This window comes from Trachemys scripta, chromosome 12 (genome assembly GCF_013100865.1).
Source record: "Trachemys scripta elegans isolate TJP31775 chromosome 12, CAS_Tse_1.0, whole genome shotgun sequence".
Taxonomy (NCBI): Eukaryota; Metazoa; Chordata; order Testudines; family Emydidae; genus Trachemys; species Trachemys scripta.
Window position 1 is genome coordinate 10315343 of NC_048309.1, and position 72089 is coordinate 10387431.

General features: G+C 42.3%; 1 protein-coding gene across 3 annotated transcripts; it reads right to left on the bottom strand.

Moving 5' to 3' along the window:
- Positions 1–19825: 19825 nt before the first annotated feature.
- On the bottom strand, positions 19826–58448 carry ZNF831 (zinc finger protein 831). Of its 3 annotated transcripts, none has more exons than XM_034787924.1 (6): positions 58251–58448; positions 36573–40915; positions 35384–35529; positions 31870–32042; positions 26935–27104; positions 19826–23181 (listed from the first exon to the last, which is right to left on the bottom strand). In XM_034787924.1, the coding sequence occupies exons 2-6, from the start codon at positions 40881–40883 to the stop codon at positions 22330–22332; spliced, it is 5652 nt and encodes a 1883-aa protein (XP_034643815.1). In that variant the 5' UTR covers positions 40884–40915; positions 58251–58448; the 3' UTR covers positions 19826–22329. The 3 variants fall into 3 exon arrangements, with proteins under 3 accessions (XP_034643815.1, XP_034643813.1, XP_034643814.1); XM_034787922.1 differs by having other exon boundaries at positions 35384–35532; XM_034787923.1 differs by lacking the exon at positions 58251–58448 and adding an exon at positions 49986–50072 and having other exon boundaries at positions 35384–35532.
- Between the last annotated feature and the right edge of the window lie 13641 nt (positions 58449–72089).

The following is a 72089-nucleotide window of genomic DNA, read 5'->3' on the forward strand; positions in this document are numbered from 1 at the left end:
CAGATCCCTTTGTCTCTCTCTTCCTGTTCCAGATCCCCCACACTCCTTAAAATAGCATTTCTCCTCCTTGGTCACTCTGCGTAACAGCCATCTGCCAGATAACTGTTTGGCTCCCTGCTCCACTCCCCTACCCACCATGACGCATGGCTTAGTCATTTCCCTCAAAGTCATCCGGGTTGGGAAATAAGGAGCCAGCAAATTCATTAAAACACTGTGGTTGGTTGGGCTCCCCGGCTGCTTTTTGTTAAATTACAAGTGTGTCTGACATAGACTTGGTCAGGAAAATGGACTAGATAAATTGGAGACTTGAGGAACTGACCAAAACTGCATCTGACCATGTAAAATCCTATGCTGAAAGCAAATTCCAAGGAGTACTCAGAGGGTTGTTCGGCTGCACAGGCATTTAGTGAGTTTCATGCATCATCTTGGGCTGTTTGGCTAATTAAGTCCTTTCTGAGCCACCATATTGTCGCTTGTGGAGCTTACAATGTGCTATAGAGAGAGTTTAAGGTATAGGTCTGTCTCATCTTACGTGGGGGTTCCGTTCCGCAGTTAGCGCGTAAAGCGAAAACCGCGTATAGCCAAAACCCCATTGAGTTCAATGGCGGGCGAAATCGCCCACACTACAGGTATAGTATTAAAACTATTGTTTTTCTTTTTTTTTTGCCAACCGTGTAAAGTTGAAATCGCGCATGTTAAATGCGCGTAAGATGCGACAGACCTGTAGCTGTCTCAGGAGACTTATGCATGTCCACCCCATCTCAGAAAGCATATACAGTGCAAATGGAAAAGGTTCAGAGAAGGGCAACAAAAATGATCAAGGGTATGGAACAGCTTCTGTATGAAGAGAGACTAAAAAAATCAGGGCTCTTCGGCTTAGAAAAGAGACGACTAAGTGGGGTTATGATGGGGTCTATAAAATCACGATTGGTGTAGAAAAAGTGAATAGAGCAGTGTTGTTTAACCTTTCCCACAATGTAAAAACCAGGGACCACCTGATGAAATTAATAGGCAGCAGGTTTAATATAAAAAAGACAAAGTACTTTTTCATACAACGCACAATTAACTTGTGAAATTCATTGCCATGGAATGTTCTGGTGGCCAAAAATATAACTGGGTTCAAATAAAGAACTGCTATCATGGAGGATACATCCATCAATGGTCAGGGGTGTAACCCCATGCTTGGGGAGACCCTACAGCTCTGATTGCCAGGAGTTGGGAGGGGAAGACTGGGGTGGATCACTCTAACTGTCCCATTCTATATACTCCCCCTGAAGCTCTGATACTGGCCACTGTTGGAGACAGGATATTGGGCTGGATGGGGCATTGGTCTGATGTTCTCATTCTTATTCCTGTGGCAGCACTAGTGAGGTGAGGAAGCTCACACCTGCCTGATTCCTCATCTGCCAGGGAATGATTAGGCAGCTGGCATAAGCCCTAGGTCAGCTCTGGGGGCTGCTCTGAGTTGCACACCAGCTGCTGTGGCAGGGCAACAGCCAACACATAGCACCATCCCAGCGTCACCCGCCTCCATCCTGACCCCTCTTCCTGCTGGACTATATAGCAGCAATAGCTCCCTTCTTGCTCTGACTCACCCCAGCAAGCCTTGGGGCGGGGGCTTCTGTAGGAGAGTGGCAAAGCTGGCACAGGAAGGGGTGAGTGCACTGCACTGGGGGATGCAGAAGTGTGGTGTGTGGCTGCTTTTTGGACCCCTTTGCGTTGTCTGTGTTGGAGAAAGGGCAACCCCAAGTCAGGCCCTACTTGTGGCAGTGTTCAAATAGCTAGTAATTTTCAGTCAAAATTGAGGCTGGAGACTGGACCCAAGAATGGAGAAGCTTGTAAGTAAGGACTTAGTGTGCTAGCTACGTTCATTTGTATTGTCCTCATCCACTTAAAGTCAATTGTAGTTAATTAAAAAGGCCTGTTGGTTTATTTTGTTGACATGGCACTGCTTGCTGAAAAGGAACAGTGCAGTCTAACTGGGATGGTTACAGTACGTATTTAGAAAGAAAGATGAGGCATGAGAACTGGAACAAATATTCTTAGGGGATAAGGGACGGAAGATGAGGCGAAAGAGAAATGGGTTTTGGCTCTGTTAGTATAAGGCAGGTCCTTTGCCACTTACGGACATGAAGTGTAGCTTATAGGATGGTTTTGGTTAAGAAATAAGCAGTCTAGGTTTTGGGCCAAAGTGTGGACAAGTATGGGAAATTGAAGTTGCTAGTGTAAGGAAAGGTTTCAGAGTAGCAGCCGTGTTAGTCTGTATCCTCAAAAAGAACAGGAGTACTTGTGGCACCTTAGAGACTAACAAATTTATTAGAGCATAAGCTTTCGTGGGCTACAACCCACTTCTTCGGATGCATATACACAAGTACTCCTGTTCTTTTTGAGTGTAAGGAAAGTCAAAGATAAGTTGGAGACAAAGTGTTGTTATGGGAAGGTCAGAGTTAGCAAGAATATGACCCAGGGTTATGTTACCATTATGTTGTTTTGGTTATAACTGGTTTGAGCAAGGTTTGTAGTGAGTGTTTTATTAAAAAATGACGTCTATTCTGATAGCATGGGAAGGCCACAAATTTTTGGTGCAGTATTACATATGGAACTGCAAAACACTGTGGGATAAAGAGAATAGAATTTTTGGAGGTAGGATATGAAATGGACATGAATAAGCACTCGAAGAAGAAAAATCAGTTACTCACCTTCTCGTAACTGTTGTTCTTCAAGATGTGTTGTTCAGATCCATTCCAATACCCACCCTCCTACCCCTCTGTTGGAGCAGCCGCCAAGAAGGAACTAAGGGGCGGGGGGTCGGCAGGGCCATATATTGATTCCAGGGGGCGCCCAAGCCGACCCTACGGACGCTGCTAAGGAAAAAATCTTCCAGTCGGTGTGCACACAGCGCACACACACCTGATTGGCATGGACATGAACAAGCACATGAAAAAGAAGAATTCTTCTGAAAACCCAGTACTGTCTATACTGGGGGTTAGGTTGGCTTAACTATGTTGCTCAGGGGTGTGGATTTTTCACACCCCTAAGCGACATAGTTAAACTGATTTAATTTTCTAATCTAGACCCGGCCTTACTCTCCAGATGCTAATTGTTTGGCCATCATATTTAGCTGCCTCATCGCTCCCAGATGCAGGCTGAAAAGAGGCATGACTTGCTGGGGTGCTGCTGACTCACGGTGCCCCATCTGTCATTACTGTGGACTGTTGGAAATGACTGACGAAACTGTTCATGGGTAGTTTAAATGTACTCCGTTTCAGCAGGGTTTCTTGTTGCACTACTCACTGGCAAGAATTTAGGGATAAACTGTCCAAAATAACAAGGAACCCAGATACAATTGGCTTGTCCGGGGAAAAAGCTATTTACAGCTATAAAATGAAGGTGGTTGAAGTATTCCACTGAATAATTTCCTGTTAACTCTATCGTTCTCACTAGTCTTCCTATCTTCCTCAAGGATGTTAGAAATACATGTGGGGAAGCATCAAGAAATGATTGAGTCTCCGTATTGTGTGTCCTTTTGTAGATTTTTGTTTTTTAACAGATTTTGACTTACTATTGCAACACAGCTGCGGCTTCTATAGTCCATCCTGGAAAGTTTCCATCGTAAATTGCTATTTTAAGTACTAATTTCTCAACTGTTTAAAATCTCACTGTGCTGAAACTTGGCATACCCTGATCTTGAGAAGTCAAAATAATAATTTCACTCAATTTCAAATGAATTCTTTGCTGGGCTAATGATGAACTGTGTCTTGTTGCATTTTTGGCATAAGGTATATATTGATTTCCAAAGCCAGTAACATGGAATATTACCCAGAGGGATCCTCTAGCATTAGGTAATAGAGTCAGATGAACAGCAACTTGTAATTTTGTAGTGTGTGCCAGCATCTGCAGTGAGAGACTATGGATTCCGCACTTCTCTCCTATGCTCTGTTAGCTGTCGTGAGGACATCACGCATGGAAGAACAGTTACTCACAGAGTTACTCGCAAAGTTAGCAGAGGATGAATCACAGGCACCCAAGTGTCAGAGAGATGGCAGCAACTTATCAGTGCTTTGTGCACTCACAGAGCAGCTGCATACGGTAGACCGTCGCTTTTGGGCTAGGGAAACAAGCACTGATTGGTGGGATCGCATTGTCATGCAGGTGTGGGAAGACAACCAGTGGGTACAGAACTTTAGGATGCGTAAAGCAACCTTCATGGAGCTATGTGCTGAGCTGTCCCCCGACCTGCAGCTCAAGGACACCAGAATGAGAGCTGCCTTTCGATAGAGAAGCGTGTTGCAATCGCTGTGTGGAAGCTGGCGAATCCAGAATGCTACCAGTCAGTTGCAAATCAATTTGAAGTAGGAAAGTCCACTGTTGGGGCTGTATTAATCCAAGTGTGCAGGGCAATAAATTGCATCCTGCTGCATAGGACCATGACTCTGGGAAATGTGCATGAAATTGTGGATGGCTTTGCAGAAATGAGTTTCCCTAATTGTGGCGGGGCGATTGATGGCACACACATTCCAATTTTAGCGCCAGACCACCTTGCCTCTGAATACATCAATAGGAAGGGATACTTCTCCATGGTGTTGCAAGTGCTTGTGGATCACCGGGGGCGTTTCACGGACATCAGTGCAGGCTGGTCTGGAAAGGTGCATGACGCACGCATCTTCAGGAACAGTGGCCTGTACAGAAAGCTGCAGGCGGGGACTTTCTTTCCAGACCCCAAGTTCATGGGGGGGGGGGATGTAGAAATGCCCATAGTAATCCTGGGAGATCTGGTTTACCCCTTACGGCCCTGGCTCATGAAACCTTACACAGGATACCTGGACAGCAGCAAGGAGCATTTTAACAACAGACTGAGCAGGTGCCACATGGTAGTCGAATGTGCCTTTGGCCGACTGAAAGCTCGCTGGAGGTGTTTAAATAGCAGGCTATACCTTACCGAGGATAATATTCCCCTGGTCATAGCCGCGTGCTGCATTTTGCATAATCTGTGTGAATTTAAGAGTGAAATGTTTGCTCAGGTGTGGAGCACTGAGGGAGAGCACTTGGTTGCACAGTTTGATGCTAGGGCTGTCAGAGGAGCCCAGAGGGCTGCTGTTAACATCAGAGAGACTTTGAGGAACCACTTTGACAATGAGGGGCAGTAACACACGTTTGCTTTGCAATTGCTTCCCTGTTGCATCCATGGACAAATTTGGGGCCAAGATCCGTGCAACACAATGCTTTAGAAGCCTGTTCCCGAGAGTGAATTGAATGCTTTCCGCTTTTGTAGAACACAGAATAAAAACGCTGTACCATTAAATACCTTAGCCGTTAGTTACTGTTAAAAAGGGTAAAACCTCACAACTGTGTGTAGCTCCAGCTATCACTGTGCAAGCTGTAAGAGGGGGTGGAGTGATGGGGAAACTCAGGAGTACTGTGAAGTGAAAAGGAATGTGTGGGCATAGAGCGGGATGGGGTTGGCAAAGAATTGTGCATCTGCTGCAGTGGTGCTCGAACTCAGATCTGCTCAGTCTGCAGCTGTAACAAAGACTTGGGCATCTCCGTCTGATCCTCCATAACTTTTATCATCCACTCTGTCGCTTGCCTAGCAAAAGCAGCATTCTCTTTTCTGTCCTGCCTTTTGGCTTCCCAGTACTCTTTCCATTTCCTGGTCTGTCTCTCATCATGCTGCAGCACCTCGTGGAAAATCTCCTCTTTGCTGCACCTAGGTTTTTTTCTTATCTGCCGCTGCCGGTTCACAGAGGTGTGTGATGTGTTCTTCAAGGTCTGTGCTGAACAGAAGAGGGACTGTTACATTCCAGCAAATGATTGAAACATTTTAGTAAAAAGGGCATTTTGCTAGTAGAAATTACTTTCTCTCTGAGATTCTAGGCAGGCACACAGCTCCGCGAGCACCCCAATCATGGTGAGTGTTGGGAGTAGGGGGAAGGCAGTTGTGCGTATGGACAAAAAGTTCACGGCTTTCAGGGCAGTTTGTCAGGGAACTCATTCTAAAATGATCCCACACTTTTTCACAGGCGGCCAACCTGCTGGCTGACATCTCGCTGCTGAAAGTCACCAGAGAAACCAGGGCTCAGCTGCTGAATGCTTGCGGCTTTCACCCTAGTCTATATGCAGCTCAGCTATGCGCCACTTTGGTCCCAGCTCCAGTGATTGCTAAATGGCCTGGTACAGTTTCCTACAATGGGGGAACTAACAAAGCTGCAGTTCCTTGGAATCTGCGGCAGAGGATTAACAAGTACCTCCTCGAAACTTTCCAGAGCCTCTCTCTGGAGGATTCCCTGCAGGTCTCGATGTCCATTGACACCCTGCTTGGCCTTGCAGATTAGCTACACAGGGCAATGTCCAGCTCACAGAAAACGCTTCCTGCCTCCCACTTTTCGATTCCCTACATAAGCCACAGCAATTTACCCAGAGTCTCATCTGCTTCCTGCTCCCCATTGAGTACTTCTGGAGTGGAGAAAAGTTCCTGGCTGCCTGCCCCACTGGGTGACCCCGCTGGGAGCACCACATCCTCTTCCAGCTCGACATCTTCATCCACAATTTCAGCCTCTGGGTTACCCCCTTTCAGCTGCATGCGAAGTAGGGTGACCAGATGTCCCGATTTTATAGGGACAGTCCCGATTTTGGGGTCTTTTTCTTATATAGGCTCCTATTACCCCCCCACCCCTGTCCCGATTTTTCACCCTTGCTGTCTGGTCACCCTAATGCGAAGAAGCCATGGGGCAATCAGTGATGGAGGTGGGGTCACCACTGAGGATAGCATTCAGCTCCTTATAGAACCGACACATCTTAGGTGCACCACCGGAGCAATGGTTCGCCTCCTGCACCTTATGGTACACCTGCCTCAGCTCCTTTATCTTCGCTCTGCACTGCTGCGTGGCCCGATCACAGCCCATTTTGCACAAACCTTGAGAAATTTGCCCATATGTGTCCCAATTCCTACAGGTCACTCGCAGCGGCGACTGAACAGACTCCTGTCCCCATATACTGATCAGATCCAACAACTCAGCGGTGGTCCAAGCGGGAGCGCGTTTGGTGCGACAGCCAGCCATGCTCACCTGGAAAGCTCCTCTGGGAAGCCAGCAAGCAGGAAATGAGATTTAAAGTTCCCAGGGCTTGCAAGGGGGAGGGGTGGGTTGGCTGCAGGGGAGCGGAGTTCAAACCGCTGACCAGAGCAGCATGGGAATTGTGGGCTACTTTCTGGAAGCCAATAAAATCAGGTGGGGGGAAAACTGGTGTCTACACTGGCTGTTTGTCGACAATAAAGGGAGGGGAAAAGACAAACGTCTCTCGCGGGGCTGAAAGTTTTTTTGTCGCCAAAACTAGGCTTTTTTTTTAAGTCACATTGCAGTGTGTACACTATTGTTGTTTTGTCGCTAAAAGCCAGTTTTTGGCCACAGTGTAGACAAGCCCTTTAGTGCAGCCTAGTTTTAATACACTCAAACAATGCATCTAATAGACTTCACCGTGTGAGGAAATGTTCCATGATTTCAGTCTAAATCTTCCTCTGTTCAGTTTAAATCCCATTCCTTTTAGTGATGCTGTACCTCCCTGAAACACTTTACCAGCCTCTGTCCCTCCTGGGTGAATACACCCTTCAAATGTTTTGTGAACAGTTATCATTATCCTTGTATTGTAGTCACTGTTTAGCCAAGCTCTACTCCCAATTATTTACATCTTCATTGAATTTAATGGAGCTGCACTAATATAATTGAGACCAGAAGATGGTTTCTTTTAATCATTCCTCATAAAAGATCCATTTCCTTAAAGATTTCTTTGTTTCTTCCTCTGAATTCCTTTCACTTTGTCAACATCTTGGGGGCAAAGAGGCACGCCCAGAGTTAGCACCTGAATTCTTTTTGAAGTATGTAGCGTGTTTCCACAAGCATGTTATTAATTATGAATAATTCCATCATTCCACTTTTCTGACTATTTTCCAGCAATTCACATTTAAATATGCACATCTGGTACAAATAAAAAAAATCCGATTTGTATGTGCTTTATATCAGACATCCAAGGATCATGACTGTTTTTCCTTTGTCCGTATATTTTGATCCACTCAAGTTGGTAAATCCTTTTTTGTATAATCCCGTAAGCGTCATAATATTGTACAGGATGAGGCAGCTTTTTTGTGCTTTACTAACTGTGTTTACTTTCACTGATATGGTCAACTTCTGAAGAATGTCTCAAACTCAATAACATTTCCAGTTTGAATGTTTTGCTCCATTTGCAGCCAAAATGTTTATATAATACCGCAGTCAACAAACTTGCGCAAAACTCTTTCATAAACTGGACATGTCTGCAATTGGAATAAAAATCATTTGTGTGCTACAGAAGCTGTGCCAATGTACTTGGCACGTCTGTAATGCCGTCCATCTGAAGATCTCAAAGCACTTAATGGACATTAATATCTCCACTTTATAGACAGAGTAAGAGGCATCAAGAAATATAGGAATAGGGTTTTTTTGTTCTTTTTTTTTTTCCTTTCTTTTTTTGGAGGGGAGGGAATAGGGAACAAAGCCCAAGGTGTACAGGTGAAAATGTGTTGCAGCTGTGATGGTGCTATACGTAATTACACATGCAGGGCCTGTTGTCATTAGGGCTACGCATTTTAATGTAACTTTATTGAATAGAGCCTAGAGCTGGTAGATCACTGATGTCAATGGGGAACACATGGGGTATATAAGTCAAAGCAGGACCTGGCCTTTATGTTCTTCTTCTTAGCATATGTGCAGCGTGCCTTGGGTGGCACGTGACCAGGATTCATCGCTGAATTTAGTCCACTTGTTGGATCCCTAGCTTCCCCGGCTTGGGCTGGTACTGACTGGAAGTGTGATGTGAAGGCTGATCCATCTTTCACACACACCCTGCCCCCACCGTCTTTATGTTGAAAGTGCTATAGAGCAGGGGCCCTGTGTTTGCATTCTGTAAAGCACCCCATCCATGCAGAGGGCTATGTAAACAATAGCCTTGGTGTAGTATAGAATTAAAGATGGCAGAATGGGTGTAAACAGTGACATTTAGGATTCCAAGGTTCAACTGAAAGTGGGATAGAAAGAATGCAGGTTTGGCGTGTCTAGTTGGAAGAAACTGCAAATCCTGTATTTTGAGTGGTGGCTGCATATGCGGGAGAGAGAGCAAGAATTCAGTTATTTATCTCCTTGGTGAGAAGAAAAGGTTGTGAAAGATGGCAAGAAAAAATTAATATCAAATGGTTACTTACCTTTCAATGACTGTGATTCTTTGAACTGTGTTGTCCACACAGATTCCACCCATGGTGCACACATGTTGCGCACGCCCGAGATCAGATTCTGTTGAAATAGCCGTTTCCATTGCACCCTGAGAGTCCTTGCTGCCACTGTAACCAAGGATATAAGGAATGGAGCAGCCTCAACGACTTCTCAGTTCCTTCACCAATAAAGAATTGTCAGGACTCCCAATAAGCAGGGACGTTGTGGACTCTGTGTGCACAATGCATCTCTAAGAACCACAACTACAGCAGGGTAAACGACTGTTCGTTCTTCTTTGAGTGATTGTCCACACAGATTTCACTCTTGGTGACTAGCAAGCAGTATTCTGTTCGTGGAGGTGGGTTAGAGGAGTCCTGTTTACATATCCGTCAAAGGACCTCCCTACCAAAGCCTGCAGCTGATCTAGAGGCTTGCACCAAGGTGTAGTGAATAGAAAAAGTGTGGACTGAACTTCAAGTCACTACCCTACAAATCTCAGTCAATGGGACATATTCAAAGAGATGGTGGAAGCTGCTTGGGCTCTAGTTGACTGAGATCTGATGCGCCCAGAAGGCGTTCTGTGGTAGCACATAGCAGGTATATATGCAATCCAAAATGTACTTAGGCAGTCTCTGCAAGGATATTTGTTGCCCTCTCATTCATATAGCAAATGCAACAAACAGACTTGGTGATGCTGAGATTGATCTACTCCTGTTCCAGTAGAAAGACAATGCTCTAACGATATCCCTCATGTGGAGTTTAGCCTCAGCCAGGAAAGAACAACATTTTGGAAAAAAGACCTGTAGATAAATAGATTGTCAGAATTTCACATGAAGCAATCATGAACAGGTATTTTGGGTGAGGCCTGTCTTGTGAAAGATGCTGTGGTGGGGAGGGGCTGTCAGGAGCGCCTGAATCTCCCCTATTCTCTTGAACGAGGTAATAATCACCAGGAAGGCCATCTTCTTGGACAGATGGTAGAGGGATCAGATAGCCGTGGGCTCAAAGGGAGATCCTGTCGCATAAATTGGCACTATGTTGAGATTTCATGGAGGATGGGGTTCTGTGACTGGTGGAAAGGCAAGGGTAAGACCTTGGAGAAATTTCCTCCTGACAGAATGAGAAGATACTACATGGCCCTGCCCCAGGGTACGGCTCAGTGAGATTGCAGCCAGGTTAACCTTAATTGAGCTGAGACAGTCCTGACTGAGCAAGAGCAAGTAGCCCAAAATATTGGGGATCGTCCCTTGCAGAGAAGCACAGTGTTGTCATTTGAACCAAACAGAGAATTGTTTCTATTTGGCTTGGCAAGTACATCTCACTGCGGGCTTTCTGTTGTGACATAGGATGTTCAGGACCACCACAGAGCAGTCTTTTGCAGTAGCCATCAGCCAGCCAACATCCAAGCTGTCAGGTATAGGGACTCTGAGGCTGGATGAAGGACCTGACCATTGCTTGAAACAGAAGGATGAACTTTTAAATGGACAATCTCAGTAGATCAGAGTACCAGAACTGTCTGGCCCAACCTGGGGCTATTAGGACGATAGTCCCTGCATCTTGCCTTAGCTTTGTCAATACCCCAGGGAATACAAGTGTTGATGGGAAGGCATACCTCAGACCTGGACTCTGAGGGATGAGAAAGGCATGCGTGAAGCATTTGTTCTTGCCTCCTTTGGAGCAGAATCTCTGACACTTGTTGTTGTGGTACATCACGAACAGATCTATTGTTGGATATCCCCCATCTGAGGAAGACGATATGGAGGATTTGAGGGACCACTCATGGCTCTGGGAGATCCCTGCTAAGCTCATCCAATATAGTGGGCTGAAGGCCAGAGAGATGGAGAGTTGTCACGGTGACGTGTTCCAGTTCCTCACACATGGCCTCTTGGCACAAAGAGGACGACTGCTCCTCCTTCATAGAATCATAGAATCTGACTTTAAGGTCAGAAGGGACCATTATGATCATCTAGTCCGACCTCCTGCACAACACAGGCCACAGAATCTCACCCACCCAATCCTGAATCAAACCTGTGTCTAAGCCATTGAAGTCCTCAAATCAAAAAGACTTCAAGATGCAGAGAGTCTTCCAGCAAGTGACCCGTGCCTCACGCTGCAGAGGAAGGCAAAAAAACCCCCAGGGCCTCTGCCAATCTGCCCTGGAGGAAAATTCCTTCCTGACCCTACTTATGGCGATCAGCTAAACCCTGAGCATGTGGGCAATCCTCCTTTCCTGTGAATGTAATGTATTGCCATGGTGTTGTCTGTAAGCTCCTGCCTGGTAATGCCTCAAAAGACAGGTAGGGATGCCTTGGATGCAAGCCAAAATACTGTAAGTTCAGGCACATTGAAATGAAGGGAGGCCTTGGGGGCTGACCAATTATCTCAGTTTTTTAGGTGATCCACATGGGTTCCTTACCCTGGGATGGAGGCGTGCATAACTAGTTTTCGATGGAAGAAACATGGAGAACAGAACTTGTTGCATACCTGATCTGATTGGATCCACCAATCTAATGATGACAGGATCTCTCTAGGAAGGGAGACCCTCTTGTCCATGTTGTCTTAGATAAACTGATCTCAACCACCTTTGCAGCAGTGAAAGGTAAAGTTTGGCAAGCTGTGTGATGTGTATGTATGTGCCAGCACTTGACCCAGAACCTTCAAACAGGTTCTCACCTGCATTGTAGGCTGCCCTTGAAACTGTCATGTGACATACCTATCATAGTGCAGCCCCTCTGAGGCAGGTATGCCCCCAACAATTTGATGCTGTGTGTTTGGTGTCAATGTGGATTTGATGCTTTACTTTTGGTATCATTGTTAATTTGTCCTTGTTGACCCTGTATGCCAAAAAGATCTAGTCTTTGGGTCTTTTTCCCTGGAAGTGGATCTTTAATGTTGCCTGGGCTCCATGGGTGGAATTCTAGAAGAAGTTAATGTAATCCTTAGCCAGCACCTGATATCTCCTGTCTGCATATGTGAAGGTCGCAGAGATGGATATGGGGTGTGCCATATGACCTTTGCAGGTTCCAAAAGCCCTTCGTCAATAGGAAAGGCTGTCCTACTAGATGATGAGAGTTGGAGGATGTCCAGTTGTTTGTTGTTTTTTCTTGAATTATCTTGAGAGGGGCTCCCAAGGTGCCCACTAGTCTCCTCAAGAGATCCTGAAATGCCTTAACTCATCCAAGAAGGCAGTGGAAGAAAAGTTAGTTGTCTTCTTTGGTGATGAGGAAGAGATGGCCAGTGGTCAGCGGAGAGATTATCTCTGCTGGGTTCTTATTCTTCCTCCATATGTTGTTGATGCACTAGGGTTGATACCAGAGCAGGCTGCAATACCTGTTTTGGAGAAGGCTACCTTGGTCTGGAGACAGCAGAATAAGCTGGTTTCTTGACATAGGGACTGATACCTCAAGGTGACAATAGGACCAAGACTAGTAGGGATGCTGCGGGAGAGGAAGGCACACTAGCTCAACAGTTCCCTTCTGGATCCTGTGGACTCATGAGTGCCTCTAGGGATTCCATCTTCTATTGTCTGTGTCCACTGAGTGATTCATGGTGGATATGGATCTCATTCCAGGGAAGATGATCTGCTGTGTTCCCCAAAGGAGACCAAAAAGGCAGAGTCATCTTCCATAGACAGGGCATCCCCTGTCAAGTCTATGGCCACCACCACCACCGAGTTGAAAGAGGGAGCCATTGTATTTATTGCTTCCCTCAGTTGGTTCCAGGATTAGAGACTCTGGTACTGGTCCCACCATGAAGTCTGCTGGCACTAAGAAGTGCGGTGGTGTGAGTAAAACTTTTGGTACTGAAGAGTTGGGTCAGTGCCAAATGAGCAACTGGCATCACTGAGTTCAGTGCCAATGAGCCTGGTATGGGTTTCCTCAGCACTGCAGTCATCATCCTGAAGTCGTCTGCTGCTGGCGTACATGCGTCAGTCGCCTAAGCAGTACTGGAATTGGTGGAGTGCTTACTGTGAGAAGCGATCTGTGCTGGTTTCACCATGGAGTTCAGCAAGGCCCAGCCTTCTGGCTCTGAGAAGGCACCTAACGGAAGGGTTTCTTTCTGCTGAGCAGAGTGAAACAGCAAGGTTTCTGGTAGTCCCATGAGGCTGGGATGGTGTCGTGGCTCACCAGGGCACTGGAGGAGAGTGAGTGACCTGAAGGTGGTGATCTCTCCAGTTGTTTCACAGGGTCAGATGAAGCCTGTACAGATCTCTCCAGAAGATGAAGCTTCAGTCTCCCTTCTGTCTCTCAAAGTGTGCTTGAAAAATGTCCTGCACGTGCCCATCTCCTAGACGGAGAAGGCACCTCAGGTGGCTGTTGTTCCTGGGCATTGTGGTATCGCACAAGAAGCCGATCTTAAATTCTGGAGACTTGCTTTTGGCTATTTTAGACTCTGTATAGGAGGAGAAAGGAGAATATCTTGGGGTTGTGGAAGCAAGAACCATTAATCTTATTAAAACTACAATAGAGAAGTCTTAGTTTTTCAATCCATCCTTGTTTTTTAATGATCTAAGAACTATAATTACTAAAATAACAGGTCTACAGATCTAAGTGATGAACTGCCAGGTTCTGTGTCTCAGCCACAGGTGGTAAGAAGGAACTGAGACGCAGCTGAGGCCACCTCACCTCTGACACCCTCAGTACGAGGGCTCCCAAAGCATAGGTGTGACCCCAGTGCATGCTGCTATTTCGAAAGAATCCGTTCTGGCATGTATGGGCCATATACGCACCAATAGTGGAATCTGTGCGGATAGTCACACAAAGAACAAAATGTTTTGGCAGTTCAAGTCTTCCCTGATGTTGATGCTAAATCACACTCCTACTTATAAGTACATAAATTAAGGAGGACTTTAAATGCTCCAGAACTGATTTCACACACAAGAAAAAGTGGAGACATTTTTTCAGATACCTTATCTAGAAGTAATGAATGTATGAGGTTTAGCAGGTCTTGATTATGCATTTTTGAAAAAAGTTTATTTTCAACAAGACGACAGGAGCCAGCAGCAACCACAGTGCAATCAGTTTTGTGTTTGTTTTGGGTTTTTTTTTTTTCTTGCTCTCAAGTTGGTAAACAGCAGTGGACCCATGAAACAATACTCTAGCAAAGCACTGCAATAAACATTCCTGATTTTTGGATTGGTCCCTAGTTTTGGACTGTCTTAATATATGTAAACAATATAATTTTATATCTATAATTTTAAAGACCTCTGTTGCATCACCGTAATGCCTCAGTTCCTCCTAACTTACCCTCTTGAGACCTTTGTTGCCCTACATGCACATTCTCCAGGGCAATATAATTTTCCTGTCCTAAGATTACTAATACAGATCACAGGATTCCAGGTAACTAGCTTCAGTACAAAGCAAAGATTTCATTTGTTCTCCAGAGGCCAAGCCCTGGCACAAAGGTTGAGTAAACAGATTGTGGCAGGGGATCTTCACAGGGACATGAAAAACTAATCCTCCCTCCCAGGATGTGACACATCAGTGCACCCTCTCCCCAAACGCTGCCGCTCATGGGCTCTAGTCACATGAGTGGGGTTTGCACCATGGAGCCACATCTAGACAGAAATAACTGCAGTCAAAGAAAGTAATACACAAGATTTGATATAAACAAAAACAGATCTCCTTCCTGTCTGAAGAGGAAGATAAGAAACATCCACCTCAGTAAATGTAGGTGCTGAATATGAATTTGGTCAGTGGTTACCACTGTTTATTGTAGTAGTGTTCTGTAGTAAAGTTGAGGAAAAAAGGAGAGAATGGGAGATTTGCTGTCACGTGCAGGGACAGATTTGTAATCAGATTTGCTTACAAAATAAGACCTCTACATGAGAGCGGGCACTGACTTGACAGAATAAAGCCTCACAGATTTGCACTGTGCATAGTGCCCTCATGTGGATTTTGGTGTATAGCTACATTTGCAGATTCATTAAATTTTATATAATAATTATATGACAGATATGGTAGCTGCATTAACATTGACAGAACAAGGAGTAATGGTCTCAAGTTGCAGTGGTGGGGGAGGTTTAGGTTGGATATTAGGAAAAACTTTTTCACTAGGAGGATGGTGAAGCACTGGAATGGGTTACCTAGGGAGGCGGTGGAATCTCCTTCCTTAGATATTTTGAAGGTCAGGCTTGACAAAGCCCTGGCTGGGAAGATTTAGTTGGGGATTGGTCCTGCTTTGAGCAGGGGGTTGGACTGGATGACCTCCTGAGGTCCCTTCCAACCCTGATATTCTAAGATTCTATGATTAAAGATCAGGCAAGAACTGTCCAGTTCAATCCTATGTGTTCTTGTGCTAACCCAGAGGGAACTGCAGCATCCTCATTAAACCCAAAATACTGTAATTGTGATATGACCTGAATTGAGACAGAGCTCAGCAAAATTCATCTTAAAAATGCATTTTATGTTAGCAAAAAGTGGCAGAGAGAAGAGGATTGTGCTGCAATTGTTGGGTTCTCTGAGGGCTTGTTTACATGGTGCTTTATTCCCCACCCGTAGGGATGTAAATTGTAGTCCACACTCACATGTCATACACTAACTGCATGACATGCACTAAAAGTTCTCTAATGTGTGTTAATGTAGTCCCATTACAAACAGTAGTTAAGGTGCACTAGGGAACTTTTAATGCATGTCAGCAGGGTTCAAATGGACCAGTTAGTGCACTACATGTTAATATGGACTAAATTTTCCACCACTCTGTTGCAGACTGAAGCACTGTGTACACAAGCCCGGACACTACCAAAAACACCACCACAGATTGCAGTGATGCCTCTGGAATGTGAACTGATCACTAAAAACTGGACTGAATCCACCAAGTCCTTTCTCACAGGCACTTACCAGAAGAGAATAACAGCTTGTGGTCAATGGAATGGATTCATACCCCCACACAGGTGAAAGGTTATATATTCCAGTGCCAATAGTCTGAATGATATAGTCCCTTCCCTCTACCCTGCAAACCCATTTCTTACTGAGAGTATTGTTGTCCAGGATGAGTAGATATTTAAACAGGGAATGTAAGCTAAAGTATGTGTGTGTGTTTAAGTATAAAGGGCAAAGAGGAAACCACAATATGAAAACATACTGATGGCTACGAATGATATATGTCAGAAGCTATCTACATATTCCATTTGGGGGATTTCACTGGCACAAGTTAAGAAATGCCACAAACAGCTGCAAAAAACTGAAACATTTTCGGCATGGTAAAACCACATTAGTGACTATATACTGTCTCAATGCAAATCTTCCTGTGAGCCAGATGGTGAGGTGGCAGCAGTGAAAAAGATGGGTGGAAACGTCTCAGAATGAGGTTTTGGGTCTCCGGCCTTGCTACCTCTTCTAATGTTGCAGTACATTCAAAGGGCCTGATTTTGATCTCGGGTAGAAGACTTTTATCGCAGTGTAACTCCACTGTCTTCAGTAAAGTTACTGCACTTTTTAACTGATGTAAATCAGATGTCTGGCCCTCTGAATGCTAGTGTGCATTATTTGCAATACTAGTCTGCAATGAAAAACAATTTGATCAGTCATTTCTTATGTGAGTTGGGGTTACTTGTTCATAATGATGGACTAATAATCAGATCAGTGGATAATGGTAAATTTATTTTTTTATTAATAATAAATGGGACTGTCACATGAAATTACTTTCTTACAAACACAGTGTAGGAAGATGTCCAGTTTACTAACTAAGGGAACTCAGAGTGGAGGCTGTATAGGTGAGGTGTTACGGTAAGTGAACATACTGTTAGAAAAGTTAGATCAATGATTGTGTCTAATGGACCATTGTTTCAGTAATCAATATTTATGTATCAGTTTTGATGTGAGATCACATGTTTGACACAAAACATAATTGACTAAATATCAAGGATTACTGAAATCAGAAAATGTACAAAAGAAAGAAAAAACAGCTATGGCTAATCATCAGTTTAAAAGTACATTTCCTTACCTCTCTCACTTAAAATCATTTTGTTTCTGTTTCGTCTAAAGCCAGCTGTGATACAGCAATGCCATTGGATGCTGTAATATAAAACCCCAATAGCACAACTGTTCCTCTGAAAGCCATTTGTTACTCACTCTCATTGGAATGGTTCCAAGCAAATAATCTAAAATTACACTTTAAAACTGATCATTTAACAACAAATATTGTATGAACCCTTTTTTAATCTAATCAACTCCCTACACCCAGATAACTGATTTTATGTCAAGAAATCTCTGGCACTATCAGCAGCTGGAACACAGCTGTGTTGGAGGCTCTGGTCCGATTTGATGGTAGGATATCTTCTCTTCCGGCTTCATTAAGGTGCAAATAGGGCTTTTCCCTGCAGCTGGATCAGATGAAATAGGTAGGCACTGGATTTTCCATTACCTCTTTGAAAGCCCACACATTTGTTGTTTCTGAAAAGTCTCTTAAGAAATAAAACCTATGAGCAGTTAAAATTTTGCTTTAGCAGGTTATCAGATGGAATGGCCAGAAACTGTTTTAATAAAAGTCTAGAGAAAAGAAGCGTTCGTGCCCAGCGTTACTTTTAGATTACAAGGTGGTGTTGAAAATGAAGAAGGAAATGGAACTGGAACTGAAACTAAAGCACTATCAACATGTATAGATTTTCTGATCATTTCATCTAATTTAAGTTATTAGCACAGAATCCTAAGCTACAATAATGCCACAGCGTGTCAGGTACTGCCTCCAAAGTTAAGGAACATGGTCCAAGAATAGCACAGAGAACATACAGAGGAAGATTCTGAAGACATTCCAGGGATTTTCTCCACTGGTGGTAGCACTGCTCAGACGACACAGATTTCCAAGACATTGGTAGCATTCAAACATCCATTTTAGACAGGCCAAAATGATCAAGAGTTCAACATGAAGTGCCGTAATTCATGACGGAAATTCTTAAACTAATTTTTTTTGCAAAATAGGCAGATTTTATCCTGACTGTCAATATAAGCTGTGATCTGGACACCTGTAAAATTACCAAGTTCCATCAGTGCCTATTTTTAAAAATTGAACATTTTAACTAGTGCTTGGCTATCCTTGAAGTATCACTCCCTGAACTACAATTTTCCCCCCTGTAATACATCTATTCTTTTTTTAAAAAAAACAAACCTGTTTCATTCTCTTCAGAACAAAACTGCAAGTGGCTGGCTGGCTGGCTCTGGCCAACTTTTCTATTTGTGTCATTGATATGGTTTACCATCTGGTTTACTCTGTATGCCATGTAAATATATGTATCTTATTTTTCTCCCTATATATTCAGGAGCTTGCCATAACTTTGTAGAAGGATTCTGTCTGACTACTCTTTGTAAGGATATTGTCCCTGTCTAAGCTATTGTACTTTTCTGTCTTTTGGGCCTTAAATCAAGAAAGCATCTCTGTTCCAGACAGCACTTAAGCAAGTGGTTAAAGTTAAACACATGCTTAAATCCCACTGAAGTAAATGGAAGTTCAACACATGCTTAAAGTTCAACACATGTTCCTCAGGCGTTTTCCTGAATTGAGATCCTTTGATTAGAAACCCTTCAAGCCTTGATATTTGTTTTGAGTATAGTGCCAACCATACTGTCAACACTTGCTAATCATTACTATAATTATTTATTAATCATTGCCTCCACAGGTGTAACCTCAAATTAGAACTAATTGGCTTTCTTTATATTCTCTTAAGAGCAATGTCTAGTGTCAAATTCTCCTTTGCGTGACAGCACTGCAAGTTCACTGACAACAATGCAGTAAGTTACACCAGTGTAAATCAGACAAAAATATAGCTCCCTATATCTAATCAGTTTCCAGTAAGTTCCTGATTAATTCCTGAAGTAAATGATCACTACCATGTGAACCTTCTCATCTATGCAAAACATTCAGTTTCACCCAACTATGTAAACTGAACAGCTATCACTATAGTTTTCACAGCAGACTGGTGGTGTTCAATGGGAACATATGGTAGTTGTGATACTCAAACAGCTTTCCTCAACCCTGTATTTGTCTGATTCAGCTTTCATCGCTACAGTGAGAAGGAGTAGCAAGAGGCTCGTGGTGCATGGGCCTTGGACAAAAAATTCATTCTTAAGGAAAGGTGCTTCTCTGTGATAAATTATTTGATCTGTTGGAGTTGGTACTGCAGTGCAAGGATATTGTTGTCAATTGCTATCCTTGTACATGTTTTGCCATAACTTTCCCAGACTCTAATTGCTTCTTTCCTAAAGGTGTTCTTGTAAAACCCTGAGTGGGCATTAAGAATGAGTAGAAAGTCTCCATTCCTCTTACTTGGTTTATATGCACAGCAGATATCTTATATGATTTGAGTCCTGAGCATACATTATAACCTGTCAGTTATATAAATAATCTGTTTTAAGAGATAAATTCAGTTTTGTCATTTCAGTGATATTTTTAATACGGGATTCTGTTCCCAAATTCACTGCTGGTGTAACTGGTTTAACTCTAGAGACTGGAAATTTACTCCTTTGGACAACACATTTTATGTTTAATCTAAAAATTCATGCAATCATAATATTTTTCTTGATAGATGAATAGAAAATTTTCCTGTTTTATATTTACTAGCAAAAGAAATTTGCAGCTGATCAGTTGTGTTTCTATTGTATAAATCAGGGAAAGACGTCACTGCAGAATGGCAGGGTTGTACTAAATCTGGTGGGTACCCCTGGATTACCTGACCTTCCCACATTCACCCCATGGTGCATTTGCATTTTTAAAAACCAAACCCTAATAACTACCACATTCTTAGTGTCATTGTGACCTTCAAGTTTAATTTTTATCAAAACAAAATAAGTTAAGAATATAAAGGAACAGATTTTTTTTTAAAAAATATACAAATAAGTCAGTTGTATCATTCTTATCAACATTCAACAAACAAATAGTACTTTAGGTACTATATCTTGCATATTCAACAAAAATATGCGATTACAATATGCAACTTACAGGGCCCCCCAGTCTCCCAGTGTTCATACCTTTCATGCTTCTTAACTTCCCAAAACAGGAACTTCATATCCAGATTTGCTAGTCTTTAGTATAAACCTTCCCAGCTTAATACACTATTTAGCCATCTCATGTCCCCGTTCCATACATGGAAATCCCATTGAAATTAAGAGCAGGTTTGCATAAAGTTTATTTACAGAATGGGGTCCCACTGTCTACTAGTCTCTCACCGATAAGCTTAATGGGCATAATTCTGATTTCATTTACACTCCTGAAAATCAGGAACTAACTCTTCTAAAGTATATGGAGTTAATGCTAGTGTTATAACACCAGCATATAAAAAGTGAGATCAGAATAAGGTCCCAGGGTTTCACAGTAGCAAAAGGGGAAGATAGCTAATGCTCATTTTTATTAAAGCAATACTTCCATTGTTCCATGAAATCATGATCCCAAATCCTGTAGGAACCCTACTGAAATCTCTCTGATTTTGGACAAGAATATCGTAGTATTTTTATAAGGAACAAGTAAAGATTTTGTAGGTTATTCTTTATTCTATGTCCTTTACTGCTGAAGAAGAAAAAAATCCTGCTAACTCCATTAACCTTTTTCAACACAACGGCACTAGCATTTATAATAAGAAATCAGTATAACACTCTGATCATGATATCAATTTCCCTAACAGTAAAAATATATACCAACATAATTTGATGCTAAATAAAAAGCTCTCTGCAGGGCAAATTGGAACTATGGTCACTTTCATAATGCATATGAGTGTAAAGGGGGGACAGAGCTTAGCATTTGGTTCCATTTATGTGTATCCACAGAAGGGTTGTCATTCTGGCACTTCTCCTTCACTTCTTACAATATGCATATGTTTCTCTGACATACATAGATAGTACACTAGACCTGTTTATGACGCTGACCCATACAGGCTCACCTGTGCATGATTGCATGATTATTCTTTCCTTAAAGTACATGCAATTATGAATATCACATGAAAGTTAATCCATAAAATCCTGTATATGAGTCCAAATTATTCAAAAACTCATAGCAAAGTTAAGTATAAAATTTGACTCTAGTACAGCAGTGCAATGATTTCTAACTTTCTCTGTAGGTTTAAACTAGTTTTCTAGTGAATGGTAAGCGTATCTGGTATTTTACTGACTGGAGATGTTTTCATGTAAACAAAGTAAATTTTGGGTTTCAAAGCAGAAGTTGATTTACATGACAATAAGTGCTGCAAATGCCCTGATGCCAAACCCTAGAAAAAATCCTTCTCATGTCAACTTTCACTTATTTTGCATGGTCAGGGGTTTGGAGGGAAAGGCAAAAGTTTTCATTTGGGTTTAACTTCAGAACAATAAAACAAAACATTGTAACTTGCTTTTAGAGCACAATCCGAAAAACAGAATCAGAGAAAATCTGTGTTAAAAATCTCATTACAAAGAAACATTGACATTACCTATTTACACCCCAATTTCTCAAAGTAGAGCTAAAGAATAAAATATTTCAGTAGATCTCAGCAGAAAAGGCACAAAACACAAAGCAGGGCATGCTTGTGTCATTTTGTCACAAAGAAGCATTGACCATTGTACAACATGGAAAAAGTCAGTATTCATGTGACATCTCACAATATCATAGATGCATGGGGGGGGGTATATCTTCCTCCCAATGTACATACATAACTTCCAGCAAAGCTGGAAATAATTACTAAAAAGGGGAGCAAAGGGATGAAAATATACCCAATGGTTTGTTACAATCTACACCTCAACTTATGCATTAAGGAGGCTGATTGCTGTTTTATCATTATTGGTAAACAAATACACTGCAGTGTCTTTATAATGCAGTCTCTGTGAGCTGGGGATTGTGGGTGTTATGTGGGATTGATGAGGCTTAGTGGAGTTGGGAACCACGTTGTGCACTTAAATATATAATTTAACTGCTTCCTTGCTCCATACAAAAACACTAAAATATGTAAAAGAAGCCTGAGTCCTTGCAAAGAAGAACTGTTGTTCTTAGAAGAGAACTTTGCCTATACTGTGCAGGAATGGCTATTCTGATGTTAAGGTGCTTCAAAAATCAGATCAATGATCTGCAATTTCCATGGCATTTCTCTCTCTAATGTACCATCATACATCCATCTGCCATGGCAGTGTCCTGTTAGCTATATTTCTATAACTAGCCTGTCTTCATCATCACTGCTTGTGTCATCGTATTCCACTCGGGTTTGTTTCCTTATCATCTCTAAACCTCTTTTTTTGTATGTTTTGGAAGGTGTTTCAGAGCTAGCTGTGGACTCTGTGGGACTGAAGGGAAATGAGGGCTGTTTAAAAGTACTAGTGCCAGTTTCATTAAGTCTTCGATGGCCATCTGATTGTAAGTAGGCTCCATTCTTGTCCATGCATCCATGAGAACTGTTTTCAGAAGAGTTTATCCCCTGTATATTAGCTGTGCTAGGTAAGCTAGTACTTGTGATTGATATCTCAGGAAGGGTGTTTACCTTTGATCCCAATGAAGCTGAACACACAGTTTTGGAACTAGGAGTAAGTTTCTCCTTCAGAGATGAGTATGAATTTCCTTCCATTGGATGTTCCTCCTTTCCTGAGGTCTGGACCAATGGGTATAATGCAGCAGAACTTTGACCTTGTGACTCTACATTGAGTATATTTTTGTGGTCAGCTTTCGGCCATAAGAAAAAAGGAGCAGTAACCTCTGAACCCATACTCGCATGCTGGCAGCATGTGCCTGTGCCTACAAAATCAAAAGGAAAAGACCAAAAAGAGGATTCCACATGGTCAGAATGAGCATTTGGCTGTGGCTCCACTGGAAATGATTTCTGAAGCGTGAGAGGTTGAGTCACTAAACAGCAGATGTCCAGGTCATTGTCGGTTTGTCGCATGGCTGCTTTAGCTGGTGATGAACATGAGTATGTTACCATAGGTAATCCTGGAGTTGCATTAAAGTTCTGAAGAAAGAGATTGCCTCTTGAGTGTTTCTCGATTGGTATAGGAACATCCTGCAGCAGATGGGGGTGTGGGGGAGAGGATCAGGAAGGAAATGAATTTCAACTTACATTAAAATTTTCAATCCAAAGCAATGTCATCCTTTGTAAAGAGAATGAAATAACAATTACGTTGACTATATCCACATGACTATAAGACTGTTTATATCTCGTGTCAAGTATCAGAGGGATAGCCGTGTTAGTCTGAATCTGTAAAAAGCAACAGAGGGTCCTGTGGCACCTTTAAGACTAACAGAAGTACTGGGAGCATAAGCTTTCGTGGGTAAGAACCTCACTTCTTCAGATGCAAGTAATGGAAATTTCCAGAGGCAGGTATAAATCAGTATGGAGATAACGAGGTTAGTTCAATCAGGGAGGGCGCCCTCCCGGTGCCACAGGACCCTCTGTTGCTTTTTATATCTGGTGTAACTCTGTTGAGATCAACTGAGTTATACAGGCATAAATGTGGTTCTTCATCTCTTCAATTGTGATTATATTTGCTTTCCTTTTTGTCATAACTCCAAGATAAAGTATTCATCCCTCCAGTGATTGCTAATCTCTGAGAAATGAAGTAAATTACTTGTGCATTTCTCCACTGTTTGTTAGTTGCTGAAGGTTTTGTTTTTGTTGGTTGTTGGGGTGTCTGTGTGTATTTTGTTTTTTGCTTTTTAGCTAGGTGATGACTCGTGCTAATGGCTTATGGCTGAAATAGGGGGTTGCTGACTAACTGCATGGTTACATGGTGTCTGGTTGATTTTCTTTATGTTGAAATACTATGTACACATGGCAAGGGAGTGTGTATAACTGAGACATTAGGGAGCTAAAAACATAGGGTTTATTCTGTTATTTGTGAGCAGTATAGAAATACCAAGGTGGGTGTGCATCTACAGCAAAGTTGGTTTGTTGAGGAATCATAGAATATCAGGGTTGTAAGAGACCTCAGGAGGTCATCCAGTCCAACCCCCTGCTCAAAGCAGGACCAATCCCCAACTAAATCATCCCAGCCAGGGCTTTGTCAAGCCTGACCTTAAAAACCTCTAAGGAAGGAGATTCCACCACCTCCCTAGGTAACCCATTCAAGCTTCACCACCCTCCTAGTGAAAAAGTTTTTCCTAATATCCAACCTAAACCTCCCTCACTTCAACTTGAGACCGTTACTCCTTGTTCTGTCATCTGGTACCACTGAGAACAGTCTAGATCCATCCTCTTTGGAACTCCCTTTCAGGTAGTTGAAAGCAGATATCAAATCCCCCCTCATTCTTCTCTTCTGCAGACTAAACAATCCCAGTTCCCTCAGCTTCTCCTCATAAATCATGTTCTCCAGCCCCCTAAGCATTTTTGTTGCCCTCCGCTGGACTCTTTCCCATTTTTCCACATCCTTCTTGTAATGTAGGGCCCAAAACTGGACACAGTAGTCCAGATGCGGCCTCACCAATGTTGAATAAAGGGGAACAATCACGTCCCTTGATCTGCTGGCAATGCCCCTACTTATACAGCCCAAAATGCCGTTAGCCTTCTTGGCAACAAGGGCACACTGTTGACTCATATCCAGCTTCTCGTCCACTGTAACCGCTAGGTCCTTTTCTGCAGAACTGCTGCCTAGCCACTCGGTCCCTAGTCTGTAGCAGTGCATGGGATTCTTCCGTCCTAAATGCAGGACTCTGCACTTGTCTTAGTTGAACCTCATCAGATTTCTTTTGGCCCAATCCTCTAATTTGTCTAGGTCCCTCTGTATCCTATCCCTACCCTCCAGCGTATCTACCATTCCTCCCAGTTTAGTGTCATCTGCAAACTTGCTGAAGGTGCAGTCCACGCCATCCTCCAGATCATTAATGAAGATAATGAAGCCCCAGGACTGACCCTTGGGGCACTCCGCTTGATACTGGCTGCCAACTAGACATGGAGCAATTGATCACTACCCGTTGAGCCCGACGATCTAGCCAGCTTTCTATCCACCATTTAGTCCATTCATCCAACCCATACTGCTTTAACTTGTGTCAAGAATACTGTGGGAGACCGTATCAAAAGCTTTGCTAAAGTCAAGAAATAACAAGTCCACTGCTTTCCCCTCATCCACAGAGCCAGCTATCTCATCATAGAAGGCAATTAGGTTAGTCAGGCATGACTTGCCTTTGGTGAATCCATGCTGACTGTTCCTGATCACTTTCCTCTCCTGTAAGTGTATCAGAATTGATTCCTTGAGGACCTGCTCCATGATTTTTCCAGGGACTGAGGTGAGGCCGACTGGCCTGTAATACCCCAAATCCTCCTTCTTCCCTTTTTTAAAGATGGGCACTACATTAGTCTTTTTCCAATCATCCGGGACCTCCCCCGATTGCCATGAGTTTTCAAAGATAATGGCCAATGGCTCTGCAATCACATCCGCCAACTCCTTTAGCACCCTCGGATGCAGCGCATGCAGCCCCATGGACTTGTGCTCATCCAGCTTTTCTAAATAGTCCTGAACCACTTCCTTCACCACAGAGGGCTGGTCACTTCCTCCCCATACTGTGCTGCTCAGTGCAGTAGTCTGGGAGCTGACCTTCTTCGTGAAGACAGAGGCAAAAAAAGCATTGAGTACATTAGCTTTTTCCACATCCTCGGTCACTAGGTTGCCTCTCTCATTCAGTAAGGGGCCCACACTTTCCTTGACTTTCTTTTTGTTGCTAACATACCTGAAGAAACCCTTCTTGTTACCCTTAACATCTCTTGCTAGCTGCAACTCCCAAGTGTGATTTGGCCTTCCTGATTTCACTTGTGCATGCCTGAGCAATATTTTTATACTCCTCCCTGGTCATTTGTCCAATCTTCCCCTTCTTGTAAGCTTCTTTTTTGTGTTTAAGATCAGCAAGGATTTCACTGTTAAGCCAAGTTGGTTGCCTGCCATATTTACTATTCTTTCTACACATCGGGATGGTTTGTTCCTGCAACCTCAATAAGGATTCTTTAAAATACAGCCAGCTGTCCTGGACTCCTTTCCCCCTCATGATATTCTCTCAGGGGATCCTGCCCATCAGTTCCCTGAGGGAGTCAAAGTCTGCTTTTCTGAAGTCCAGGTTCTGTATTTTGCTGTTCTCCTTTCTTCCTTATGTCAGGATCCTGAACTCTACCATCTCATGGTCACTGCCTCCCAGGTTCCCATCCACTTTTGCTTCCCTTACTAATTCTTCCCTGTTTGTGAGCAGTAGGTCAAGAAGAGCTCTGTCCCTAGTTGGTTCCTCCAGCACTTGCACCAGGAAATTGTCCCCTACACTTTCCAAAAACTTCCTGGATTGTCTGTGCACCCCTGTATTGCTCTCCCAGCAGATATCAGGGTGACTGAAGTCCTCCATGAGAACCAGGGCCTGTGATCTAGGAACTTCTGTTAGTTGCTGGAAGAAAGCAACTGAGGAGCATCTGAAGAATTAGATTCCTAAATATGAGAACTAATTTTCATAAAAATATAATTTTACAATAGTAATTTATACTAATATATTCAAAACTCATATAGTAGCTGTGACAGTGAGAGAAATACCATTTCAAGTTACGCTATTTTCACTGCAAAAACATTCTAAATTCAGTGATTTTTAATGTTTTTGCAGCCACGTTACCTTGCCATCTTTGCAGCATTTGTGAAAACACAAAATCTGAGAAGCAAATAAATGGACAAAATTAAACTGCAGAAGCTTTCAAATTACAATTAGGGTGCAACTGAAGTTTTCTAAAATCAGTGTCATCTTCTGTGTATTTAACAAATATTCATAGGTGAATTACAGGTAAATCACTTACTTTTCCATCCAGTTTGCCTTTTTGCGTGAAGCTGCTTGAATGCCCAGCTGGTGAAAATATTCCTGAGTTATTTTTGTGATTCCTGTCTTCTTTCTTATGATTATTCCCTTTGGACACTGGCTTGTCTGAGGTGGGGCAAGATAGCTCCTCTTGCTGGGGGAGATAATTATCTGTTGGGCAAGAGAAGATTTAGAGAGATTTTTTAAGGTTAAGATACAGTGCTCAATGAGTTTTCCATAAACCTTTTTTTTTTCTTATCTGTGGACAGACTTTGACTTCTTAAATTGTTGTATCAAATTAATTCTGAACATGATTTATTCTAATGTACTTTAACCTCTGGATTCCTTGCAAACTGTGTTCTATAGCAGCTGTGTTGAGTAGTTGCTATTTGTAATCTGCTATTCAAGCTGAGTGACTTTTCATGAATATTCCTGTGTGAATACTATTTCGACCCTTCTTTTCAATTAACATTCTTGTGTGCAAAATTTTGTATGAACATATCTTCATGGGAAGCAACTTAAAAGTGGCATTCTCATGAATACCACTGAAGCAAATTTGCCGTTTAGATTCCAATAAACAATCTTAGGGCAGGTCTTCACTACGGGGGAGGGGGGGGTCGATTTAAGATACGCAAATTCAGCTACGCGAATAGCGTAGCTGAATTCGACCTATCGGAGCCGACTTACCCCGCTGTGAGGACGGCGGCAAAATCGACCTCCGCGGCTCCCCGTCGACGGCGCTTACTCCCACCTCCGCTGGTGGAGTAAGAGCATCAATTCGGGGATCGACTGTCGCGTCCCGACGAGACGCGATAATTCGATCCCCGAGAGATCGAGCATAAAATACTTTTTTCTTCAGAATTTGCTTACCTTTCTATCCTTCATGTATCTTTATACAAAATTTTAAATGACAGAATCCTGGAGCGGTAGTGAGGGAGATGGGTAGAAGGAGATGTGTTAATAAGAGCAAGAGAGTAGGAAAAGAAGTTAGGGAAGAAATGTTAATGAGATACAAAACTGCAAGTCAAGGGAATGGCCAGAAAGTACTGAACTTCAAATTTCAGAATGGAAAAGGGACAGAACTAAAAGGACCTATACAGTTAAGTTGCTTTTCCACATTGCAGTGGCAAGTAGTATTTGCAGTGTTGTTGTACCCCTATTGGTCACAGGCTATTAGACAGACAAGCTGGGTGAGGTAATTTCTTTTATTGGACCAACTTCTGTTGGTGAAAGAGACAGGATTTCGAGCTTACACAGAGCTCTTCCTCAGGTAGTAATGGCAGAATCCATCGTAAGAAACAGCTCAGCTCTTGTATATTGCAACTATACCAGCTCATGTCTCCAAGGTTACTGGCATTAAGTAGCTAACTAATTAGATAAATGGAGAGGATCAGGGAGAGGTTACACAAATAGTCAAAAAAGACAGCAAAAGATTCTTCTGTTGATTGGAATTATATGATGATTCGCCTTTTATTGCATACACACCGCTGCTATGTGCTATTGCTGATCACAAAAGAGAGAACTCGGTAGAGCTGGCTGGAAGTTGGAATTCCTTCCTGCAAGAAGTTTCCAATTTTTGAAAAAATGTTTTGTCCCAAGTCGTGATGAAAATTCAAATTGAACATTTTTCATAGAAGGATTTCTAGAAAAACTCAATTTTGGCAAAAACAATAGTGGAATTGTTCAGCTTGCTGGCAGCCCGCCTAAAAGGCTCTTCTAAACTTTGTTTTCAAAAAGTGAGGTTGACAAGAGCCTTCCAGGTGAGCTGCCAGAGAGGCAGAGAGCTGGGGTGCTCAGCCCTGGTCCGGGGGGAGACCAGAGCTCTTAGCCACTGGCAGTGGGGCAGGCTGAGAGCGGGGGAGGAGAGTCACAGCACTCAGCCTCTGGCAGATTACCTGCAACGCTCTTGTCAATTTCATTTTAGGCCTGCAGGGAGAAAATGAAATTGACAAGACCTTGGAAGACAGTGGGAAGCCATCATTTTGATTTTTTCTATTGGAAAATTGAAATTTTTGACAAAATTGGAGTTTTGAATCTGTGAAAAGGGCATTTTCAGTTACAGAAAACACTTGTCCTGTTCTATAAATTGGTGAAATAGTTGTGTTGTGTTGTGTTGGACTTACCCCAAGCTGTGGCCTCACAAGATCACGCTAATGTTTGGTATCAGCCACTTAAAATCCACGTGGCTATTAATAATGTTACAATTAACAGCTACACAACTCTTTTCATGGTCTTGTGATTAAAGCACAGAGTAGGGAGTCAGAAGTTCTGCATTGTATTCCTGGCTCTGCCACTATGCTGTTAGATCTTGGTAAAGTCACTTCACTTCTCTGCACCTCATCACCTTTTCCGTCAATGTAATGGTGATAATTGTACTTCACTACCTCACATGAGTATTATAGGCCTAAATCTTAATATATGCAAAGCACTATGAGATCCCTGATGGAAGGAACTCTAGAAGGACAATGTATTATTATTATTTATTTATTTATCATTTATTTTCAAAGCCCTGTAGAAACTAATTAATCTTAGTCTTAATGAAAGTCTTCGTTCTCTCATTTTCATATGTTCTGCTCTTTTGATGCTCAGGGATGTGCCAGCAGTCACATGCTTTTGTGTATTTCACATCTGTTTATCAGAACAGTTATTTAAAAGGAACAAAACAATGTTTTAAAATGTTTTACTACAGATCATTCTGGTTACCCACCAACGTGATCATACATCAATTTCATAAACATCCCTGATTTCAGCACCATGGTCAACACTAATTTCCTATTACAAATGAGACATACACCTACTTATCACAAATAATGGCCCAGATTTTCAGCCCTGTGAACTATACTTAGATATGGATTTTGTGCCTTTAGGCAGAGTACTGAACCACCCAGGCAGTAGACCCACAAGGCACAATTCCTCCATGCCTCTTGTGCTGGAACTATAATCTTGCTTGGTCTTAGGCAAAGATGCACGTGGGAGATGTGGGTCTTAATCCTTGCATGGCTGTGTAAGATGAGGGAACAGTCTAACCATGAGTATAAAGAGAGTGGCTCATTTACAATAAGAGGCTCTCTCTATGTTTATGTTCTGTTTCCATGTGCAACTTTTCTTGTATCAAAACCATGTCTCTGCTTCCATTCTTTCTGTATTCATAAATAGTATCTGACTTGTGAGGAATCATGCCCAGAGTCTGCAGTGCGGTTCACCCATAGAATTCAGCACAGAATGCCAGCAAATTTCTGGAGAAATCTCTTTACTTTATAAGCATATGGCACTTAAACCATAATACAGAAGCTAATATGGCTAATAAAACTTTCAATCCATGTTTTTATTCATTTGAATAAGTACTACAAGGTTAAGTTATTCTGCAATAGAATTATAGAATCTTTTAGCAGAAAAGCAGAAATGTTTAAAAATATTTTTATTGCAACAGTGCAGCACAGCAAATAAGCTATAAATCTGCTGTGACAACAATTAGACATGACTGAGTCTAATAACAGATTTCAGAGTAGCAGCCGTGTTAGTCTGTATCGCAAAAAGAAGAACAGAAGTACTTGTGGCACCTTAGAGACTAACAAATTTATTAGAGCATAAGCTTTCGTGGACTGCATCCGAAGAAGTGGGCTGTAGTCCACGAAAGCTTCTGCTCTAATAAATTTGTTAGTCTCTAAGGTGCCACAAGTACTCCTGTTCTTCTTTTTTCTAATAACAGAATTAGTGATTTTTTTCTACCATATTTGAGTTGTACAGTTTCTCTGTCTCCTATATTTCGATATATACAATTTGTATTTTATTTATAACTTGATCATTCAGAGTACTTTATTTACAGTTCGCTGAGCCCAGATGTTGCAGGCAGCAGGGCTGGTGATTTAAGAGGTAGCACTCTTCTGAACCAATACTGAAGTTCTGAACCAGGACGCTGAGCTCCCAAAGGCCCCTTTTTCAGATCAAAAGTAAAATCAAGGTTCATGTTATCACTAAACAGGCTGTGTTCCACTCCAGAAGTGGCTTCATTTCAGGTTCTTTCTGTACCTCCCAGTTTATTAAGAAACTGAATTATTAATTTTTGTCAAGCACTTCAAATGAACACTGCCATAGAAGAACAAAGTTATTGTTGTGTTCATTTATTAATCATTTGAACTATCATAAATTCATTTATTTCAAGAAATACAGTATAAAACGGACTGTTATAAATTATTGTAAAAAGATAAACTTATTGTGTATTTGAGAATACCACTAACTCCAGTGCAGTCCACCCCTATGAAGACTTGCAGACTACTTGGCAAGGCCAGCTCCAGGGTTTTGGCCGCCCCAAGCAGCCAGAAAAAAAAAAAGGAAAAAAAAGCCGCGATCGCAATCTGCGGCGGCATTCAGCGGGAGGTCCTTCACTCCCAGGTGGAGTGAGGGACCGTCGGCCGAATTGCCGTGGAATACCTGGACCTGCCGCCCCTCTCCGGAGCGGCCGCCCCAAGCCCCTGCTTGAGAAGCTGGTGCCTGGAGCCAGCCCTGCTACTTGGGCACTTCCATGAAGGATAGCTGTACCTAGTGACTCAGAGATCATATCTGTCTAATTAGTTGTTCCAGTTATCAGGAGATGGGTGGCAGTGCAAGGACACCCACTGTCTACAACTGTATCTGTTCTATAGACACAGTATTTTTTTTCCTAGGGCTGGAGCCAGGCAGGTTTATTATCCTATAACATATTTTCCCAGTATCTAACCCTGACAGCTTCTCTTACAAAGGCACATACAGATGGCGATTTTGAAAAGTTGGGCCCTGATTTGCTTTAATGGTCATAAGAACACCATTGCAAAGGGAGGAAATACAGTATTTGTAGCCATATATGAAACATTATATGTATCAGATAAATTGGTTTATATTAAAAATTAATCAAAGAATATTACACACTTGCAAACATGAATAGGCGAGTTATCCTTACCTTGCAAATTTGACACAGGAGGGTGGCATTTCTCACATTGATTAAGGCTATCGTGTGTGTGGAGCAGCTGATGCTTTTTCAGAGAATCTAGTGTCCTGTTTGGAAGCCAGTGTTGCTTGCTCAGCCTGTTAGTTTTCAACTGAGTATATCCGTGCATGTGGTTCCCTTTGGACCTGCATTGTAAAATATACCATTTTCAGTGAAAACACAAACAGGTATGTTGTAAGTAGTTGCTATTTAAAAGTAGCCCCAGTAGAGTAATATCACAACTTCAGTGGAATTCCACTTGGTCTGAAACTGGCCTATAGAAGTATGACTATAATGAAAAAAGGAAATGTTACTTTTATGTATGCCACAAAAAATCCTGTATTAGAGAGCCTTAGTAACCATGGGCAAAATCCTGAAGTTCTTAGTTTTACTGAAGTTGGTGGAAGCTTTGGCTAAGTAGCACTATGTAAAAATTGAGTACAGACTTCAAAATTTGGTCCATCAAGAGGAAAGGGTTGTGTACTCTGCAGGAAATCCACAGATTTTTACAACCAGGCAAGATATCAAAACAAGATCAGACCTCAAGGGCCAGGGTCACACAAGGACACCTGTACTTGTCTGCAAGTGGCCTCTGGCTCAATTTCTTATGTGCTACTGTTTGCTTATCACTACTAAAGAACATAAATATTTCAAGGACTTAGATCAAGAAGTTTGAATTCTCCGGTTTTTGCTATAAAGTGACAAAAGCCTATTAGTTAAGTTTACACATCAGAAGATGTGTCCTTGGGGATGCTGATGAAGAAATACTTGTCTAGCTTCCAAAACATGACAGCATCTCACATCTGTGCGAGTCATAATGAGTGGGACTTTCAAATGTACCTTAGAAAGTCACTGACAATCGATAGGAGGTGTGGTCTTAAATCACTTAAGGTTTGTCTACACTGCAGTAAAACACCCCTGGCTGGCCCATCTCGGCTGGCTCAGGCTCACAGGGATCAGGCTGCCGGGCTATAAAATTGCACTGTAGATGTTTGGGCTCAGATTCAGAGGTCAGGGCAAAAAGTCTGGACCTAAAGGAATGTGACTAGACTATTTAGATGGCACAGGTCAGCTCTTAGTTCTCTGTTTTTATTCTTCTCTCCTTGGCTGCAGCTTAAGCCAGTATATGGTCCCATTTTTGCTTGTCTCTTTAAGGCATTTGGCTCATTGAGCTGCTTTCTCTATGCTCAGCCTGTTTTTTGCTTAACAAGTGAAATCTTTTTTTCAGAATCACTGGGCCTCAGATGAGATAATTTGGCCCATGTATGACAGTCCCATACGGTTATCTGAAGGCAGATTTGGCTTAAACTACTGATTCCCATTGACTGAGTAGAGACTAAAGGATTGAGCCCATGTTTTCTAAATAGTTTTCAACAGCTTATTTGAGAATTAAATACATTCTATATAGACCAAAATAGCTAAAGAATTAGGTCATGGGAAAGAGAAATGAGAAAGAGAGAGAACACACAAAACCCAGCAAATTCTTTCCAACCACCATGATCTAGCTAGTCCACAGTTTGTGGAACTATGGAGGCAGAAGAGACCCACAGCTGCACGCTTGGCATAAATTCATTACACCTTTGTTTTATCTATCAGAAATACAACATAACTTTTAGTTTCAATTCTGGTTTAAATTCATCCTTTTTTCTTTTTAATTTATCAATATAGAGCCCTACTTCTTGTCACTTAAGAGGGTTAGTGTTTTTTTTTTTTTAATCCTTTCTCTTTTCTTACCATGTTACGATTGTTCAAGAGACATGAACTAGGAAAAAAACATGTGTGACAATGTACAGTGCTACAGGAAAGCTTTGCTGCACTAATAATTCATTTCCTCTAAAACAGAAAAGTGTGTGATAAACAGGAACTGAAAACAGTCACGTGAGAGTTTCTGAAAATATGTATGGGGGGCAGGGGATTGCCAGGAAAAGAACTGACAAGTAGAAAGAGGGCAATTCAGCCCTGCGGGTCTGATCTTGTAATTCTGTTAAAGTCAATAGAGATTTTGCCTGTTTCAGGAGAGCAGAACTGAGCACTTTAAGCCCTGATCCTGGACTGAGCTTTGTGTGGACAGACCCTTACTTCTACATAGGACCCACTAATTTTAATTCAGTGAGGTTTTCCACAGTTGCAGGTCTCTGCCTGCACAAAGCATATTACAGGACAGGGTCCATAGAGACAGTCACATTAATGGCAGTAGTTTAGTTGATAGCAAAGCTTGGTCATCAAACATACACTGACACGAATCAGGATGGGGACATGTATTCACATTAGGTCCAGATTAGATGTGGCCCTACTGGAGAAAAATTAAGCTGGCAGCCTTTGCCTCAGAGCCTTTGACTCATTCCTCTCAAATAAGCATCAGTTAACACTACTGGAAAATCCTCATGCCTGCAATTTATACCTTCTTATATCCTTTTGTTGGATGCTCCTCCAGTTACTACCCTATCATTACCCCCTCAATACATGAATAACACCAACAGACCCTGATTGTCAGTGGGCGGGATCGAACCTGGGACCTCCTCTGGAGCTTAGTCCATCAGCCTCTACTGCATGAGCTAAAAGCCACATGGGTGTTAGCTATGGCTGTAAGGCACACTCATTAATCTCTCTAAGTAGTCTCCGTACCACTAGATGGGACAGAACACCACACCGAGGAGGTTACACGTTACATCCATTCAGATTAATTGATGCTGGCTTGTCGGTTTACTGGGGTGTCACTATCATCACTTCTGATTATGTCCCACTGTCTTTATAGTGTTCACCACCCAATTTATCCAGGATAGTCTTATTCTGCCAGGGCAAATTTAAATTTAGTGCAAGCAGATACTGAAGTTTTTGGAGCTGTACCCACTTACTCTAGGGTTAAATTTGTCTCCCAGTCACCAACCCGGGCTTCCTTAGCACAGCAGCAGATCCTGTTCTAAATGCTGTGTAAAAAGATCTTTTCCTGATCCAGAAGAGAAATTCTCTTGTCCCTATTTACAGTAACCGGGAAAGCTTGGGCTCAATGCAGTTTGACCAAGATTATCAGATCACAGGCCAGCCATGGCTTTTGACCATGCAATGGCTTTATGGGGGACATCTGTCAAGAGCAAAAAAACTGGGATACCACAAAAACAGCAAGACCTAATAATACAGTTCTTTATAGTTCTGCATTGTACTTCATCTGCAATAGAGAACTAAAGGTTCAATGTTTGGGTCCCTCCAGGAAAAAGAATGTTGATTCTTTTGTTCCTTCTTGAAATTATAAACTTCAAATGACTGTGAGCATTAATTGACAAGGTTTCCCTCTCCCTTTGACACATTTGTGATGTGCCTAGAAAGCTTTGCACTTTTTTTTTATAAAATAACATAATTTTTTAAATGATCATGCATTTTCCCATAGCATCATGCTGCTCTGTTTTGGTTAATCAGCATTTTGGGAGAACCGTTTTAGTTTCTGAATCTTCTACCTATATTGGATGAGATTGAAAACAACATTCTTTACCATTTTTGGTTGCTTTTCATTTTTTTCTGTTTATGGCTCCTCTTGGATTTATTTGTTGTGAATTTTTCCCTTCTGCAAAGTATTTCTTTCTTCTCTCGCTCTGAAATATTTTCTGAAGCTCCACTTCCTCCAGTCTTTGAACTGGACTGCTGAGAATAGTGAGAAAATTATACTTGTGCATTTCAAAGCACATGAACATTTCTGAATGAGTTACAGAAATTAACTGATTAGATTAATAGAACGTTGTCAAATATTGTAAATCCTAAATTTTACAACGTAATAATGATCTTTGGTAACAAATTCCTTCTGTATTTAAAGAAGTATTTATATGTGGTGTGTTTAGATTAATCACTACCTGTATATTACCCATAAAATTAAAAATAAAACAAGTTTAATATTTTTCTGGGCCCATGTAAAAATAATGTATGTACTCTAGTATTGCCCTGATAGGTGTGAGGTTGATGTTAACCTTACAAATTCTTCCAGGAGCTGCATATCTCTTGAACTGATTAGTTACACTTAAACTAAAAATATCCTTCAAAATCTTAAAAACATTTTATAAAGTATGAACACAAGTGTCTCTGTTAAGATTTGAGTCCATCCTCGTGAAAGATTTTCACCATTACTTCACCATTACTTCTGGTACAGGATCTGTCCTTTTTACTTGTTTATAAAGCACCTAGCACAATGGGTCCCTTGACCCTCAACTGTGGCTCCTAAGTGCTACTGTAATACAAATAATAATTTTAAATGAAAACAGAAAAAAGCACATGCTAGAATATAGGAATCCAAAGGCTATAAAATTCAAGTTACAATAAAGTTAAAGCATGCTTTTCTGGCTAAGCAAATTTTCTGGCCAAATTTCCATGCAATAGGACATGCTTATTTCCACAAAATATGCAAGTCCTGTGCACGAAGTGAGCGGCTATGTGCAGTTTGCATATGTACTTGTGTATTTTATATCTACAGTCACCTGTGTGTGCCCACGCATGCATATTTTAGGAAAACAATTTAGGCACTTTTTTGTTAAAGTAGATTAAGGCTCTCAATAATCTGGGACAGAATAGGATTTATATGCACGTTAGAATAATATGTCCCTAACCTTCACTCTCCTATTCTTTCTAATTAAAGAGTATGCTTGGGGAACTGTGCCCCGTTCTGAAATAGGGAATAGGATTCACAACATTACCTTCTGTGGCTGCTCTCCCTGTGAAAAGGATGAAACCAGTGTTTTTAAATTCCCAGAGGTGAAGCCATAGGGCACAGTCTTGCTAATATTTTTCATTTTGATAAAAGAAAAGTCACATTTTGACAATGTGCCTTCACTACCAGAATTTTTCTTGCAGATGTGCAAGGAAGAGTAAGCAGAGTCAGCCTTCTCCTTTTGCTCAGCAGGTAGAGGAAGGCTCCTGGTTAAACAACACCAAGTTAATTGAGGCTCAGCATTTAGTGATGGGAAGGAACCCTTTGTGCTTGAGATCCTTGAGTTTCCCGAGAGACAAGTCAAACTGATTTGGGACAGTGCAGGGAGTTCCTTATGTTGAGTACTGAGGGTGTGGCAATAAAACGTGCCAAAGGAATGGCAAAAATAATTGGAATTGTCCATTGAACGCACAGAATACTGTAAATCCTGCAACACTGGTGAAGTGTCCTTAAGGATGCCTGAAGAGCTACCGTCTGTGTCCCATCCCATGCCTGTCTGTTCAGTGTCCCCACTAGAGGTTGCCCCTTTGCCTGATGAAGTTGTCATTATTAAAGAGTTATTTCCTGAGTGAAGGTGGCGTAAGACCTGATTCTCTCCTTTGATGTCTGCAGATATGAAAAAGCCACCTGTATACATAGAAGTAAAGCATACTTTCTTCCCTGTGGTTTGTGCAGAGCAAGCAGTTGTACTTATCCACTTCTTGTCCGCTTGCATTCGATCACTTAAGTTATCTTTATCCTCAGTCTCTTTCCAGGTGTCTTTCATTATTTCCTTCTGCCTGCAGCTTTGGTTCTGAAAGCTGTCATCTATCTTGGTTGTAATGTTAGTTGTTGTTGAGTTGACTGGTGAAAAAGGTACCAGAGCCTTCCAGTTTGTATGCACACCCCATCTTAGCCCTACTGCTCTGGCCTGGTGTCTCAATTCAAATTCTAATGGGGACAAAAACACAGCACCAGAATCAGCACTGACTGTCCTACTGTTGATAGTGCAGGAAGTTTTGGTTATCAGAACTGGCAGAGAAATACCGGGCATGCTGTCCTGCCCTGGTTCCACTAAAAGTGACAGGTCTGTAGTACTCTCTTCTTGCGGTAATTTAAGGATGTACTTTGGAGAAAATGCATTTTTCTTTAGAGGTGGAGTTACCTGACCAAGCTCCAGATTTTGAGTAGTGGAAGATATACCAGCATCATCACCACTATGAAGTGGCACTTTTACTCCTGCTGTCACAGGACATGTTTTGGCTCCTGTATCTGTCACCTTACTTAAGGCAAAAGAACTACAATTATCTCTCTTTAATTCAGGCACCAGAAATTCAGGAAGTGAAGCTTTTGATTGTGGAAGAAGGTTAGCAGTATTATCACTATAATATATGGGTTCTATGTGAAGTTTCATGGTTTTCTCATATTCCATGCCTTCAGCACTGCTGATCGATTCATTAATGTCTGTCCTTGAATTCTGCTCTCCTTCTTTAGCTGACTGTTTAATTATTGCTGGGGAGACGGCATGTACACTATAACAGTCTATCAATTTCACTGTTTCACCTACTGTATTATTTTCGCTACTGGGGCTGGGACTGGATTTTAGAGCTGTATTATCTCCACTCTTCAGCTCATCGACCTTCAGTTTTTTTCTCTCTGATGGTAGCTTTTGGAATTCCTGTGTAGATTCACCACTGCTGCAGTTGTGTGCCCTTAAGGCCATCTGTGCATGTTGAGAAGTTTCTTTACTACTGTGGTTTTCTCCATCACTTTTTAAAAGATTTTCACTATCTAATACGAGAGTATTGGATTCGCTCCCAGGACATGACTCTTCCAATTGACTATTATGCATTTGCAGACTATCAGTGTTCAGCATGTTAGAGTTTAATTGACTAGCTCTCTGCTTAAGTTGAAGCCTCGTTTCATGACTGCCTACAGCTACTAACATATTATTGCCACCTGTATATTTATCTGAACTATGTTTGTTGCTGCAGCCATGTTTTTGGGAAGTTTTGCTTATTATACTCTGTTCACCAGCATTTATTGAATGTGCTGTTTCCATTAGTTCTGTAAATCTGCCTGCATTCTCTTTTGAGGAAACACCGTGTAGTACATGATTACCAATGGGACAGGTTTTTGATTCCACAGTGTTTAATTCTGTTGTAGAAATGGTCAGAGGGGAGGAAAGATTCCCACTTAAAGAGCTCCTACCATCTTTTGGCTGAATAACTCCATCACTACTGGCTGCTTCCTTTGGATCAGGGGTGAAGCCTATATTGTCTGTTGCCTTTCCCCCCCTTTGATTCAGTTTCTTGGCGGTTTGACTGCTTTTCATTTTTTGGTAGATTTTCTTGAATGTTTCATCACCATACATCTGCCATTTTTCCTGAGAGAACATTTTTAATTTCCTTTGAGCTGACTTCTTACATTTAGTGTTCACTCCTTCTCCTCCAGCTCCAGGCTTTTTAGTTTCTTTCATCTCCTCAGAAGGAGAATAATAATAGACTGCGTTACTTAGTGGCAAATCATCCACTGCTGTTTGTCTGACAAGTGCACGGGGATGGCTGTTAGGAAAATCCACTGAACTTGTAGCAAGGTTGTTGCTATGCAACAAGCTAGAAGAGCTAGTATTCAGGGGCTGCCTAGTGAGAGATGGTAGTTTTGAGCTACCCACTCTGTCGTGTGCCATTCTTGTGCTCTCTACAAATGGCAAAGAGTTGCTTCTTGTGACAGGCACACAGTCTATTGTTGTCGAGAATTGTGTGGGGACTGAATGAAAAAACAATGGCTTGGATTTTTCTATGGGTGTAAAGGTAGATTTTGCTGAACAAAGGGAAAGATTCTTTTTCCTGTTCACATCAAGAGATCTGATGTCAAAATGGAAGGAGTCTTTGTATGTGTAAGGCATTGGCAGATCAATACTGCCCTGCTTGGAAAGCACTGTTTTTCTGGGTCTAACATTGTCTAATTGGGTATCATCCACCACAGCTTTGTTATGAGAGATCAGTTTTGAGATATGCTCTTCCAGCTTCTTTTTCTCTAGCATCAAGGCTGTTGCTTTCTCAGCTGAATCCAGTTTTGCACTACTTCCTGCTGTGCACCTTAAGCCACCGAAGGCAGTTTCATTTTCCAGCTCTGTGCTTTGTTCACAAAGACTATGCAGGGGGCTGGAGGTCAACATCTGTTGTTCTGTACTATCAGAGCGTGACAGATATCCAGAATCCGTGCTCTCACACTTTTTTAGCTTATAGTCAGATAGTTTGCAGTCCCATTGCTTATCTGAATAAGTTGCTTGCTGCCTTTGCAATTGAATATGTTTATTTGCTGTTGAGAATCTTTGTTCCTGTATCTTCTTTCTCTGGTGTAAACTGTCTGGCAAAACTACTGGAGAAGATAGGTTTGGGGGATCTTGCATTGGTTCTCTTTCAGAGGCACCCTGACTTGCCTCTGGCCAATAGGAATCGTCAATTGTTAGCTTCTGACTTTCTGATGTAAGCGATAACGCATTCAGTGTTGGCAGTGAAATAATGGATGGAAATTTCTTAGTGTCCACTGTGGTACTAGTCTCTGAAATTATTTGTTTAATCCCTGCCCCCTGCTTTTCACAGACATTGTTGTCTTGTTTTGCACCCTGGTGTGACATGATGCTGTCTGTTGCCTTCTCATTCTCCTCTAATATGCCACTGTTGTCAGACCCTGAGGGCAGCTTGGTATTGTTGACGTGTGTTTGGGTTCTTCTGTGTTTATACAAATTGCTTTGAGTTTTAAATGCAATACCACAGGTGGTGCAGGGAAAGGGCCTCTCCCCTGTGTGTGAGCGAATATGTTTCTCAAGGACACTTGGCTTCAGGCAATCTCGTCCGCAGTGTTTACAGATGTACTTTCCGGCATTTTTGGATTTCCCTGGGCTTCCAACAGGTGCATTTGGACAGGAACTTGATGGTAAAACCGGTGAACTAACTAGGTTTAATGTCAAAGTTTGCCCTGCTTGTTTCTGAGAAACTGACTGAGGCTGATCTATCCTCTCTGAATGCAGAAGTGGGTTTAGGATTAAAGGCATATTACTGCTGTCTAGATTTATGCTGCTTCCACCAGCTGCTAACTGGTTGTTTGACTGATAGCATCCTGACTGGACAGGATGATATAGTGGTATGGTAAGGGCTTTCAGGTATATAGTCTGAGGCAGGGCTTGTTCCTGCTGAAAAATCACAGGACTCTGTCCTATACTTGATGAACCCTGTGCAGCCTGAAGAGATGAGACTTCAACTAGTTGATCAGCTAGTGCAACTGTGGAATGAGGTTGCCTCTGTGCCTCCATTTCAAAGGTTGTATGTTATCCAGTTCAGTTATCTATGGAAAACAAATATAACATATAGTTATGTTTGAAATGAAAAACCTTGATTTTCTTCAGCTGTTTATAAATTCGGCATCTACTGTACTAGAAGATGCAAAATTTAATTATATTTCTATGAGGTCTTCCATACTGAAGAATATCAAAACTTTTTACACAAACTTTACATGTAGAAGGATCATTTTATTCACCACTGAAATAGTGTCACCTCTGGTTTGTTAGATGGAAGCTAATAAAACACAGGAGCATTACACAAAAGTTTAGTACAGCGCAAAGGAGACTACTGCTAAAGACTGCTCTGAAAATCTGTTCTGAACTGGTACTCAGATATTAAAAATCTTAGTCTTCAAACTGACATCAAAGCACCTTCATAATATTGGAAATGGGATAGGAGAGGATACAGTGTATAGTACCGTAATATAGAATTTCTTTGAATTAATTTGATGTTATTTCTTTGTCCAAATTACTTTCTAGCTGAGCAGCTTTCAGTGCTCCCAAAGATTCATGATCAACTTATTCTCAAGGAACAGTCTGCTTAATAAAATACAATGTTAAACTTTGTAGGCGAAGTCTTCATCAGGACACTCTTGTGCCCGCTTGATTTACACATGTACAACTGCCAACATATCACAAATACACAGTTGCACACACAACTACACTTTTGAAGATCAGAGTCTTCAGAAAAAAAATAACAAAGCTTGGACATTTAATCAGTTATAAAATATAAATGATTGTAATTAATGCAGTAACTAAAGGATACAAATATGCCCTGTTTAAAATAAAACACATGAAGCTTTAACAAGAGGCAGCGTAGCCTGTTATTTAGAACCACAGATTGGGAATCAGAACTTCTGTATTGTATTCCCCACTCCTCTGTTAATTTTTGCTGTGACCCTAATCACACCAGGCCTGATAGTGCCCACTGAAGTCAGTGATATGTTTTCCATTTACTTTAATGGGTATTCTATCAGACCTTAGTGCCTAAGTTTATTCATCTGTAAAATGGATTTAACAATTAATTACTCACAAACTTCACATAGGTGTTGAGAATTAGGGCTTTGAGATTTTCAGATGGAAGATGCTATAAAACTGACAAATTCATTTTATATATAATCACTCTCAATATAGTTTTAAATAAATAAACTCTAATTTGTTGACACCATATACCATGTTAGTTCTGTCTTTTGAAACTAATCTGGAAGCCACTGAAGTTTGAAAAAACAAAAAACATAACGCTACATTAAACTCTAATTAACAAGAATTGAGTGTGAGCCACACAATCCCGTGTCTAATAACCCTACCATTTTGGAAAGTTCATATCCAGCTCTGGTTATAGTCAGGTCCCTCTCTAATTATAACAAGTCTCTGTTTCTAATGTAAATATTCCTAAAAGAGAGCTGGTGTCCAGATCTACTCTCCAGTGTGAGACAATACAAAGTAATGGATACATTGCAGTTTAATCTGCATTTGCTACTTTTAACTACAGCTGATGCAGACAAGCCACAATTACAAGAAAATTAGCATAGACAGTTATAAAGACTCACTGCTACAAACAATGTGTGTTATGCATGGCCACATATAATGACCTTGTGTAAGTGAGGCTGAAGACACTGTCAGAATTAAACAAGGAATGAAAAGGTGAAAACAAAATGAAACTGTAGATTTAAAAGGTTCCTTTTTTTACTATCCAGATTTACATACATAAAAGATAGAACAGATGTTAGCGGTCACACTGTTGGAGGCAAAAAGTGGAAATAGCTTACAAAGTTGTCTTTGTGTGTGTTGAATGAATTAGAGGCACCATGATGGCATGTTGCTTTGTGTTTGTTTATTTTTATTATAGATAGATAGATAGATAGATAGATATAGTGAACAGTTTGTAAACTCAAAAAGGATGCCACCCTTTTTGAAAATTTGTCCCAATATACCTTTTGGTTCAAGATTTGGTTACCAGGTCAGAGCAATTTTTATTTTCACAAACCTGATTTGGCTAGCCTTGGTGGTTTGTTCTCTCTCCCCTCCTCCCCTTCCTAAAAGTAAAAAGAAGTTGGGAAGCCATGAAAATAAGGTACTTTAAAATTACCATTAGGAAGGGCAGAAATAGCAGGATAATATCAGCATAATCTATCATAAATAGAGCCTGGCTGAACAGTAGAAAACTTCTTGTGAAAATTCATTCAAATTGTGATTCATCTATGTTCACAACCCTTTCGTGTTTAGTTTTTCTGAATATTCAAATACTTAGGTTTACTAGAGCAAATAGTCACAAAAAGCACATTTTTTAATAACAGTCAATAGTGACATTTGAAATGTGCACTGTATTGGCTTCTCACGTAATTACTATTATAGTTTCTGCTACCTGATTGGATGATCTATGTAGCTAACTGTCACAGATTAAACAGCAAATATTGTAATCGAATATAACAATCTGAATTTTGAAACTATGCTATGTGATTTGTATAGCTAACCTATACAGCATGCGTTGCAGGTATTCACAACAAACTCTTTGTAAGATTTACTCTCTGAAGAAATTTGTGAATAATGTTAAATAATTACATTAGAGGACTTTTCAATCTATTTGCAGACAATTCATGATCAGGAAAAATGGCAGTGCTTCTGAACTAAATTAGTTGATCTGAATTATTCACTCAATTACAGTTGGAATAGCTGATTAAACCGAAGATCCAAGAGCGGTTCAGCTATTATGTTGACTGAATAAGCTAGCACAGGACTCAATTGAGCTAGTATGTCCCGTGAACAAATGTAACGTTGTGGGAATAACCCTGTATGTGCGATCAGGTGGAACTAGTCACAGTTAACAAACATGCTAGAGCTACTTGCTCAATCATAATGAATTCGTGATGAAATTCCTAGGCTGTAAACTAGGAATAAGGGTCAAGGCTATAAATTAAAAATAGGAGTTCTGAGGTAGCATGAATAAAACTAAAAGAGCTTCTAGAGACCCCTCTATGCTATGATATTGAACCACAAACAGCCATCTATAAAGCCAGGCATAGCCAATGGAACAAACTATACTTCTCCACTTGAGCAAAGGGGAACCAATCAATCTGCTTCAGTGCCTTAACAGATATAAATTACTTCCCTTACCACTGCACCAGCTCAGCTCCACTGGTTGGCAAATTGGGGAGGAGTAGGCAGAAACAAGGAGTGGAGTAGAAGCCCCAAAGCACCTTCTCTCTCCTTCACCCATCTGGGAAGTTGCATTGGTGGGGAGGGAGTCTTGCTTCCCTTTTCACACTTGCACAGTCATGTAAGGCTGGGCCACAATCTGACCCAAAGTAGACACACATCCGATAACGGGCATGATACATAGGAACTGTCTTGCTGTATGGTGTACCTCTATTTAAGGAAGTTCTATAGCCTGTGTTACACAGGAAGTCGGACTAGATGATCACAATGGTCCCTTCTGGCCTTGGAATCTGTGAAAACCCAACATTTGACATGAGTCAACCCAGAATACTTGAACATACTCTGCCCTTTCATCTCCTTCCCATGGCCAATGCTTTTGTGTGTTTAAACCCAGCTGCCAGGCATGAATTTCACTTTTCCATGTTCGAGGTTTCTATAAGGAGCAATCATTCTGTGGTATGGTGTTTTACAGAAATGGGAAGTAGAACATTAACTGTATCCAACCCCACTGCAATATAAGGTAACAAAGCAAAGACATAATTTCCAAGTAAGACTGTGCCTTTCTATAAGAATGACTATCAAACTGGGTGTTTTCATGATTACTTAGGACTTATCAAAACATTTATTAAAAAGATTGTTACTCTGAAATACCCATCTGCACTACAGAATAGCAACTTATTTGTTAGTGCAAAATAATGGGACAATGGATACACATATCTAGTAGTTCAGTTTTTATGCAACAATATGTCTATAATAATAATTTCACTGGTAGATAGATATGATAACCTCAGAAATACCACAGATAGATAAATTAAATACATAAATAAATAGATACCTCAGAAAGATAGATAATAAGAGGTTTACATTTTCAGAAAAATGTCTGTGTGACTAATATGCACTGTACACAGTTACCATGAAAAGTTTGTGGAGGGTATGTTCCTGAGAACAGCCCCAATACTTTAAAATGTAATAAAAAGGAAAAGTCAGCTATCTCCTGTTTCTTTTTTTAAGACTAGCATTAATCATCAGCTATATGGTCACAGTATAATTTTGGGGAAAGTTTTAAGTAATGCTAAACTTTTGAATTAAATGGTAACACACATGCAGCTTAACTTCTGCTTTCTTCTAGCAACTAGCAGAAGTTGCTAGATCGCAGGCCCTGGTTCTCATGGGAGACTTAATCACCCTGATATCTTCTGGGAGAGCAATACAGTGGTGCACATGCAATCCAGGAAATTTTTGGAAAGTGTAGGGGACAATTTCCTGGTACAAGTGCTGCTGGAACCAACTAGGGGCAGAGCTTTTCTTGACCTGCTGCTCACAAACAGGGAAGAACTAGTAGGGGAAGCAAAAGTGGATGGGAACCTGGGAGGCAGTGACCATGAGATGGTCGAGTTCAGGATCCTGACACAAGGAAGGAAGGAGAGCAGCAGAATACGGACCCTGGACTTCAGAAAAGCAGACTTTGATTCCCTCAGAGAACAGATGGGCAGGATCCCCTGGGAGAATAGCATGAAGGGCAAAGGGGTCCAGGAGAGCTGGCTGTATTTTAAAGAATCCTTATTGAGGTTGCAGGAACAAACCATCCCGATGTGTAGAAAGAATAGTAAATATGGCAGGCGACCAGCTTGGCTAAACAGTGAAATCCTTGCTGATCTTAAACGCAAAAAAGAAGCTTACAAGAAGTGGAAGATTGGACAAATGACCAGGGAGGAGTATAAAAATATTGCTCAGGCATGCAGGAGTGAAATCAGGAAGGCCAAATCACATTTGGAGTTGCAGTTAGCAAGAGATGTTAAGAGTAACAAGAAGGGTTTCTTCAGGTATGTTAGCAACAAGAAGAAAATCAAGGAAAGTGTGGGCCCCTTACTGAATGAGGGAGGCAACCTAGTGACCGAGGATGTGGAAAAAGCTAATGTACTCAATGATTTTTTTGCCTCTGTCTTCACGAACAAGGTCAGCTCCCAGATTGCTGTACTGGGCAGTACAGGATGGGGAGAAGGTGACCAGCCCTCTGTGGAGAAAGAAGTGGTTCAGGACTATTTAGAAAAACTGGACATGCACAAGTCCATGGGGCCGGATGCGCTGCATCCGAGGGTGCTAAAGGAGTTGGCGGGTGAGATTGCAGAGCCATTAGCCATTATTTTTGAAAACTCATGGCGATCGGGGGAGGTCCCAGATGACTGGAAAAAGGCTAATGTAGTGCCCATCTTTAAAAAAGGGAAGAAGGAGGATCCGGGGAACTACAGGCCAGTCAGCCTCACCTCAGTCCCTGGAAAAATCATGGAGCAGGTCCTCAAGGAATCAATTATGAAACATTTAGAGGAGAGGAAGGTGATCAGGAACAGTCAGCATGGATTCACAAAGGGGAAGTCGTGCCTGACTAACCTTATTGCCTTCTATGATGAGATAACTGGCTCTGTGGATGAGGGGAAAGCAGTGGATGTGTTATTCCTTGACTTTAGCAAAGCTTTTGATACGGTCTCCCACAGTATTCTTGCCGCCAAGTTAAAGAAGTATGGGCTGGATGAATGGACTGTAAGGTGGATAGAAAGCTGGCTAGATTGTCGGGCTCAACGGGTAGTGATCAATGGCTCCATGTCTAGTTGGCAGCCGGTTTCAAGCGGAGTGCCCCAAGGGTCGGTCCTGGGGCCGGTTTGGTTTAATATCTTTATTAATGATCTGGAGGATGGTGTGGACTGCACTCTCAGCAAGTTTGCAGATGACACTAAACTAGGAGGCATGGTAGATACACTAGAGGTTAGGGATCGGATACAGAGGGACCTAGACAAATTAGAGGATTGGGCCGAAAAAAACCTGATGAGGTTCAACAAGGACAAGTGCAGAGTCCTGCACTTAGGACGGAAGAATCCCATGCACTGCTACAGAGTAGGGACCGAATGGCTAGGTAGCAGTTCTGCAGAAAAGGACCTAGGGGTCACAGTGGACGAGAAGCTGGATATGAGTCAACAGTGTGCTCTTGTTGCCAAGAAGGCTAACGGCATTTTGGGCTGTATAAGTAGGGGCATTGCCAGCAGATCGAGGAACGTGATCGTTCCCCTTTATTCGACATTGGTGAGGCCTCATCTGGAATACTGTGTCCAGTTTTGGGCCCCACACTACAAGAAGGATGTGGAAAAATTGGAAAGAGTCCAGCGGAGGGCAACAAAAATGATTAGGGGTCTGGAGCACATGACTTATGAGGAGAGGCTGAGGGAACTGGGATTGTTTAGTCTCCAGAAGAGAAGAATGAGGGGGGATTTGATAGCAGCCTTCAACTACCTGAGGGGGGGTTCCAAAGAGGATGGCGCTCGGCTGTTCTCAGTGGTGGCAGATGACAGAACAAGGAGCAATGGTCTCAAGTTGCAGTGGGGGAGGTCCAGGTTGGATATCAGGAAAAACTATTTCACTAGGAGGGTGGTGAAACACTGGAATGCGTTACCTAGGGAGGTGGTGGAGTCTCCTTCCTTGGAGGTTTTTAAGGCCCGGCTTGACAAAGCCCTGGCTGGGATGATTTAGCTGGGAATTGGTCCTGCTTTGAGCAGGGGGTTGGACTAGATGACCTCTTGAGGTCCCTTCCAACTCTGATATTCTATGATTCTAACTGATGCATTTATAGTTGTTAAGTGACCTTATTTCTATTTGACTCTGGCAGTTCTCTGTTTTCCGTACCAATTGATGTTATCTTTCTTCCTATGTGATGTCCTGTGTTGTTTACATTTTAGTGTGGTGAGTAAGATCTCACTTTTCATGTCTTTATAGTATCCAGATATTTCTACAGAAAAAAAACACAAAGGCTGTGCTGCTGCAGCAACAGTTTATCACAATCTCATTGTAACTCAAGGTTAATTCTAGATCGTCTTTATAGAATATAGCAAATCAATTTTTACATAAAGCATCCAATCCTGAAAAGTACTGAGTGCCCTCAACTCTTACTGACATTAGGGGAAATGGAGAGTGCTCAGCACGTCCAAGGGGGCACTTGGTACCTTGTGGGACTGCCCCACAAGGTCAAAACCTGGTCCCATTGAAGCTAATGGGAGTTGTGCTATTGGCAAAAGTGGAGCAGGATTTGGCTCATCCTGATTTTTTCCAGCTTCAAGTTTAAAAAGTCTGACTTTTATATAGGCATTAACAGAACTGGTCACTGTAATTCCATTAAAATACATTATTTCAGTCACTGGTCCAAATCATGCTGCTAGTTACTCCAGTGTAAATAGATCCTATAAAGTCAATGGAGTAGCTCCAGATTGACACCAGTGTAGCCAGGGTTGCCAGGTGTCCGGTTTTCGACTAGAACGCCCAGTCGAAAAGGGACCCCAGCAGCTCCGGTCAGCACTAGTGACTGGGCCGTTAGAAGTCCAGTCACATCGCAGCAGAGCTAAGGCAGGCTCCCTGCCTGCCATGGCTCCACGCACCTCCTGGAAGCAGCGGCATGTCCCCCCTCTGGCTCTTAAGTGTAGGGGCAGCCCAGGGGCTCCACGCGTTGCCCCTGCCCCAAGCGCCAGCTCTGCAGCTCCCATGGCTGGGAGCTGCGGCCAGTGGGGGCAATGCCTGTGGATGGGGCAGTGCACAGAGCCACCTAGCTGCGCCTCCACATAGGAGCTGGAGGGGGGACATGCCACTGCTTCCGGCAGCTACCTGAGGTAAGCGCCACCCAGAGCCTGCACCCCCTCCTGTGCCCCAGCCCCCTGTCCCAGCCATGATCCCCCTCTCGCCCTCCAAACCCCTTGGTACCAGCCCGGAGCACCCTCCTACACCAAAAACCCCTCATCCCCAGCCCACCCCAGTGCCTGTACCCCAAGCCGGAGCCCTCATCCCCTCCTGCACCCCAACTCCTAAAGCCAGCCCAGTGAAAATGAGTGAGGGTGGAGAGAGAAAGTGACAGAGGAAGGGGGGATGGAATGAGCAGGGGGCAGGGCCTCAGAGGAGGGGCAGGGCAGGGGAAGGGTGTTCGGTTTTGTGCGAGTAGAAAGTTGGCAACCCTAAGGCTAGGTCTACACTACCCGCCTGAATCGGCGGGTAGAAATCGACCTCTCGGGGATTGATTTATCGCGTCCCATCGGGACGCGACAATCGATCCCCGAATCGGCGCTCTAACTCCACCAGCGGAGGTGGGAGTAAGCGCCGCCGACAGAAAGCCGCAGAAGTCTATTTTGCCGCCGTCCTCACAGCGGGGTAAGTCGGCTGCGATACGTCGAATTCAGCTACGCTATTCACGTAGCTGAATTTGCATATCTTAAATCGACTCCCCCCTGTAGTGTAGATGTACCCTTAGTGTAGAAGGGATTAGCATTTAACTCACTGTTTTAACCTATCAGTTACATTAATACTAGTTAAACTCATAAGAACATTGGAGAATAACAGAACTACATTTTCCTATATAAACTGCTTCTTTATTATGTCATATATATTATATATCCTTGGGTTTCTGAGCACTACAATATAACCCCATTGTAATCCTCAATTATACAACCAAAGGACTCTTTCTACCCACTGGGTATCTAACACCACATACAAACTGTGCTGTAAAGTTGCTATCACATTTTTAAAAATATTGCTAACAGTCCAGCATGCAATCTGTTTCCGGTATTTCTTCTTTACATTTCTTTACACAATATCTCACATACCTTTTGTGAAGAGTAATTTTTAAATAAACACAATATTAAGTCCCCTCACTTGGCCTACGGGTATTATCCATAGGCACAAAAAGCTTGATGTGTTTTATCACACTGAAATAGCTGTTGAGGATTCTACACATGCATAATGTACTACAGTATACTAGATATTTTTGGCTGATAGGATGCCTTTTAAAAAGGCTTCCAGTCATTCCTACTCCAAATATAATACTGCAGAGTATAGACAAGATTAAGATATCCTCTTCTGTATAGAAATAAGAATTTTTTTAGCTTACCGTACCTTGCGTATAACTAAGTATTTCACCAAAAGAAGTCTCATTGCTGTCAATATTTGATGCAATCAGAGAGAGAGAGAAATGGGGACAGACTTGAAACAGATAAGAAGTAGGAAGTAATTTTTTTTCTGTATACATTAGTAAGTGTCATAGTAACAACCTTCAAAAAACAGGAAGAGATGAAACAGGAACATGAAACAGCATTTCAACCTTTTTCTATCATTATCATTAGTCATCTAACAGCCCATAAACAGAATCAGCAGCCTCAAAATGTAGGTGTTTTATAAATTGCATTCCTGGTAACATTGTTAAGTGAAAGATATTAATGTGATACATAGAAAACTCCTACAATTGTATGTGACTAAAGCTAATTTTCTTAAAATACTTTTTGTACAACTGTAGCAGGTAGTTCTTAAAATTGTAGTGAAAACGAACAATGAAAGAAAGATGTTTGTTAGACAAGAATCCTAATATCTATCCAATGTGAGTATGATATAAGGGCTTCTGATAGTGCAGCACAGTTAGGGAACAAGTGATAACTGGAATGGTATAGGACACAGATACTTTAACTATGTTGGGAACATGCAGTTAGCATAGGCTGAGAAAAAGAGACTTTGGCATCTAAAATCAGCTTAGAGTTGCATAGAAAATAGGTTGAAGCCCAGTTGCAGGCAACACAAGTGAAGAGAGAGTCTTAATTGTCCAGATCTTGAGCATGGGTGTTCGCTTCATCAGGTCAGACACATCATCACTCAAGTTCATTGCTACATGACAGCTTTCCAGCCCTTAAGTGACATAGGCAAAGAGGCCCTGACCCCTTCTAAAAGCTGTTTTACTTTCAGCAGTCTTCCCTCCAGCTCTCCATAGAGGTGGATGGCCCTGAATGTAACAGAACCAGTGTGGTTTCACTGCACTAGATGACATGCTATGAAAAGTCCTAGTAGGGGGTTCACACACCTTGTGCTACTGAGGCTTGATCCACATTATCACCCAGAGGTAGACTTTGACATAAGCCAGGGAAGAAGCATCAGTATGGCCTGTAGACTCATATAGTAGGAGGCACTGTAGTATGATGTTTACTGTGTTTTTATGGATGCAGCCCTTAGATGAAACATGAATTTTACTGCTTTGAGTGATTCTCTCTGCCACATCATTGAATTGTACATCCCAAACTGGAACATGTGAACTTCATTTCCCAAGCTGCTGCAAATTAGCCATTTCTTGGATTGCAAATAGTACATGCTCATCACTAATACCCTGGAGATGTCATATCTTGATAATGCAAATTTTACTTTGGCTATCATCAAATGTGCTGACTCATTTGGTAAACACAGAACTTATGTTTCTTTTGATTGCTTGGTCCATATTCCTTGCGTTTCCACTGGGGTCTTTGAGATCAATGGTTCAGAGTTTGGATCATCTCTAGAAGTGGAAGTGGGTTTTAGTTTTGCAAAACTTCATTGGTCTGGGTTTTTTGTTTTGTTTTTAATCTCTCACTCACTATTTTCTCTCTCTCTCTCTCTCTCTCTCACTCACACACATACACACTCAGACCCACCCACCCACCCAACTGAGAGTGACTTACATCCTGGTCCTATTTACCAAACCCCTAGATTCTGGGGTTAGTCAATCTCTAATTCTTTTCTTTTCTTTTTTTCCTGCTTTTATTTATGAAGAAAAAAGCTCTTACTAATACCCAGCATAAAGTATGGGAACTGTCCACTCCTGTGGTATATAGGAATATTCTTAGCAATAGTTAAACATTAAATTAATGCATGCAGTTAAAATAAGATCAGTGAAACTAGAAAAACATAGGCTTTGTGCCAGCAATGACTCTTGCTTCCGGTTCACACATTTGCTTTATGCATATGTGTAAGAATAACTACAATGCAGCAATTAGTTCCTGCTCCACTGAGGATACTCTCCTTACTGAATCTATCCCAATTCCATACATGTAGGTGAGAACTTCTGAAGGACTATCATGTGCTAAGGCCAACAAACTGAGTTAAAAGAAGATATTAATCTTAAAACAGGGGTTCTGCCCTTAACTTAAATGAGCCACACGCACAATTATGGGCACTTCACAATCAATTACAAATGAGCCACACGCACAATTATGGGCACTTCACAATCAATTACAAATGGTTTCTCTTAAAAGACAAAACCTTCTCTAAGATGATTTAAGCTTCTGCTTGGGACTGAGATTATCATTATTACTCTCACTGAATACATTTAAAGAACATTCCAGTTTTAGAATTATTGCCAGTTCCAGCAATATTCCCTTTCTTTAAAATGGGAAATACTGCTGGAACTGGAAACATCTCTAAAACCATCATTATTTATGATAGTCTATAGTTTGTAGTTTATATAGTGCCAGCATTATGCTAGATCATTTAAAAATAAACATAAATGCAAGATGCCTTCCCTGAGGAGCTTACAATTTAATTTAACATTGTATAGATTGGGGATGGGGTACAAGTAAAAGCAATGGAATGATCAGTTGTTTAGCACATATCATTAGCTACACATTTTGTATGGTACTTCTTATGTTTGTTAATGTGTGTTTGAGGGTAAGATTAAAATACACATGCTTCATGCCCAGGCACGCAGAGCACTCTTCAGCAAAGCAAAGGCCTGATCCAAAACCTATCAAAATCAATGGCAAGGCTCCCACTGTCGTCCCTGTGCTGTGGATCAGGCTCATCGTGCAGAATATAGTAGGAGCAGGGCGAAAAATTGTTCTCCTTAACGTCTGAGGATCGGACAAGAAGCAATGGGCTTAAATTGCAGCAAAGGCAGTTTAAGATGGACATTATGAAAAACTTCCTAACTGTCATGGTGGTTAAGCTCTGGAATAAATTGCACAGGAAGGTTGTGGAATCTTCGTTATTGGAGATTTTTAAGAGCAGGTTAGACAAACATCTGTCAGGGATGGTCTAGATAATACTTAGGCCTGCCATGAGTGCAGAAGACTGGATTAGATGACCTCTCTAGGTCCCTTCCAGTCTTACAATTTTGTGATTCTATCCCAAGTGGCCAAGTGTGCTAGCAAGGATACAATGCATATTACACCTGTGTACATGTTGACCCATTCCACTATCCAGAACGCAGTAGCATAGTGCACTACTTTTCTGTTTGAAATGCAAGAGACTGATTTTTTTTTTTAAGCCAATCTGTTTTTAGATGTCACCAAGACTCCACTGCCTGTATAGGAATCTTTAGGCAAGATCAGTTATGTGCATTTCAGACCAAATCCTGGTCCCACTGAAGTCAGTGGCAAAGCTCCCACTAACTGGTCCACGATTTGGCAGCATGATTTTTATAATAATTCATAATGATGATCATAGCATAATAGAAATAATAATAATAATAAATAATGTGTTATCCACCAGGGAATGTCTGGTGCTACCAAACTCACTTCACATGAGTAAGACTATGGAATTCTGAATATTCATTCTAACCTGCAGAAGCAGAAAATCCATCCTGAAAATGCCGCTGACTACCCAGACTTCATATTTGTCATTTTCAATATGCCTATCCAAATTATTCCACTGAGTCACTGGTCTCAAATCCAAGAAGCCTGCACATAACAAAGCATTAGATCGTCTTAATACAAAAATAAGTAAGAAAGAAGGTTTTTTAAATGCTTCATATAATTGTTTAGAGAAAATGAGTTGAATAGGATAAACTGTACTTTTAGTTATTTTCAGATCCATAATTAGCTTTCTATGATTTTTGTTCATCATTTATTATCCATGGACATTTTTACATGTACTCTAGAAGTCATTTGGCCAAATCCTGTTCTCTAATACACCAGGGCAATTCCTGGTATTTCACTGTGGCCCATATCTTAGCATTTGTAAATATAAACCAGTGATCTGTATACATTTCAAACTTGAAAAACTATACATCAGACAGAAGAAAAATCTTGGACTGAGGGTTACATATCATGCTTCAGTCCATTATTCTCCGTGATTTACTTTTTTCATATTTATTTTTTTAAACTGAATGGCACCACCTAAATACCAACTGAAACACAAAGTTCATCTAATCTCTTAGCCAGTGTGGCTTGTTCTGCTACCTCAAATTTAATTAGTGAAATCTACAGTTTGTTGAGACTGTAGATTAATTTACCTGGTTTCTGGGAAGACATCAGAAAAAACCTTGTATTTATAGTATTTTGAAAGTACAGCGCCCAACTCTCTTGGCTTCTTCCAGAGCAATGAGAACATGTAAAAGCTCATCCCCAAGATGTACCTTAATTTAAAATCAGAACACAAATCATTTGGGATGCTCTTGGCCAAGGATTCTCATGCCGTCTTCAGTAGAGCTACACCAATTTTACACCAGCTGAAGATCTGGCTTTCTGACTGTTGCAATCTCTGGCTGTTTAAAGGCCATTTTATGCTGCTTATGGCCTTAATGGACCAGAGAATCCATCCCTCGGTGTTCTGAATGAAAGACCCTTTTACCAGGGCTAAAATATAACTGCAGGCCAGCTATATTTAGTGGCAGGGAGGGATTATTTGATTTTGGCTTTTACTCCTTATATAATCCTCTTGAAAAGTTAAACTGGTTGCAAGATGTTTCAAATGGAAAAAAATACGCTGGTCTTTGGAACAAAAGGAGTTGATTTAAAAGCTAAATTCTACTGACAGAGTACATCTGTCTTCTGAGAACTCATACATTTCCTCTTCTGAGTTTTAAAAGAATGCACATTTATTTACAAAACAAAATGCTGACACAGTTCAACAAGCACATTTATACTTTCATCCTTGCCAGCACAGATACTTCTGGCCACATAAGAGATCAACGACAGCATCTCCCACAAGGAAATGCCATGTCAACTGCTTGAGTGGCACTGACAAGCTGTACTCATGAAATGTTAGGGCCAACCCATTTCTGCAGGAAACCATTCAGAAAGTAAGATCACACTTTCTCTCCACAGCTACCTACCATAGACAAGAACTTCCACATCCTTACAAAGCAAGTCTGGCCTCCACTTCCTGAGTATTACCACTAATTTAGTTAATTAAACTAATTTAAAAAGAAAATGCATCTATCCATCACCCCACACATTTGCATAATAAAAACTATGACAAATCTTATGAAGCAAATGAATGATGAATTTTTCTTGAGTCATTCAAAATTGAACAAAAACACCTCTAAATTTACCACCTTCTCCGGTGCTTGTGATAAATGATATGCCTTGCAGTTTATCCTGAGATTAATAGACTCTGGTTGTGTCAAACCAAGGGAAAAGCAAGTTGCAGAGTTGAGGATCCTCATTCAGATTGCCCTATCCCTAGCCTCGCCATGTCTAAATCAGGGGACTACCAGCTAAAGAATCTCAACTGATCTGAACTGTCAGAATATCATATGAAGAGAAAGTCTCTTGGACTGCAAGGTCCTTCTATTTTCATGTATTGTTCACATTCCAGTAGCATCCAGAGATCTCGATCAGGAGTGGCACTTCATTGTGCTAGAGACTGTACAAACATAAAACTGAACCATCAATAGATTTGTAAGTTGAAAGTTGGCACTATCCTATTTAGTAAGCACCTATGAGGAAGGTAAGTTTTATTAACTGCACATTTAACCAGCTCAGTCTGAAATGTTTCAACCTCTGGCAGCATCATCTAGTTCCCACTAGCCATGTTCAGATACTTCAGACAGGTATTTAGAATAGTCAGTCATCCATATGTGAAACGATACCTATATTTACAACAACCAGCACCTTAAAATACACATACACATGAATTCCTCTTAAGTAGCTGTAATCTGGAGGAACGGGATCTTTGACCCTCTTCCTTTAGGAAACTGAAGTACTTCAAATAACACCCAGATACCAGACCGAAGACATCTCTGAAATATTAGTAATAATATTGGATTTTTCAGGGCTTCTTATATGTCCAAGTTAAATATTAAATAAGCACAAAAAGACAGTTGCTACTGTTAACTCTAAAATTAGTGACTATCTGGATGTTGATTTCAGACAAAACTGCTTGCTGTACTAGTACAGTCATGTCAAATACAATGAATATTTTATAACTAATGTAAAAAGCTTTTAAGTGACTATGTGAAGCAGACGAAAATACTGATTTGTTTCTTCAGTTGATATTTTTATTTGTTACATGTACATTGGGGGCAGAGCAGATACTTTATAACTGTTTTTCATTATCTCTTACCGATGTCAATGTTTTGATCCAGTGGTTCCCAAACAGTGGTTTGTGATCCATTTAGTAGTAGCAGTGTCATGGTAGGACTGAAAGGCCCCAGGCAGAAACTGGGCCCTATTGGACTAGGTGCCGTAACAACACATAGTAAGTTCTTGGGGCAGGCTGGCTGGAGAAAGCCCTGGGTAGTTACCTGACTAAACATGGATTTGCTTACACTGTTCACTTTATCTGCCGGATAGTCCCAGACATCTATATAATGAAGTTGCGGCCTGATTAAATCCATATCAAGCGTCTCCTATCTTTCTTTTGGTATAGCCGGACAATGTTTATTGGCGGCACTTCCTGGAGAATAGATCACACTTGTATTCAGTTACATTTTCATACACAGTATGAAAAAGTAATTGTACGGTTAGTAATAAATTAATTACTAATGGTGCAACAAATACCATTTTGTTTAGTAGAATAGAAGGGTGTTTTGAGGAGGGGGTTCTGTATTGTTTTTAGAGTGCACAAGTTCCATATACTTCTACACTTCCATTCTAATTAGTAACAGTGGTGTTGATGGACTTTCTTACTGGCCCAGAAGTGACTGCTAGTCTCCCCCAAGATACCCTTTTTCACTGTAAACAATTTCTGTCTCTGGCATTTATTCTCATTCTTACCTCATTCCCTGAAGCTGAAATCATACCCCAATGCCTCATAACAAAAGTGTGTATTTGACTTCAGCTCTTCAGTTGTTCTTCAAAAGATCTGATCCTGTGAAATTCTGAGTACCTGCACTAGGGTGCTGACTGCTCACAACATCTGCTAAAGTTAATAGAGTTGAGGGTGCTCAGCCTGTTGCAGGATCAGGACCCAGATTTAGAGCCTCATATTTGGGAATATTTATAATCTTTCCCAGGACAATTAGTCTTAACCATAGTCTGACCCTGAGACATCTGCCTGCTCATTGTGATATCAGTAGTCCCTGAAAAATCACACACACCTTACGTCATCTGTTATGGTATATACAAAGCAGCTACAAAACATGCTTTATCTAATTTTGAAGTCATGGGACCACAAGAGTCTCTCTTCAGGTACTGTGTATGAATATTTGGGGGAAATTTATCCTTACTAATTCCACAGTATGCTCCTACCATTTCTTAGTTTTACATAAGTGGTTTCTCTTTGTGGATATTGCACCAAAATATTATAATCCTTTCAGAGTATACGAAAGAGAAAATTAAACCTGTAAGATCAGAATACTTCAGATAAAATGTAGCAGCCAACTTAACTTTCTATAACAACTGAAATATACAACACCTATGACAGCAAAGAATTTAGGATTTAGCTTGATGGTTAATAAAAGTACATCAATTTGTGCTCTTTCTTTTCCTCTTGGATATTTTTAAGTTTGAAACCTCCAAAAGGTTTGACCTCAGTATAAACACTCTATAAGCTACAAATAGATTTTAATATGTAAATAAAACATTATTTTTGACTTATAGTTGTCTCAATCAGTATTTGTACATCAAAATATTTTCCATTCTAATTCCTATACCACGTCTCATCTCAGCTGAATCACACAGTACTCTCTAGATTATTCTATGTCTGTACTTCTATTTTAAATTTTACTTATTTCTCTCAAAAGGGAAACATATTTAATACATCTGTTATTCCTGCACATTGTTGGCAGCTATATAGTGACCAGACAAATAGGACGTTTCTAATTGCACAACAGAAAAAATTAAGGGAGTTCGTTTTTTTATTTTGTCGCATCATCAAATTCACTTTGCATTTTCTATGCTAGGAAAGAGTTAACAACCTTCAGCCAACAGTCTGCAATCAACAGGTTGCACTAAGAGCAAAAAAATAACCTTAATCCAGCTTTTAAAGTTTTGGAGGCTGGACTAACAGATGTAAAAAACACTGATTATAAAGCTGTCTCAGACAGACGGGGGACTGGTACTAAAATGCTCTATGTCTTGGAGAAAAGCTTTCCTCATCTCGAATTGAAATAATTACTGCATTAAAACAAGCACAACTTCATGATCTATCTCATTCTGTATAGAATTTCTAGCCACATAAAGTAACAACAAAGCACTTGCTAACCTTTAGGCGGTCAGTCCATAGGCAGGTGGAGTGGTACAGGTCTCTCTGGAATAGCGTTGAAACAAAAGAAGCATCCTGTTTCCTTTTTCAATTTTCTTTTTAAACTGATCATTGAAGGTTTTACGGTGGGGTGTGTGGGAGTGGGGGTGATTTCAGCCCATGCTTGGCGTGGGAAGAGTTTTAATGGCTGTTGCTGGTAATATGGTTTGCCTGTTACAATGTCTGCACTACTGCAGCTCTGTGTGGGCGTAAAGAAATGACACGACTGGGTTTCAAACCATTACAGTGAACATTTGCAAACAGATAAAAAAAAATAAAACCAAAACCATCGGGTACAAATGAAAAATTCTTTTTTTCTTATATTCTCTTTTGGTTTTTAAAGGAGCCTTCTTTTTTAACCTTAAAGACTTAATAGATCTAATGCCCTTTCATTCCATCCAGGTCTCCTTCTGGGCCTGTAAAATAAAGAATGTAGCTGAAATATTTAGGAAGATTCTTGGTTGTGTTTTGCAATAAATGTTTCACTATCATCTTTATTTCCACTCTTTAAGGGATTACAAGAAGTTAGTCTTTTAAAAACTCCTTATCAGAATAATTTTTATTTTGTATAGCATCATTTACATATGCCTTGTAAAACACTTCAGTGACTTAATCATACAGAGTTTTAAATTATACAGAGCTTTATTCAATATAAAAGCAACACTTTGAGATTTGATTGAAAAGGATGCTGAAGGGCCAAATTTTGCCCGATCTTCTGGGGACACAGAGGTCCCTGATTCAGTCAGACAAGTGGAAAACAGGTGGCAGAATTTAAGAACTGTGCAGGAGATCCAAACTGCCTTCACACATAGAGCTCTGCTTTATCTGAGGCTTCCTGCACTTCAACATTAAGGGGGGATTTAGAAGTGCCCTATGGAAGGGGTGGAACTGGCAGATTCATAACTATGAAGATTCATCAGCTATACTTCTGCAAGGAGTGGGAGTGCACTAGCCCAGGGGTCCCCAACCTGGTGCCTGCAGATGCCATGGCGCCTGCTGGGGCGTCTAAGTGCGCCTGCATACTGGCCGGCGGACGAGCATCCGCCGAAATGCTGCCGACAAGCAGCGTCATCCAGAGGCATTGCTACTGAAATGCCGCTGGCGGCATTTCAGCAGCGACGCCTCTGGATGACGCTGCTTGTCGGCAGCATTTCGGCGGTGACGCCTACTGAGGTTGCCGCTTGTCGGCAGCATTTCGGCACATGCTCGTCCGCTGCCACAGTCCTCCGTGGCTCGTCGTCTGGTGCCCGCCAGACGAAAAAGGTTGGGGACCACTGCACTAGCCGCTAGAACTACTGTATATTCCAAGAAAGAGTGATTAATAGGCACAATGCAGTTCTGATAGTCAAAAGTGCAATTTATCACAAGGGTGTGCAATTTGTCACATTCACATCCCCATCATGTGTGAGTATGAGAGACCCAGATTTTTAGAAAAATATGTAAGCATTTGGCACACAAAAATGCAATGCAATGAGCCCAATTTTCATGTCTTGTTAACATGATTTCATACTGTTATTATTTATTGCTTGTATTACAGTAGCACCTAGAGACTCCCACCAAGAATGGAGCCTATTGTGCTAGGCTCTGTACAAACGCACATACAGTCCCTTCCCCCCCAAAGATCTTGTCGTCTAAGTGGATAGACAAAGGTGGGGAGGGGAAACAGTGGCAAAGTGACTTGTACACGTTCACATAGCAGATTAGTGGCAGAACTGAATTAAGAATCCACATCTATTGACTCCCAGTCCAGTGCCCTATCCACTACATCACCCTGCCACCCCTTATACCGTGCTGTAGCTTTTATCCCAAAGAATCTGTGTTGGGGTGTCCTCCCCACACAGACCTGAAAGGGTTATGGTGGCCAGGCAGGCCTATTAACTCCATAGGCTGCAACCAGAGAAAAAGCCAGGGAGCAGGGAATTGATTGAATTAAGGTTCAGCTGTGCAGGAAGAGGCAGGGCCTATAAAGCCAGGAAGCTGACAACAGACAGGCTGCTACTGGGAAAGAGCAGTCACTCTCTCGGAAGAGGGAGGAGGGTTTGGAGCTGGTACTCCCAGGGAAGGGGGAACTAGCAGTCCAGGGAAGGAGCAGTGAGAGCTGGGAGAGTAAAGTCCAGAACTACTGGGTTGTGTGTCCCTGGACTGGAATACGGAGTAGAGAGAGGGCCCAAGTTCCCCTACCTGCCACTGGCATTTGACTGCCTAGGACTGCTGAAGGAAAGAACTGAATGTACCCCAAAACGGGGGGAAGCTGAGTGACTTGGCGAGAGGGGTGAGTCATGAAGAGAACACTGCAGTTCCTGGAGTGAGAGAGGACCTCCAGACCAGAGAGAGAGGGAGTAACAATGTGCAATGGCGAGAAGGGGCGTTGACCTCACGTAGTTAATCCCCAGAGCAGCCAGGGGGAGGCATCACAGTAGCAGTGAGTGCGGCACCCCATCACAGGATTCCAAAGTGCTTTACAAATTATATTCAGATAGCCCCACAGAAATTCAGCTACCTGACACTACATAACAAAGTAATGGAGAGGGGAAATTTTGGCCAATGGTACCAAAGACCCCTACTCTTAAGAACTGTGGAAACATTCAAGTTCACATAACAGACAAAATGCTGGTGATTGAAGTCTCATCAAAAGACCCAGGCTAACAATAAACCTCATGGAGTTCAGTTTATTTGCCTTTAAAGGACGAAGAGTTCATTCACTCCTACCGGGATTGGAATCTGTGGTTCCAAGGAGTCAGTGTTTTCACACCTTATTGTTATTTATTATTTGTATTTTAGTAGCACCCATCATATGCTAAGCAATGGCTATGAACAGGAAGATAAGGTGTAAGCTCTTGAGAACAGGCACTAAGAAAACCAAGAACCTCACTCATGTGACCAGGGTGAAGCATCACTGAAAGAGTTGTTTTCTTCTAACAGAGAACACGGGACTTTGTTGGAGTAAGGCAAAATCATTATCCCTAAAGCTACTCTTTCTCTCTGCTTCGTAGTTGAGATTCTGTCTAGGATGCTTCTCAGACCCCTTCGTGCCTGGCTTTTTGCTACAGATTTAATGTAACAATACACATATCCTCGTAATCTGATACTGCAAGATTATTCCTTGCCCCTGCAAGTAATCTTATTGAGTCAAAAGAAGTAAATGTATGAGTAAGAGTTGCAAGATTAGGCCCCTGGTGCTTAGATTACTAACCCACCCCTTTAAAACAGAAAGCCAGAATGAGATACATTATAATATATTAAAAATACTTCCATTTCCATATCTTCCGGGTAGGACATACCATAAAATATCTAGTGCTGATAAAAGAACCAGCTGACTGTGCTTGTGATGGTTTAGAGGCTGGCAGCAATGGATACTCAAACTCTTTTAATGACAGACGATCGCAGGTTATAGCCAACTCTAATGGAACTTTTCCAGACAAAGATGTCAGCGGCGTCAGTACTGACAATAAAAAAGTTCCCTGTGTAGAGGCTAAAGACACAGAGTTCCCAGCAGTGTTACATTCATGTAGACTCTGACAAGTCTGAGTGTGATAATACAGTGTAATATGGACTCTAAACTGAAACTGATTAAGTTAATTCACTTAAGATTGTAGATTTCCTAGCGCTCTAACGCCATGTGTGTTGCAGAAGCGACAAGTCAGACACTTATCTCTCAAATTATCTGTTCCTTTCAACATTAATGTAATCTTTGTGTAGATAAAGGGACTGCCTCAGACTGCTCATCACAGAAACTCCTTACCAATTAAGCACTTTTTGTGTCATGATCATTGAGATCTTGCAGCTCTCAAGATATGTCCTAAAAGTCCTCATTTTCTAAGTACATTTCACATGACAAAACCACTTGGATTTCTGAGGTCCAAGGTTAAAATCTGTGCTGCAGCTCCTGGAGAGGGGAAAAATTGGGAAAGGGAGCCAGAGCCAGAAGGATTGTGGAGAAGGAGCTAGGACATGGATCTGAGGGGAAATGGAGATTGGATAAGAAAGAATACTGGTGTGTGGAACTCAAGTAGGGAATCTAGCACCAGGTACAGTACTGAGATGGGAGCAAAACTGGGACTCGGGGGGGAGAATAGTACTGGCTGGGTGAGGGGAGTGGGACTGGGACAAGGAGTCGGGGATGGGACTAGAATGGGGACCTGGGTGGTGTGGAAAGACAGGACTAGCACAAGGACAGGCTGGAGGGGACACAGGAAAAAGAGGTCAGGCTTGGGGAACAGCGGTGGAAGTGTTTGTGTCCACAACAGCACATTCTCCTCCAGAGCCTGTAAGGTTACATCTATACTACAATTAAAAACCCGCTGCTGGCCAGTGCCAGCTGACTCGGGCTCACGGGGCTCAGGCTAGGTGGCAGTTTAATTGCTATGTAGATGTTAGGGCTCAGGCTGGAGCCCAAGCTCTGGGACCCTGCAAAAGATTCTCTCTCACCAACAGAAGTTGGTCCAATAAAATATATTACCTCATCCACCTTGACTCTCTCACCTATTACTTCTGTCAGTTACTCTGTTAGCTCAAGTGGCAGAGATCTGTGTTGTGGATCTAAAGAATCCAACCCTGCTAATGAACTGTGTAGGACTCGGTATAGGTCCATATGATGTAATTTCTGTTTTTCAGTTTGCTGTTTCAAAATGCAAGGTAAATTATGCTACTAAAATGGATGTTAAACTATGTTTAAAAAAATATTATGGTCGCAAAGTCAGGCACTCAAAAGTTAGGAAATGCCCATGCAACCTTAATTCAGCCTCCTTGTGCATATACAGTATGATACAGTCTTTAATTACGTGACTATGTATTATTTTTTCTAAATGGCCCCTGCCTCATTTGCAAGTTAACTGAAAACCTTTAAAGGAAGCATTCATAAGATGGAGGTATTTGAATATGTCATAGATATTCAAAACAGAGAAATGAACCTACCCCAGTAAACTGACAGCCATCTGTAGCCTCATATTATTACTATATAATAGCAACAAATAAAGACTATTCAACTTTAACAAGAGCTAAACAGAACTCCTCTATGTGCACAACTTACAAGCTGTTAATATTTTGTCCACATGTAAAAAAATTAATAAATTAGCACTTTAAATGCTTATGGCAAAAAACATTGAGTAGCAGCCAATTTAAAGGTAAAAAATTTGAAAATTAGATTCAATTATTCCTGATTAGAATTCAAAAACTCATAGAGATATGAATAGCAATAAGTTGTTGTTTTTTTCCCACTTGGTAATTTCACTCAAACTATTCTAAGATCCTTCTAGGTAACAAAGTAACCTGATGAGGGAGAGTAGGAAGAGCACACTACAAAACCAAATGCTATTCTATCACACTTTAATCCTGATTGTTTTCATTTTTTCCCATTAATACCATAATTAATCTTTGCACTTCTAATGCACTTCTATACGGTTCTCAAAGCACTTTACGGAGAAAAATTAAGCATGTCTCACATCTGTGTTCTATTATACCAATTTACTGCTATGTAAACTGAGTTAACTGGAAGAAAGAGTATGTGATTTAACCAAAACCACGAGGCAGGGGCAATGCTGGGACCAGAAACCAGGAGTCCTGATTTCCAATTCCCTTCTCTGTTAGAACAGTGGTTCTCAAAGCCGGTCCGCCACTTCTTCAGGGTAAGTCCCTGGTGGGCCGGGCCGGTTTGTTTACCTGCCGCGTCCGCAGGTTCGGCCCATCGCGGTTCCCACTGGCCGCAGTTCGCCGCTCCAGGCCAATAGGGGTTGTGGGAACTGGCACGGGCAGAGGGATGTGCTGGCTGCCCTTCCCGCAGCCCCCATTGGCCTGGAGCAGCGAACAGCGGCCAGTGGGAACTGCGATCGGCCAAACCTGAGGACATGGCAGGTAAACAAACCGGCCTGGCCCACCAGGGGCTTTCCTTGAACAAGCAGCGGACCAGCTTTGAGAACCACTGTGTTAGAATATTCACTGTGCCAAAACCACTTTTCACAAATTTCTTCTTCTATAATTACTTATTAATTTAACATTATTATAGGAAACCCTTGTAGTTTCAAAAGTTCATTATTTCTACTAAACGAATTTTTCATTTGTAATTGCCAAAAGGATACTAACGTTGTTATTTTTTTCAAGCTATTCTGAAAAAGCCCCTCATCTTGGGACCTGTAAAAGTAAATAATAATAATTAATATGTACTAGGCTAGCCATAAATCTTTGGGCTTAATGGAAAAGCCCTCATGTTTTATGAAAAATATGTAAATTTTTAAACAATTCAGTACATTCATAATTTTTTTTAAAAATTATATATATATTTAAATAATATAAACGTTTACACTTATATCTACCAAAGCTAAAGTAAATTCACACTCAGAGCCAGATTTTTCAACAGTAGCCTCCATTTTTGTGCCTGCACAAATAACCACAGACACAATTCTGCACCAGAAATTATTGGCAGGCACAATTAAAGTTACTTAGGGTATGTCTACCCTGCACTCTAAGCCCAGACTCTGCCTCGGATTTAAGGATGCAAATCCTAGGACCCTGCTAAGGTGGGTAGGTCAGAGCCCCAGACCTGCTGTGACTCGGGTCCAAACCCTGTCTTTGTGCAGTGTGGAAGCAGCTCAAGCCACAGGCCCAACTCAGAAGATCTGCATAGTGCAGTATGGATGCGTTAGTATAGCTGTGAGACACAGATCCAGCAATTGTAAACACAGGTTTACAATGCAGCTTGAATGCTGAGGTGCAGCCTTAGAAACAGTGAGTCCACAAGCCTGGGGCCTGGTCTACACTACGGGTTTAGGTCGACTTTAGCAGCGTTAAACCGAATTAAGCCTGGACACGTCCACACAACGAGGCCCTTTCTTTCGACTTAAAGGGCCCTTTAAACCGGTTTCTTTACACCACCTCCGACGAGGGGATTAGCGATAAAACCGGCCTTTGCGGGTCGGAATTGGGGTAGTGTGGACGGAATTCGATGTTATTGGCCTCCGGGAGCTATCCCACAGTGCTTCATTGTGACCGCTCTGGACAGCGCTCTCAACTCAGATGCACTGACCAGGTAGACAGGAAAAGACCCGCGAAGGTTTGAATTTCATTTCCTGTTTGCCCAGCGTGGAGAGCACAGGTGACCACGCAGAGCTCATCAGCACAGGTAACCGTCATGGAGTCCTCCCAGGATCGCAAAAGAGCTCCAGCATGGACCGAACGGGAGGTACGAGATCTGCTCGCCATATGGGGAGATGAAGCAGTGATAGCTGAACTCCGTAGCAGTAAAAGAAATGGAAAAGTATTAGAAAAGATCTCCAAGGCCATGAAGGACCGAGGCCATAACAGGGACACACAGCAGTGCCGCGTGAAAATTAAGGAGCTAAGGCAAGCCTACCACAAAGCCAGAGAAGCAAACGGAAGGTCCGGGGCAGAGCCGCAAACTTGCCGCTACTACGCGGAGCTGCATGCGATCCTAGGGGGTGCAGCCACCACTACCCCAACCGTGTGCTATGACTCTCTCACTGGAGAAACACACAGGGAAGACGGTTCGGGGAATGAGGAAGATGACGATGGAGGTACTGTAGGTAGCTCACAGCAGCAAGGAAGCGGAGAAACCGGTTTCCCCAACAGCCAGGATATGTTTGTGACACTGGACCTGGAACCAGTAACCCCCGAACTCACCCAAGACCCTCAGGGCACACAGGAGACCTCTGGTGAGTGTAACTTTGTAAATATTTGTAAACATTACAAAAAAAAAGCAAGCAAGTCTGTTAACGTGTATGGGGATGGAGCGGAAATCCTCCAGGGACATCTCCAGAAAGCTCTCCTGGTTGAAATGGGGTGATTTTATTAAGGGGGACATTCAGAGGCGCCCGTTCCTGCTATTCGGACCAGAAATGTTCCCCGCTGTTAACCACGTGGTGGGGGGAGGGGTGAAGTGATCATCCCAGGGAATCGTGTGTGTGTGTGTGGGGGGGGGGGTTTACTTGTGTTTGTGCCGCATGTTAACCGGGAAACCGCAGCCCCCTCCTTTTACATTGAAACCCCATTTTAAATGGACAACCCAATTCATCCTTGAGATGGGAAATGCGCTGCTGTTTGCAACCTTTCCCGCATGTTAAGAAGGTTAAATAAGCCAAAACACTGTGGCCTACGATGGCTGCCTGCAAGCCGAAATATGCGACCTTGTAATGAAAGAGTGTACCCATTGTTCCCTAAAATGTGTCTTTTTTAACCACCTCTCCCTTCTCCTCCACCAGCTGCAAATGTTTCTCCTTCGCAGAGGCTCGTGAACATTAGAAAGAGAAAACGTAAGACGAGGGACGAGATGTTCACGGAGCTGCAGATGTCCTCCCACGCTGATAGAGCACAGCAGAATGCGTGGAGGCAGTCAATGTCGGAGATGAGAAAAGCCCAACATGAACGAGAGGAGAGGTGGCGGGCTGAAGACGATAGGTGGCGTCAGCTTGCAGACAGACGGCAAGAGGCAATGGTCCGTCTGCTGGAGCATCAAAGTGATATGCTCGAGCGTATGGTTGAGTTGCAGGAAAGGCAGCAGGAGCAGAGACCGCCGCTACAGCCCCTGTGTAACCAACAGCCCTCCTCCCCAAGTTCCATAGCCTCGTCACCCAGACGCCCAAGAACACGGTGGGGGGGCCTCCGTCCACCCAGTCACTCCACCCCAGATGATCGCCCAAGCATCAGAAGGCTGGGCTTCAATAAGAGTTAAAGTTTTAAAATGCAGTGTGTCCTTTTCCATCCCTCCTCCCCCACCCATCCCTGCTACCTTGGCAATTATCCCCCTACCTCTGTAAGGAACTAATAAAGAATGCATGAATGTGAAAAAACAATGACTTTATTGCCTCTGCAAGCGGGAGGGGAGGGGAGGGTGGGGTGGGGTGGTTGGTTTACAGGGAAGTAGAGTGAACCGGGTCGGGGGGGGGGGTTGGAGGGTTCATCAAGGAGAAACAAACAGAAGTTTCACACAGTAGCCTGGCCAGTCACAAAACTCGTTTTCAAAGCTTCTCTGATGCGCACCGCGCCCTGCTGTGCTCCTCTAACCGCCCTGGTGTCTGGCTGCGCGTAATCAGCGGCCAGGCGAGTTGCCTCAACCTCCCACCCCGCCATAAATGTCTCCCCCTTACTCTCACAGATATTGTGGAGCGCACAGCAAGCAGCAATAACAATGGGGATATTCTTTTCGCTGAGGTCTGAGCGAGTCAGTAAGCTGCGCCAGCGCGCTTTTAAACGTCCAAATGCACATTCCACCACCATTCGGCACTTGCTCAGCCTGTAGTTGAACAGGTCCTGACTCCTGTCCAGGCTGCCTGTGTATGGCTTCATGAGCCATGGCATTAAGGGGTAGGCTGGGTCCCCAAGGATCACGATAGGCATTTCAACATCCCCAATGGTCACTTTCTGGTCCGGGAAGAAAGTCCCTTCCTCCAGCTTTCGAAACAGAGCAGAGTTCCTGAAGACGCGAGCATCATGTACCTTTCCCGGCCATCCCACGTTGATGTTGGTGAAACGTCCCTTGTGATCCACCAGGGCTTGCAGCAGCATTGAAAAGTACCCCTTGCGGTTTATGTAGTCGGTGGCTTGGTGCTCCGGTGACAAGATAGGGATATGGGTTCCGTCTATGGCCCCGCCACAGTTTGGGAATCCCATTTCAGCAAAACCATCCACTATTGACTGCACGTTGCCCAGAGTCACTACCCTTGCTATCACCAGGTCTTTCATTGCCCTGGCAAATTGGATCACAGCAGCCCCCACAGTAGATTTGCCCACTCCAAATTGATTCCCGACTGACCGGTAGCTGTCTGGCGTTGCAAGCTTCCACAGGGCTATTGCCACTCGCTTCTCAACTGTGAGGGCTGCTCTCATCTTGGTATCCTGGCGTTTCAGGGCAGGGGAAAGCAAGTAACAAAGTTCCATGAAAGTGCCCTTACGCATGCGAAAGTTTCGCAGCCACTGGGAATCATCCCATACCTGCAGCACGATGCGGTCCCACCAGTCTGTGCTTGTTTCCCGGGCCCAGAATCGGCGTTCCACGGTATCAACCTGCCCCAGTAACACCATGATTTCCACATTGCTGGGGCCTGTGCCTTGTGAGAGGTCTATGGCCATGTCAATTTCTTCATCACTCTCGTCGCTGCGCTGCAATCGCCTCCTCGCCTGGTCCGGGTTTCGCCTTGGCATGTTCTGGCTCTGCATGTACTCCAGGACAATGCGCGTGGTGTTCATAGTGCTCATAATTGCTGCGGTGATCTGAGCGGGCTCCATGATCCCAGTGCTAGCTATGGCGCCTGGTCAGAAAAAAGGCGCGAAAGTAGTATCTGATGGACCAGGAGAAGGAGGGCGGGAGGGAGGGAGGGCCGAGTGACGACATGGTGTACAGGTACAGGAACAGGGAGAAACACAAACAACTGTCACACAGAATGGTCCCCCCAAAGATTAAACTGGAAACCCTGGGCTTAGCAGGCCGTTGATTTCACGGAGGAAGGGGAAGCAAATGAACACAGAACAAATCTATTTTTTACATCTTAAGGTGGCAGCCAACGCTGCAGCATGAGTGACAGCCATACCAGTATGACGATGATGGGTACCAATCATAATATGCCATCATCTGCCAAAAGGCAAGGGGCTGCTGCTGTGTAGCAATGCAGCCCCACGTCTGCCAGCCCCACGTCCGCCAGCACCCAGCATCGCCCTCGGCCTCTTCTGGGTGCTTAGCAGACAATATTGGGCAATTGGCAGAAAATAGTATATTATGACTGGTAACCGTCATCATCGAAACAGTAGCATGTCTGCCCAGGTGGCCATGATTGACAGCCATACCAGTACGACGACGACGGGTACCAGTCATAATATACCATCGCCTGCAAGGGGCTGGTGCAATGCAGCACTACGGCTGCCAGCCCCACGGCTATCACTCATGCTACACCGTCTACCGCCAAAAGGCAGTTAGCAGCTGCTGCTGTGTAGCAATGCAGTCCCACGTCTGCCGGCACCCAGAGGACATATGGTGACGGTGAGCTCAGCTGAGCTGAGCGGGCTCCATGCTTGCCGTGGTATGTTGTCTGCACAGGTAACCCAGGTAAAAAGGCGCGAATCTATTGTCTGTCGTTGCTGTGACGAGGGGGGAGGGGCCTGACGACATGTACCCAGAACCGCCCGCGACACTGTTTTGCATCATCCGGGCATTGGGATCTCAACCCAGAATTCAAAGAAAAGGCGCGAACCGCTTCTCGGCTCGAGCTGTGGCGCAAACGTAGTATCTGACGGCCTAGGGGAAGGAGGGAGGGGGGCCTAGTGACGACATGGCGTACAGGCACAGGGAATTAAAATAAAGAACGGTGGCTGTGCATCAGGGAGAGACACAAACAACTGTCACAGACTGGTCCCCCCCAAAGATTAAACTGAAAACCCTGGGCTTAGCAGGCCGTTGATTTGACGGAGGGAGGGGGAAGCAAATGAATACAGAGAAAATCTATTTTTTACATCTTAAGACGACGGTGCAGCGTGACTGATAGCCCTCGGCATCTTTCTGGGTGCTTGGCAGCAAATACGGGGCGGTGTATGACGATGGTCTTCAGGCCTATTGTACGAGCTGCTGCTCAGGGAAGACTCTGCTAACGTGCGATGACCCGACTTGTAATAGGCCGGCTAACAGTCATAATACACCATTTACTGCCAAAAGGCAAGCCCCACGGCTGCCAGCACCCAGATCGCCGATGAAGGCTACCAGTCTACTGCACCGTCTACCGCCAAAAGGCAGTTAGCAGCTGCTGCTGTGTAGCAATGCAGTCCCACGTCTGCCGGCACCCAGAGGACATATGGTGACGGTGAGCTCAGCTGTGCTGAGCGGGCTCCATGTTGTCTGCACAGGTAACCCAGGTAACCCAGATAAAAAGGCGCGAATCTATTGTCTGCCGTTGCTGTGACGGGGGAGGGAGGGGCCTGACGACATGTACCCAGAACCGCCCGCGACACTGTTTTGCATCATCCGGGCATTGGGATCTCAACCCAGAATTCCAAGGGGCGGCAGAGACTGCGGGAACTGTGGGATAGCTGTGGGATAGCTACCCATAGTGCAATGCTCCGGAAGTCGACGCTAGCCTCGTACTGTGGACGCGGTCTGCCGACTAGAGCACCTAGAGCATTTTATTGTGTGGACATACACAATCGGCTGTATACAACCGATTTCAATAAAACCGGCTTCTATAAATTCGAACTAATTTCGTAGTGTAGACATACCCTGGGTCCCACAGACCTGGGTTTACCTTGCAGTGTAGTCATACCCTTAGATTTTTAAGTACCTGACTTTCAGACTTAATAAGATGCTTGAATGCCAAAGTGATCCTAATCACACCTGCAATAACTGCAGGTTCAAAAGTAGGGGCCCAGTTGAGGCCAACCTGAAAATGTAAGCTAAAATCCTTACTACACTGAAGTAACTGGAATACCTTCTCTTTGCTTCAATGGGGCCAAGTTTTCATCCTTAGTCTCTAAGGATCAAAATTCAAACCTCTTGTTAAAATACCTAGCTGAGGTCTGTACTGCCTATATAATGGATGTTTAATCCTTAACCACTGGTGTTCTTGCTTTTCTAGGTTTGTCAGAACCTTAATATTAAAAGATAATTTTTCTTCATTGAATAACTTATTTATTATTATTAATTACTATTATTTACTGACTTATTTGTATTTAGGTAGAGTTGAAGACCCCGATTAGAACTGAAGCCACCTTGTGTTAAGCACTGTGAGAACACATAGGAAGACAAAGTCCCTAATGTGAAGAGTCTATAATCTAATTTAAAACAAGACACAAAAAAAGTATGTAACAAACAATAGGAGTGAAACAAGGAGGAAAGGAAGAGTAAGAAGGACATGTGTTTATATAGGCTAGCTGTGGACTTGATCCAACTCCCTTTACAGTCAATGGGTGTTTTCAAATTGACTTCAGTAGGCCTTAGATGAGGCCCTATATGCATAACTTAACGGTTCTGAATCATTAAATTTTAAAAACATATATGTAATTAAATGCATAATTCCCAATTTAGCTACTGTTAGCTGCATTTTCCTTTAGACCTCCAAGTACAAGAGGGTCTGGCGAAGGACACCTTTATGGACTAAATCAAAAAGGGTATTTCATGGCTAAAGGGCAACATGCAGGAAAACTGAAGGTCAGTGGAAGAAGCAGAGAGCTGAGGCTGGCTTCAGTGGTAGAGCAGAGGGGATGTGGGTTATAATGAAGAATTCCCCTTTCTACACCAACCACTCCTACACTGAAACTGTGAAGGGGGGAGGCATTGGGGGACACATACTAACTCTGAAATACTCTTGTGATCTTTGTCATGTACTGAGTATCTTCCACATGCCTGGGGTTTACAAACATATAGGAAATTGTGGTTCATGTCCTATAGTCTAATTCAGACATAGATAATTCAGTGCAGACACAAAAAAATGGATGATGGATTAGACTAGAAGCAATGCAGATCTCATGGAGAGAAAAGAACTGAAGACCTTTCTGAAAGAAGTGTATTTTAAAAGAAGGGATATAAATGAGACGGAGGTTGTTTGTCAAAAGAGAAGGCAGTTCTAAACTTAGGTGGTGATACTGGTACAAGATAAAAAGGAGGTGGTTAACAATAGCTTGTAAAGTGGGAAATATTAGGGCTCAGATGTAATTGATTTTGAGATACTGAAAATCTGGGCCTATCTGAATCATCACCCATTCAGCAAGGTAAGAAAATCCAAGGGGACATAGGACTGGTATTACTGACTAATTATACTTCTGTGTCCTATTTCCGTCTCTCAAGCATGTATGTTTTTACAAAACTGAGTAATC

Bases quoted from the DNA above. Each gene is read 5' to 3' on its own strand.
- ZNF831 (XM_034787922.1), bottom strand. From the start codon at position 40,883: ATGGAGGCACAGAGGCAACCTCATTCCACAGTTGCACTAGCTGATCAA. The intron at 27,105-31,869 runs GTAAGGATAACT...CTTGCCCAACAG, and splicing joins TCCTGTGTCAAATTTGCAAG to ATAATTATCTCCCCCAGCAA. The intron at 23,182-26,934 runs GTAAGTGATTTA...CATCTGCTGCAG, and splicing joins AAGGCAAACTGGATGGAAAA to GATGTTCCTATACCAATCGA.